General features: G+C 39.6%; 5 protein-coding genes, 2 long non-coding RNA genes and 1 pseudogene across 8 annotated transcripts; 6 read left to right on the forward strand and 2 right to left on the reverse strand.

Annotated features, from left to right (window-relative positions):
* The first annotated feature begins 112 nt into the window (after positions 1 to 112).
* On the forward strand, positions 113 to 1,076 carry LOC146524320 (uncharacterized). The gene is made up of 2 exons (XR_014868671.1): positions 113 to 611; positions 915 to 1,076. It is a non-coding gene; the product is annotated as an uncharacterized LOC146524320 (long non-coding RNA).
* Positions 1,077 to 9,902: 8,826 nt separating this feature from the next.
* On the reverse strand, positions 9,903 to 10,616 carry LOC146524321 (uncharacterized). Its single transcript, XR_014868672.1, has 2 exons — positions 10,258 to 10,616; positions 9,903 to 10,100 (listed from the first exon to the last, which is right to left on the reverse strand). It is a non-coding gene; the product is annotated as an uncharacterized LOC146524321 (long non-coding RNA).
* Positions 10,617 to 30,758: 20,142 nt separating this feature from the next.
* tmsb2 (thymosin beta 2) lies at positions 30,759 to 32,766 on the forward strand. Its single transcript, XM_085130576.1, has 3 exons — positions 30,759 to 30,915; positions 31,941 to 32,045; positions 32,314 to 32,766. The coding sequence occupies exons 2-3, from the start codon at positions 31,946 to 31,948 to the stop codon at positions 32,349 to 32,351; spliced, it is 138 nt and encodes a 45-aa protein (XP_084986702.1). The 5' UTR covers positions 30,759 to 30,915; positions 31,941 to 31,945; the 3' UTR covers positions 32,352 to 32,766.
* A 1,183-nt stretch (positions 32,767 to 33,949) lies between these two features.
* On the forward strand, positions 33,950 to 39,184 carry LOC146524323 (protein Wnt-8a-like). Its single transcript, XM_085130567.1, has 5 exons — positions 33,950 to 36,710; positions 36,829 to 36,967; positions 37,166 to 37,291; positions 37,396 to 37,538; positions 37,680 to 39,184. Exons 1-5 carry the CDS (start codon positions 36,681 to 36,683, stop codon positions 38,235 to 38,237), a joined length of 996 nt encoding a protein of 331 aa, XP_084986693.1. The 5' UTR covers positions 33,950 to 36,680; the 3' UTR covers positions 38,238 to 39,184.
* LOC146524324 (protein Wnt-8-like) lies at positions 39,089 to 42,714 on the forward strand (annotated as a pseudogene). Its single transcript, XR_014869803.1, has 4 exons — positions 39,089 to 39,103; positions 39,814 to 39,964; positions 40,053 to 40,195; positions 40,292 to 42,714. The product of XR_014869803.1 is annotated as a protein Wnt-8-like (transcript).
* Positions 42,715 to 43,049: 335 nt separating this feature from the next.
* On the forward strand, positions 43,050 to 48,699 carry lcp2b (lymphocyte cytosolic protein 2b). Its single transcript, XM_085135454.1, has 11 exons — positions 43,050 to 43,417; positions 43,719 to 43,781; positions 43,875 to 43,921; positions 44,123 to 44,185; positions 44,286 to 44,311; positions 44,402 to 44,445; positions 45,215 to 45,404; positions 45,981 to 46,150; positions 46,777 to 46,941; positions 47,059 to 47,208; positions 47,385 to 48,699. Exons 1-11 carry the CDS (start codon positions 43,340 to 43,342, stop codon positions 47,508 to 47,510), a joined length of 1,122 nt encoding a protein of 373 aa, XP_084991580.1. The 5' UTR covers positions 43,050 to 43,339; the 3' UTR covers positions 47,511 to 48,699.
* An 866-nt stretch (positions 48,700 to 49,565) lies between these two features.
* On the reverse strand, positions 49,566 to 50,616 carry syce3 (synaptonemal complex central element protein 3). The gene is made up of 3 exons (XM_085131766.1): positions 50,478 to 50,616; positions 50,123 to 50,232; positions 49,566 to 49,985 (listed from the first exon to the last, which is right to left on the reverse strand). Exons 2-3 carry the CDS (start codon positions 50,229 to 50,231, stop codon positions 49,801 to 49,803), a joined length of 294 nt encoding a protein of 97 aa, XP_084987892.1. The 5' UTR covers position 50,232; positions 50,478 to 50,616; the 3' UTR covers positions 49,566 to 49,800.
* Positions 50,617 to 51,137: 521 nt separating this feature from the next.
* foxi3b (forkhead box I3b) lies at positions 51,138 to 53,428 on the forward strand. The gene is made up of 2 exons (XM_085131765.1): positions 51,138 to 52,008; positions 52,121 to 53,428. The coding sequence occupies exons 1-2, from the start codon at positions 51,408 to 51,410 to the stop codon at positions 52,696 to 52,698; spliced, it is 1,179 nt and encodes a 392-aa protein (XP_084987891.1). The 5' UTR covers positions 51,138 to 51,407; the 3' UTR covers positions 52,699 to 53,428.
* Positions 53,429 to 70,205: the final 16,777 nt, after the last annotated feature.

The raw sequence follows: 70,205 nt of genomic DNA on the forward strand, positions 1-70,205 counted from the left end.
CCCTGCTGAGAGAAGGTCAGCACCTTGCTGTTCCAGAGAGTGGAGCAACCTCCTCTCGAACCACTCCTGCTCTTGCCAGCGTGCTTGACGGCTACTGTTTGTGACATTGTAACCCTGGTTAACATAACTGCCAATAAATAAAAGCCTGTTAGTAAAAACAGTCATAAGAAATATATCACAGGTGATAAATAAATAGATCATAATGGTTAGAAAATTCATTAAAAACATCAGCAATGATATAATTCATGTTATAGGATTTCATTTGTGTTTAAAAACATGTTAAAAGAGTACAAAACTTGCTAATTCATGGTGTTTTATGTTAATTCAGGTAAAATGGCTAAAATATGTGTTGAGACTCTTATTGTGAAAGGGCACGCTGCAGCGTGACTCCTGTGATAGCCACACCCAATCGGGTTGTCAATTCTTTTTGATGCTAGAGAGGGAGAAATGCAGACAGTCCTTGCGGAGCTGCTGCCTAAACGAGTGAAAAAAGATTAAAAACGAGCCAGAAATCTACATAAAGCCATTTTTGTACTCTGGAGAATATATTTTTTGTTTTTCCGACCTGTCCTTGCCTCGGTGACGTTGTGAACATAACCGAACGGGACTTGGTGAGTTTAGAAATTGTATTTTATTTCATGCAAGAAATGTTTTGTTGTATTATATTGCTCATTTCATGCAAACGGAGAGCCAAGGTAGCAGATTTATGTTGTTTTATGTTAAACACGGTGGATTCGTGCTTAACCGACACACAGGCTGTACTTCAAAGGCCTTTGACGGTGTTTCAGCGCGCCATTTTGGCGTCACCTCATTCACGGCTAAATAAGCTGGAAAAATGGACTTTTACTGTTATTTAAGAGCTACCCTTGTGTTATTTTCGAATGTTTATGCACTTTATTTTGTTGTTATGGTAGGCCATTAAGGTTTGGATCGGGAAATGCCGAGCTAGAATCGGAGTTTGATCCGCTGAGCGAGAAACAAGATGGCGAGCCACCCACGGACCCATTGAACTGTACCGAGCAGGAAAAGGGAAAACGCCCCCTGCTGGACGTTGAGCTCTTTCGCTGAAAAAACTGGTAGGATTAATCCATACACCTCTGCAAAAGAACAGCGGACTTTCAAAGCACTGGATAATCATTTGGAGTAATTCCAGGATTAATAGTTAAAGGACACAGAGACAACTTTCTTTTGTTTATTTGTTTGTTTAAGGGGATTATTCAGCCTTTTGCTGAATTGTTTTTAGTTTTTACATGTTTTTGTAAATTATTTTGGTCAACCTCACATTTTAATGCTCTAATGGTGTTAATGGAAATGTAAATAAGTTTGTTGGGTTAAAACAAAATAAGAACTGGTTGAGATTGAAAGGTGAACCTAGACCAACATTAAATTAAATCTTGGGCCTAAAGAACTGAACTTGATTTAAAATAACACAGTGTTAATGCAAATAGATCAAAGGATAAACTTGAACTTAGAACTTGAAATAAATAAGACAATAACCTAGGTTGAAAATAACATCCTTTTAAAGCCAAATAAAAGGTTTTGAGATAAATAGGATAAACTAACAGAATATACTGAACAAAAAGGGGAAAGAAAATATCTTGTTTTCCTTAAATGTGTGATGTTGGATGTTTTATGTGATGTGTGTTAACTGTCTATTCTCTGTCTTCACAAAATAACAAGCCGGCAATTTAAACGTATTTTCTGGTCTGTGGTCTTTATTACATGCTACACTCATTACTACTCTAGTAGTCGAACCTAACTGGTCCTAGTATACTGTAACGACTCCAGAAGTGTTACAACATCATTTACTAATTGTGGGATGCAGACCAATAACATTTCAGTAGCATGATACATATGTTTTTCTTGGTTTGTCTAAAATAATACCCCTGTCCCTGCGTTAAGACAGGACATCAGTTTACGCTAATTTGTGCGTAGGCTGGCATGGTAAAATAGAGGTAAAATAAGGCCAGAATATGAAACGGCACACGCACTGCATTTTGTAATATACTGCTCTTTGTCCTCGCTCATACTCAACTGTGACCACTGTTCTGGCATCAAAAGGAAAATTACATTTGGGAAATAGGAAATGTCTTCTGGCGAAACATCGTCTGGCCAGCCATTGGCCTCAGCTGAGTTCAGCTCAGGAAGAGATGAGAAAGCCTTATCACCGCAGTTCTTCCCTGTAATGCTTGCGGGTTATGTTCAGGATTAGGATGATAAAGAAAGTGCCATTATCTCCGTTGTGAAAGATTTCAAAGTTGGATTTCTGTTACCAAAACCAATTTTGAGACATCCGAGGACATGAGCTAACTCCACTCCTTTAACTCAAACAAACTCAATCGGCATCAACACCACAGTATAAATTTGTAATATATATATTACCTGTGTGGTCTCTAATTACACTACTGGTTATACTGATGAATTCCAGAGTGACACACTGGCAGAGTTGTTTTAATACCATGGGCTACGTGACGTCAGTGGGTTGAAGGGGTTTGGTGGAGGCGTGTGGAGGAGTAAGAGCAGGTTCATCAAAAAAAGGTGACAGAGAAGTTTTAACCACATTTTTAATAACCTTTATCACATGCTGCTGATCAGTACAGGGCAGGCAGAACAAAAGACTGCTGTACTAAGCAGAGCACGAGTGTCGATTCTCTTGGAATGTCAACATATTAATTCCAAGTATTAATTATCATCCCTTTTTAATGCAGGACTAATAGCAGTTATTCAGACAGTATGACTCAAGTAGGGGCTTCACTAATGTGCTGATGTGCTTTACATCATTGTGCTTTAAGTGCTGCATATTTGTGACAGGTTGTCTTTTGTGTTTGCTATAGGCTCTGCTACTGTTATATATTGTTGCCACATCATACTCTGAACCCTTGTGAGAACTGTTGCTGTGGGATCTTCTCTTATTGATGCTCTGTTTTATCCAGATAGCTGAAAACATAAGGGTGCCTGTACATCTCTGTGAGTCATTTATTTTTTCCCATGTTCTCTCTGTCCACGTTGTGTACTTGTACAGAAGGGTATGTCAGTGCAAGGTTGGAGTCGGGGGTGCCACTCATCCAAAATAGTCTCCCTTCCCTTGAGCATGATTGTAATTTCAAGCCCCCGGGGGAGTCATCGTGTGGTGCATTGACTGAGGGTAGATAACCGGTCGAGGCGTACATACGTTCCTGTTCTATTCTATCTCGCCTCACAGACCACTGCTTCCATTTATGTGTGCGCATCTGTTGGCATGTTGGAAGAGAACAAAAGAGGGGAGAACGTGAAAAAGAGGAGCTTATTGCTGCGAATGTTTTATGCATCGCACATAATGACACGGTGTCATATCTCTCACCCCAGTGGATACCTGCTGTCACATCTTCAGCGAGTGTGCGTGCCGATATCTGCCGTCCCCACAGCAAAGCCAGCTAAGCCAGGTGCCCTTGCTCCCAAAGATAAACCCCTAAAGCTTGAATGACAGGTTGAGCACTTTGAGACCACACACACACTCCCTTTCTCACTCTTCTTCTTTTTTTGTGTGTGTGTGTGTGTGTGGGGGGGGTTATCACTCTTTCACTTTTCATCTGTTGCGACACTCTTCTCTTACTCTGGCCTCAGCTTGGTCACTTGTGATTGTTTTTTATGAAACACAGCACAAGCACATGTGATATTCTGTCAAATTGGGGGGTAGTGTTTGTTTGGTTTTTTCTTATCATATTCATAACTCACAGTTGATATTTTGTCCTACATGTGCAATTTTCTTTTTGATAATCCATATAGAGGTTTCTCAAAGCTCTTTTGCACTGCAATAAAGATGCAAGATTCTCCCTCGCTCTCTCTGTTGGCAAAGAACGTGAAATAGGAGGAAGCAGTTCTCTGAACTGAGAAAACTCACAGTTGATAGACTACAGTGAGAGATAGCTGAGTAATACCACAGAGATAGCCTGGTCTTGTATGTCTTATCAGGGAAGACTTTAAATTTGGTTAAAAGGATTTGAGCTTCAGGATGAATTCAAAAACATGCAGCTGTGTGTACTGCAGTGATAGCATTGATCGTAACTATCCTGTTTACTTGGGTGGGCTATAAAAAAAGGTAAACATTGCTTGATCTGGGCTGTAAGCCTCGAATTGTGTATCTGTATCCCTGTTGTTTATTTCAAATGATACCCACTGTCCATGTGTTCTAATAATGTTTTCCAGTTGTGAATTTCCTTTCACATATTAAGCCATTTTGATGTTTTTCTGTCATTTTCAGGATAAAAGCACAGGTGATTAGGCTCGATTTTTGCTTTATCATTGATAGGTCCAGCCTGGTGGTGGTGGAGATATGAATAAGATGTGTCGGAGGGTATAGCGACAGAATAACAAGGCTACTTTTTGGTCAATGATACCCACGTTTCACTCCAGTGGGAAATGTTTGTTGTAACACCAATTTAGGCCGAAATAGAAAATAAACATTCGGCTCTCAGATTTATGAAACTCAGGCAAACAGCAGTTGGTTGATGAGATCAGGACGGGGCCCGGCAGGAGTCGAGCAAAACTCCAAACAAGAGCTCTTATGTTACAGGAATATGACAAAGCTACTTGGCGCTCACTGCACTCGGTGTGCACAGATCATAATTACAGCAACTTCTGCTCTAATTAAGTAGACATACAAATGAGTTTAACATGGCATAACTCAAATGAACATTATTATAACAGCTGGACAAGAGAACAATGCTCCTCTGACTTCCCTGCCATGGTGAGACTTTGCAAAAATGTGCAACTCCATTTGTGTGAATGTGGGCTCTACGACTGCTGTGTGGTAATTAGGCCCAGTGCCAGGATTAAATAATTGCAAGCGTAGTTAAAAATGGTGAGAAAGCAAGTATTTACATAGTAAAAAGGTAGATTGCCACTCGATGTTACTGCCTGTAACATCGTTCAGCATGATCACTTTGGTGGTGGGTCAGTGAAGGTCTAGGGAGGTATAACCATGGAGGGACACACAGACCACTACAGGCTAGGCAACACTGCCCTGACTGCTATTAGGTATCAGGATGAAATCCTCAGATCTACTGTAAGATCCCGTGCTGGTGCAGTGGGTCCTGGGTTCCTCCTGATGGATGACAATGTCTGACCTCATGCAACAATTGTCTGCAAGCAGTTCACGGAGAATGTCGGAACTGATACCACTGACTGGCTCCCACACTCACCTGACCTTACTCCAATAGAACATCTCTGGGACATTTTGTTTCAGTTCATCCAGGCTACACTTCAGACTGTCCAGGAGCTCAGTGATGCCCTGGTCCAGACCTTGGACACCATTCATCCTGTCATTAAGAGCATCCCCCGACATTACAATCATCTGCTGACGTGGAGGCCATGCAAATTACTGAGTACACATTTTTAGTTGCTGTGATGAAATTTTGGCCAAAAAGACTAGCTTGCTGCATCATTTTTTCACTTTGATTTTCAGGCTGTCTTTGAATTCAGCCCTCTAAGTTGGTCATTTTCATTTTTATCAAAGAGTATGGCATCTTTTCATAACACATTTCCGAGCTCTTATCATAAATCCAGCATGATTTTTTTTCCAATGAGATCTGATGTGGTTTCAAAGTGCTCTTTAATTTTTCTGAGCAGTGTATTTTAGGCATTGACTAGTCTAATTTTTTGAGTATCAAGTTTTTTTTTAATACAATATATTTTTTAGTAAGATAACGTTACAGCCTACAATAACACTTGACAAAGTGACCGCATTTAAGGAGGATTTGTCTTGTTATAGTTAATGAGGTCATCGACAACAGAGATAAAAATCCCTATATATTATCTTTGAAAATGATGAGGTAATATGGAGGTCGACTGTGTATTTCTGCTAAGGTTAGCAACCAGAAATATATGCTTTCATGAATTCAACTGACCTTTGCTGTGGGTTGCTAAAAGTGATAATTGCACTAGGGCAAAAGCCATGTGAAATGTTTTTGCAGGACCATCCTGCTCTCTAACAGAGCTCTTGATCATTTAATTAACAGTGAATAAGCACTATGTTGTAGCATGGTTCTAGAAAGAGTTAGGAAAGTAATAAAAAATAAAGCATGTCCACTTTGTTGATAAAAATCAAAGTACAAATGCATATCCATTCACACCTTGCTCAGATATTGAAAGACTGCAGGCTAGTATGATTTTAATATCAATGCCGAAGTGCTGCAAAAAGAAAGAAAACTGAAAATGTAATATCCCATCCTATCATTATTCTGAGATCCGAGAGAGAAAAAGGCAATATGGGTGACCCAAGGGAAAGGTGTGTCGACCCTTGCTGTGGGTCAAGCATGGATTTGCACTCCATAGCACCGGCTACAGAGAAAACATCACTAATCTGACCCGAGAAGGTCGGGGCAAATATATGCGCACACACTCAGGCACATTCTCAGGCACATTGTCAGGCAAACACACTCTAATAGTCACATGCATGCACATGCACAAGCCCACACAGCTTACTCATAGATTTGGCAGAGGTGCAGAGGCTGATCACAGGATTTGCAAAATGACATATTCAAAGGCGTGAAAGAGAGAGGAAGAGTTGAGGAGGGTTGGCGGTGTGGAGTGGGGGGGGGAGGGGGGGTATCAAAGGATCATTTGGCAACATCTGGGTCCACAATCTGCATCCCCCTCCTTCTAATTAGCTTCCCCTGCATCCTCATTTTTGCTCTCCCTCCTGTCCTTTCCATCTATGCCGTCATCGTCATCCTACCCTCTTCTTCTTCACTTTCTGTGCACCAAGAGGCCTTTATTTTTTCAGTTTAGCTCTAATAGAAGCAAATGCAGGAGCACACTGACACACACACACAACTCTGAAAGAAAAAAAAAAACAACAGGAAGATACAAATATACACACACTGTTTGATGTAAGGTTGGTTTCTAATGCCATCGTCATGGTAACACTCCCTCGCTCCTTTGCACAAACGAACATATTCCAGGAATCTGTGTGAATCCTTATGTAACTGCACAACCCCGCACACGTATAAAGAGACAGACAGAAAGACAGACAGACCGATGGGGGGGGGGGGGGGTTGTGAGTCAGCGCTAGACCACATAGTGAGAGCTTCTGTCATCAACGGTATACCTTACACTGTGACAAGAACAGTATGTACCGCTGTGTTACTTCAGCCTCATTATAAGACACACACCAGTACACACACACATACACGCTTATACACCCACCCACCCACACACACACATCTGAGGCTTCTTCAGTGCTTCACCACAGAGCGAGAGGTAGAAATAGCTGTTGAAATAGTTACGGCGACACCACTGGCTCATGTATCAGCATACTAATTACTACTTTTGTTTCCTGAGGGCCCTGAACATGTATGTGACATTGGGTGTGTGGGAAGAGGAAGTGCTGGACAAATGAGAATGGGGTCAGTAGAGGCATAACTGTAGATATAATGAAGTGACTGGCTATTTGTCATGGCAGAGAAGCATAGCACAGAAGGAAATCATGGAGGAAACACAAAAGAAGACAACGCCATGTGCTGGATTATTTATGCGGTCTTTGGGTTAAAATGCAAAGTGCATGTGTGAAAGCACATAAGTGCATGGCATCCTGTATCTGACTGATGTGGAAAGAAGAGATAATTCAGTGTTCCAGGATGATGCTCTCCTCCTCTGCTACTTGTTTGCTTTAAGTAGGCATGGAGTATTTAATTTGGTGGGGTTTTTTATCACCCTTGCCGCGGCACTAATACATTTGTATATGTGGGTAGGTGACGCTCTGCCCTTGCTGGTGCCTAATATAGCCCGGTGTACGATTTACTGATAAATGAAGACAAGATGGGTGAATGATAAAGACGTGCTGATCTGGTACTAACATTGTATATCGACACGGTATTGACTGAAATACTGACTCATGAAGTAAACATAAGGTCTCAAACATGGTGGGATAAAGAAACCTACAGGGGGGGAAATAAATCAAAGAGCTAATTCTTTGAATAAACATGGTATTGGAATCCAGTAAATAAATGCATAATTGCTGTTTTTTATAACCGTAGAAAAATCATCTTTCTCCAGTTACATAGATTTTATGATATATTGTGTATAATCATTTTGCAGCACACTGAGTATCAAAGAATTGGCTTTTTTTGTGATAGCACTGATATTGTGGCAAATGCATCTTGATTATATTGTGTCATGAATGACTCTAGTTCCCAGCTTTATAATTATATACCGCCAGTATAGGGCTTTGGAGTTGACGTCATGCCGCAATGCATTGTGGGAGCGCGGCACCATTTTCGGGGTCTACGAAGCAAAACAAAAGGCACTGTGTTGGAACGACGATTACAAGATGCTTAAAAGCAGCTCAAAAGAGAATGGACTGTATAGAGACCGATTTCGTTCAGAGGCGAAGCAGCAGTACTTGCAGAAAATAGCGTGCATTGGAAATGTGGACCCGTATGAAATACGGCCGTGGAGTAGAAACCCTGAAGACCAACCGCTACTGACATATTTTCGTACCTTATCTGTGGAGTTAGCGCATACAAATCGTCATTCAAACAAAGGTAAGTCAGCTCGAGTACTGCGTGTGAAATGCGTTTGATTTCCCTGCAAACATTCAGATTAGTCCAGCATAAATTCATTCATGAGGGGAAAGTACAGTGAGAACATGTGGAGGCTGTTAGGTGGATAACATAGTGAGTTCAGTGCATTGATGAGACATTGTCCTGAAGGATTTAGATATTCTCTATGGTTAAAGAAATTGCAATGATTTATTCATATTTATTATAAATAATTCTAATTATACATCTTGCTTCCATATTTGTATCCTGTGTCACTAAAAATAAATTTTATTTTAACTTTATACATTGATTAATGACCTGCAGAATCTCCTTATCATATTAAGTGATTCATAATTGTCACTTTATGCTTTCTCCATCTCTAAAGTGATGACATCCTTGCATTACATACTTTAGGTTCATTTTCTGCAGGCAGGTTTCTGACAGAGAACAGGCAGATTTACACTATAACATGCAGCGTTCTATAGATGGACACATAAAGAAATGAAAAACTACATGTGCTAACTTTCTAAATACCTTGTTACATTTATGATAAAGTAGATTAAACACATTTATGTCGGCCTTGGCTCATAGTTCTTGTCTTTAAATTAACTTTGTCTGTGTGTGTTTCAGGTCCTGCACTCTCAAAGACTGAATGAACCAGCATTGCAGCCATGGGTCAAAGTGAGCATCACAGGGAAGGTTGAAGCCGCCCACTGCACCTGTAAGGCCGGAGTCGTGGAGACCTGCAGCCATGTCACTGCTCTTCTGTTTAATGTAGAAGCAACAGTGCGGATCCGTGGCACAAGGACTGTTACAGATGAACCTGCATACTGGGTTTTGCTGGGTAATGTGACCAAGATACAGCCAGAGGTTGGCCATAAGATAGACTTCTCCTCTTCAGCTGCCCAAAAAAAGGCTCTTGATCAAAACATAAACAGACCATCTATATTGAAAGGTAAAAGGAGCCGTCCTCAAAAAAGAAAAATCCACCTGCTACTGTGGAGGAGTTGTCACTGCTATAATGCCATAATGTTTTATCTAGGGGTCTAGATTTATGCCTGTAGTGCACTGCCGTGTAAATAATTTGCATTTACTGAATATGTACTGACTGAGTCCCACTGTTCAAAAATTGAATAAAGAAATTTACTAATTTTTTCCTCTTTTTTTTATTATTATTATTAAAACCACTTTATAGAACATCACATCAGTTACAGTGTAGAATCCAGTCATTTATAGTTTACAAGTGACAAAATGTTTACATAAAATCATGACAGTGTTTACATGATATCACCCACTACTAACATTACTTTATTTACTGTATCTTTTGAAAAAAATACTGCTATTTATACAGCAAAAGACTTAGGAATGTTTAACAGAAGCAGGTTTCATTTTTCCCTGGTTTTATTATCACACTGTTCACCAAAACGGCAGCAAACCTTCACCATCTTATCCAGAAGGGTCACCTCTTCACCCTCACATGGAAGAAGTAATCTGATTGGCATGGTGGTTTGTTTGAAGCAGGTCCCTTGTGTAGCGCTGGAACCCAGTCACGATGTTTCATCCATTTCATAGACTGGTTTGCTGCAATAATGCCAAATAATTAGCAACTCTATAAATAGAAGGTAGTTCTGCAAAATCACTCAGTAGGATGTTTGTTCTAATTTGCTATGAGCTCAGAGCGCATCGAAAATAAAACTAATAGGCTATAAAGAGTGATATGAACATATTTAGAACTTACCGGAATGAAAATGTCTGGAGCACCAACAGATATTTGGAAATGGAAGAGAACTGGATATCAGCTCGTCTCACAGCTGCTATCCAGGCTAGACGCCTTCGTTTGGTAACTTCGATACACGAGCTGCCTCATGTTGTTTCCAGGTTGGGAAAGAATGAAAAGATAAACCATTTTCAAGCTTATTCTCTTGCCGGTCGTGCGATCGAACATTGCAGCCGACCACACAGCAAATACGAACCGTGGCTGTTGTGTGTGCCTTCGCTCCCTTTTCACTTGCGCTAGACCCCCAAAATGGCGGATCGGGCCAAAATCCTTTCCACGCCCACCCCCGTGACATCACGCTCCAAAGCCCTATTAGATCGGTAGACAGCATTATCCAACACTCAAAGCTGTGATTTATACCTCATAGCAAGAAAAGTATAAAGATTATGGTTGGTTCAGTTATATCTTTTATTTATTTATGCACTTTTAAAATCAGACAGATTGGTGATTTGTCAAGGGTGTACATCGCCTTTCGCCCTGGTAGGTGGGAAAGGCTCCAGCCCCCCCCCCCCCCCCCCCCCAACAACCCGGATAAGGAGAAGTGGAAAAGAATGGATGGATGGAGGGGTGAATTTTTAAAGAACACTGATATTAGGCTGGCTTGCTGTAAAACATAACACCTCTACTTCACACCAACAGAACTGGGATGCAACTCCTATACAGTACATATTACAAAAGTTCCACAAGGGGGAGCTGTCCATTCACTAACAGACCAGTTTTCCACGAGTCGCAGCCATAGACTGTATATAAAAGGTGGACATATGCCTGGTACCTTTTTAGCTCAGTCAAAGTCAAATGTCAGACCTAGGAGTGATTTCATTCCTGAGCCGAATGTTTTTCATTTAAGTAAGGACTTTAGACCCCACATTCTGCATTTGACTGATAAACTAAAAGGAAACTGTCAAAGGAGCTTGCAAAGAAACGCGTCTGGACTTCTTTAAGTTACTTGAAGACGTTTCACCTCTCATCCGAGAAGCTTCTTCAGTTCTAAGGTCAAATGGTGGAGAGTCCCAGATATAAACCTAGTGGGAGTATCCCCCCACAGAGGGACAAAAGGACCCCCTGATGATCCTCTAATTGCCTGAGCCAAGGTGTGAAACTGGGTGTGGGACTCTCCACCATTTGACCTTAGAACTGAAGAAGCTTCTCGGATGAGAGGTGAAACGTCTTCAAGTAACTTAAAGAAGTCCAGACGCGTTTCTTTGCAAGCTCCTTTGACTACGATGACCTGGATGACTGAGAACCTTCACAGACAAAAGGAAACTGCAATCTCACACAGCAGCAGCTTGCCAATCGGAAGCTAGCAAAACCTAAACTAAAGAGAAACCTGCTTTAATTTCCTTTTTAAGTCTACAAAATGAACATGATGTTGTATTCATTATTACATCAAATTAGTGAATGACGGAATACCAGAGGCCTCTATGCAGTCAGACTTCTTGTTCAACCAGAGAATAGTCTCCCTCTGCTAGCCATTAGATCCTGCAGATCTGAAGCTTCTCTATCTTCCCTTTAAATGTTCCAGATTCCTGAGAATTGCAAAAGAAAGTGGAAATGTGAGGAAGACTTTAAAAACATGAATTTTGCAAAATAACTATTAAAAATAGTAAATATAAGTTAGTCTTAACATCTCAAACTTTTTATTTTGTATTATGTTTATGTGCTTATCTGTGGTCTGTGTAGTGTGCTTGTACTGAATATGTGCATGTGAAGGTGGGTGACTCCCTTACTACTGCTGCAGACCGAATCTACCTACAGGCACAAATAAAGTAATCTGAAATCTCAAAGCTCACAAATAGCTCTTCCAAACCATCTATGACCATTTAAGATTTGCACATTTATGCTTTCAAAATCTCGTTTCCATCACCTCTTTCTCCAACTTTTCTTCATCTCCCTCCTCTACTTCCCTCTCCCTCATCATCTTCTTCTCCTCATGTGGCACCTTGTCTCCCCCACTGAACTCAGAGCTGTAACACAATAAAATCTGCATAAACGTGCGTTTTCATTTGTAATATTTTTCCAGTTAGTTGTTGTCAACGATGAAACGTGCAGCCCTTCCCTGTCTGCAGCCAGCTGACAATGACAACAGCTGGTTAAAGGCTAGCTAACATTCCTAATTTGCTAACTGCCTGCCTGACAACGTTAGCGCCACTTTAAAGAAAGTTTGCAGTAACACTGGCTGACGATGACTAAATCAAAGGACTTACAAGCAGAAAGGTAATAATGATATCTGTGCACTAATTGGTGTTAGGCTAGGCATGCCTCCTGAGAAATTTGACTGTACGTCTTGGTTTTAATCACTAACCAAATACTAAATGGCGACCACAGAAGTTCCTTGTGTTTTTCTTTCCTCAAAAGGAGGGAGCATGTAATTGGTTCAGCTTGTTTGTCTGCATTCACAGCATTCACAGTTTTTAAGGTATAGTTTTCAAATGTTGTTTGATGGTAGATACCAATAATAGCTAGAGCTGATTTCATTTTAATGAAAATTGGATTAAGGTCAAGGTTACACAAAATTTGAAAATCAGTAAAAACTTTATATTATGCACAAGTTTTTATGCATTATCCTAAAATTTCACAACCTTAGAGAACATGAGTACCTAGGCTGACTAAGCATTTGAACTTGACTTTCATTGTTTGTGGCAAAGGTCAAATTTGACCTTGAAAAAAAATGTAAAGAAACCATATTGATTAATATATCAAATTAAAAGGGTATAGAGAGAGCTGCATAGAGACAGCTGCACAAAACACTTTTTGTTGTAACAAAACAACATAAATACAAGTTTTATTATAGGCTTGCCCTTCGAGTGCAGTTAAATGATATGTTTTAAATCAGCGGTCCCCAACCTTTTTTGCGCCACGGACCGGTTTATGCCCGACAATATTTTCATGGACCGGCCTTTAATGTGTCGCGGATAAATACAACAAAATAAAACTAGTACTGGTACCGAAAAAAAGAAAATTTATTCATAACACACGTGAAAAGACCAAGGAAAACAGAGTAAACAATAAAAACGATAACAAAATAACGCTGAAAACCGATAAAAACCCTGAAAACTATACATTTCACACCTGAGCCTCAACTCTCGCGGCCCAGTACCAAACGACTCACGGACTGGTACCGGTCCGAGGCCCGGGGGTTGGGGACCGCTGTTTTAAATGATAGTAGAGAATTAATCCAATATAGTGAGTACAATATGAAGCAAACTGAAAATAAAAAAGATGTATTATATAATGCACTGCATTTTTTTTCACTGCAAACATAGATCACATATCTCTGTTAGAAGCAACATCCACAAGCTACTTCACAAAAGAGACGTGCTGAAACAGTTAAGGCCTTTCCACTGCACCTATCACAGACTGAAAGAAAGAATGGGAAACATTCAGCCACTGTTTCTCCTGGTGCAGTACAGACATGGAAAAAATCCTCTGCTGAACTATAAATCAAAGCCCGGAGAGCTCCTTTTAAATTCACTTAGAGTATGAATTTATTTGCCCGTGTGTGACAGAGATTTTTCATGTTTTATGCTACTCTTGTAGGATCCTGTAAATATAGTTTGTAGCAGCGAGACACAAATTATCATTCATGTCCTTTCAAAACTATACATTATGCCTGTAACTTTGATTGAAAAAAACCTGGATAAAATATAATAAAATCTTGCAGTAACATTATCACAAAAACATCTGAAATCATCCCTCATCTCAGGTCACAAATTTAAATTCGAGAACACAGATGATAAATAGGGTTTTATAAAAACTTGGAGTTGAACTAACAGCCAATTCTCATTCACGGAAACAGGGAAATAAATGATTTCATCAAGAAATGTTGTTGGTCTTCTGAGCATCCACCTGTTATATGTTTCCAGTATGTTTCCCTCTCACCTCATTAACTGACAAGCGGTTCAATTTGTGCAACTTTGTTTCAAGCTGCTTTAAGGAGGCGAGGTGAGGAGGTACGGTGGCTCGTTCACAATTGGCTCCTCGAGATTATCATGTTTTAGAAAGCTTCCCGGAGAAGCCATGAGCCCAATCATCTCTTCTACTCCAAGACAGAGTATGTCTGTTTGCGGCAAAGCCTGCAGTGCATGAAATCTGACTGTCAGGGTCTGCTGACGCACCTGCCTGCAGACACGCACTAACGCATTCACACACATGGACAAACACATGCTGAAGCTCGGTAATTGGGTGCACGAAGCCAAATGACAAGACAGACAAAATCTCCCTTCCTGCCTTTGTGCGGTGCGCGTGTGTGCGAGTGGTTTTCTGTGTTTCAGTTCAAATGCCCTGGCACACTTTCACCAACCTAAAACCAGGCAATTTCCTGTGAAGCCATCCGACTGTGACAGCTGCAGGTGCCTAATGGGCAAGGCTTAGGAAACAGGGCATTACCACAATCCGGCAAACTCAATTGTATTAATCCTCGGGATTAGCAGCTTTAATTCTCGACACGTTTCCAGTTTTCCAGTCTTATTTCCTTGCTGAAAATGGGAGCGGCACGTGAAGAGAATGCTCGACTTCTTCAAGTGCTGCACAAGAGTTTCCTCCTATTTTTTTGTTCTTAAGTAAGAGCTTGTTTAAACTTGGGAATCAAGCCAGAATAACACACTTTGTTGTCATGTTATGAGAAATTAGGATTTTCCTCCCTCCACCTTTTTTTAAACTGCAGACAAAGTATGACCACAAGTGGAGGACTAATGAGAAAATCCTTCACAGTGTGTTTTTAAGATGCGCCTTCAAACCTCTGGTTTACCTGTCAGTTTCACGATGAGTGTGCTTCTTGCTAATTAACCCTGCGATCAATCTCTTGCTGGTACCATAGAGCCACTATCTTAACCCCACTCTTCTCACGGGGCCCTTAGACCATTGAAAGCTGTCACTTTTAATCTCCCTCCCTGCCACCATCCTCCCGTCTCACACACGCACAGCTTTCAAATAAGGGATTTAGATTACAGTGAACAGTGCTAGCTTCATGATGATGAAGTGTGTGCACTCTGAGGTTGAGCCTTATTGGAATTCAGATGATGTTTGTTGACTCCCTTCTTATAAACAGGTGGCTGTGTGAAGATAACATACAGCATATTGTGCAGACGATGATGCTCCTCCACACGCGCGCGCACACACACACACACACACATTCACACCACCGGATGTGTGCACGTGTGTGTGCGTGCTCTTTTTTTTCCAAGCAGTCACAGGTACATTTATTAATCTCTCTATTTCAGAAGTGCGCAAAAGCCTTTCAGGTGCGTGAGCAGGGATTCCTGAACAGATGTCACCTCGTATCCACCCAACATGGAGCTGCATTCGCAAAACAAAACCAGCTTTGTTGCCTTTGCTGCAGAAAAGTGCAAAATAAAAAGGCAGCATCTCTTCTGTTTTTTCATACCCTACTTCCTGTATTCTCGAAGAAATACCTCCAGTTTATTTTCACGGCTCACTTTCACCTATTAAAATCATACGAGTTATTCAGATTTTCCTGAAAGATATATGCTTTTTCTTTCTTTAAAAAAAAATCACTTCTCCTCTATTTAGGAGAGGTGGTTAGTAGGGTTTTCTGGATTTCTGAAGCACACACATGCTCACAGACACACAGGCACACACAGATCGTTTATTGAGCTCCTGATTGTCAAGGTAATAAGACTCGACTGTCACCTCAGTGATCTACAGTACCCCTCATCATGAACTGTGAACAAGGACAAAAGAGAAGAAGAGAGGATACATGTGTGTATATGTCTTTTTACCACGAAAACAGCATATCTGTGCACGTGTGTGTGTCCCCATGATTTGTTGCTAAACTGTTCATCCTAAATAATAAAAGATGAGGGAGTTTTTTCTCGCTTCTGACAATCTCTTACTTGTCTTTACCAATGCTATGTCTGCATGCAGACCTTGCCACTTCACATCCGGCGGCAACCCAACCTCGATATTGATCTCTCGTCTCAGAAACACAGGCTGACGGTGATGACAGAGCCATGACAATTCATCACAGCTAAGTCAAACAGATTCCTGTCTACGTGGGACAGTTTAGGGCACTTTTGCATTCTTTTCTAAGCTTTTTGTTCCTAATATTATTTGTTTATGAGTGTTACACTGCAGTCTATGTATAAAGTTATAGATAAAAAAGGAACATTTGCTTTGGTTTGGATGTTATTGTTGGGTCTTCAGTTACTCCTCCTTTTTTGTGCCTCCAAAAAAGGCGCCATAAGTGAGATCAACTGATGTTGCAGTTTCTTGGTCACCGGAAGATTTGTGTGCAACATGTTATAAATAGCTAGATGCTCCTTTAATAAATAATCCTCTCTTTGAAAAGCCATAGTGACTTAGCCAGCCCATATAGCGTTTATTTGAAAATTACGGTAAGCCACTAAAAGCCTTCTTACTGTATAAGGTCACAAAAGACAGCATCATCATTAGCTGTTGACAGAGGAAGGTACAATGGTTTAGCAGAGGAACCCAAAATACATCTTGTTTGATTTTAGAGAAACCAAAATCAAAATGCTCTGAGTGCTGTTAGAGAAGGAGCTTGCTTAAAAAGTGAGTAAAGATATTCTTCTGAAATGTACCTCGATTACACCCCAAACAGAAACATTTAGTCTATATTGTGTCATTTTAGCCTGACTGTTGAACTTAGGAAACTCGCAAAGGGACAATTTGAGAGTTCTTCTCAAGTTCTATCCCAAAGAAACCCTACTTTAGCATTTTTGAATGTCACAAAAATTCTCACAGATATACTTCAAATAATAATTCGGTATGAGTGAAAGACTTTTTTTATTTTTTCTCACAAAAGCATTTGGGTATATTTTTAAATTTCTCAATCTGAATTCAGCCAAGCATGGAAAAAAAAAAATTAAAAGTCCTGGTTTCAAAGAGACCATCAAGTTGAAATGGTATAAAAATGGCAAATAACATTTTGCATGGTTATGAGTTTAGAAATTGTTATTATTATTACTTTGGGTATATACATTTTTATAATTCTTACTTTGTTTAACAACAGGTCGCAAATGATAATAATAAAACAGAAACTATAACTTTTATAAAGTAACATAAACCTGCCCTTTCTTGCTCCTTGGTAATAAATCTTATGGTAAATGAACTGATTCTTATAGCGCTTTTCTACTCTTTCTACTTTCTTTCTAACATTCAAACACATTTGTACTCTGATGGATGCACTGGAGAGCAACTTGGGCCCAAGAATATTTGGCATGCAGACCACCAACTTTCCGGTTAGTAGATGACCTGCTCTACCTCCTTAGTCACAACCACCCCTGACTTATATATGTTGGAAAGCCTGTTTGTTTTCTTTAAATGGTGCCACATTTGTAAGGAAAATGCATTTGTGGGTTTAGCAACAGAGTTGTGTATGTGGGTTGTTCCCATTAAAAACTTGCCAGGTCTTCCCTGCTAGTGTCAAACAGCTTATTCTGCTAACAAACTGGTGCCTCAATAGCATGTGGAAGAACCATACACAACCAATACAACCTGGCACTTCCTCCTCATGCTGGTCACCAGCTTGGTCACACAATGCTGTGGGATGGCATCTAGTTCTTCAACCAGCATTTGTGTTGATCCTACAAGTGTGCAGTAGTGTTGAGGTCAGGAATGCAGGGAGACTGCTGAATCCTCTCTACTCCCAAATTCTGGAGGTAGTCCCTAATAGACCCCACTTAGTTGGGGTGATCCTTGTCATACTTTCATTGACTACATTTGGCCCACATACTCAACTTTGCTGCTCAATCCACAAATGTATTTTCCATATAAATATGGTGCCATTTAAGGGGAAACAAACAGGCTTTCCAACGCTATAAGATTAATTGCCAGGAATTGTTGCTGCAACAAAGAAATAATTAATCAAACATTAATACCTAACTTTTGGTTTATCGTGTTTATTATTTCTAAGGATTAAGGCGTTACAAAAATAATTCCCAAAATCTATATAGATAGTTGATAATGCTGGCACCTTAGGCAGTTTATATGGTAAATTTCTACAAGATTGTTTAACATGTCTACAAGGAAAAAGGGAGCAGATACACACATACATTACAATCATTATAGTGAACTCAAATGGTATAGATATATTATTTCACACCATTTGCCTCTAATCTCACCAAAAGAGATACAATATGAGGGCAAATTAGTACTTTAAGAGGGTTTAGGAAAGTGGACAAGACTGCTTCTGTGGAGATTTTTCATATTCTCAGCCAAGGAAAATAAATAAATAAATAAATAAACACCTTCCCTCATCCTACACACTATTTTAACCTTATATTGAATGTTAGGCTGCTTCATCTTTTTATCAGTCACAGTTTATCACTTCTTCATGGTGAATAACATGGTCCTTGTTGATATACTGTATTTTTTATGTGTTTTGCTTTTATCATTTGCCACATTTATTAAGTTATAGTGTTCTCAGTATTGTTGAATTTGTATTTCTACTGTATGTTCATCTCCCCTTCTGTTCCTCTATCATTTGTGTTTATTATTATTATTATTTATTATTTGTTAACAGATTTTTGGATATGCAACATCTACATCTATGTGACTGCTGCATGAGACAAGAATCCAATAGAGGCCTATATCTATCTAAGAGCATTTGTAAGCAAATGATTCCAGCAATTAAAATTAGTTTAACTATATATCATAAAAATATATACATTATAAAAACATCTGAGACCTCTTTAACACAATGCAGATTTTCAAGCTCCTTTAGAAGAAGAGTCATAGAAAATTATTCAACTATGTGCTTATCTGGAAAACTGAACAAATCAAAGATGGATTGGAAGCACAATTGTGCAGTCACAAAAATAAAATGTTATGGCCGGGAAGTGTGAACACAAACTGGCAGAAAATCTTGTTCACTGTAGGAGATCAAAAGCAGAGACAGATCTCTCACAAGCACACCAAGCAGCCACTCTTTGGTCATTTACTGACATTGGTTGACCGATAACAGGAAGTAGAGACTGTATAACAGGACAGACTGCAGACCTAAAAATTGTCAGATGCCATGTAAAAAATAACAGATTTGAAATGATTAAGGCAGCACAGTCGCACGGTGGTTAGCACTGTTGCCTCACAGCAAAAAGGTCCTAAGTTCGATTCTACCATCAGGCCCAGGTCTTTCTGTGTGGAGTTTGCATGTTCTCTGTGGGTTCTTCCTCCCACAGTCATGCAGTTAGTGGGGATAGGTTAATTGGAAACACTAAATTGCCCATAGGTAGGAATGCAGTGCAATTGGTTTTCTCTTGTCTATTTGTTCACCCTGCGATAGACTGGCAACCTGTCCAGGGTGTACCCCGCCTCTTGCCCTAAGACAGCTGGGATAGGCTCCAGCTCCCCCCGAAAAGGATAAGCAGAAGTGAAAGGATGGATGGAAATTATTAAGTAAAATAATAGTTCCTGTCTACTTTATTGTGTTATTTTCTTTTCTTTGTTTTTTGTGGTTTTTTTCTTGCTTGGAAAGATTTATTCAGTGACGCATTAAATATGACCTCTTTACACTTTCCACACCTGAATTTTAAGCATTTAGAGAGTGAGGTGTCCGGGACACAGTGTCACCATAGACGATAGCACAACCTTTCAAGAGATCAGTGAATGTGCACCCCGAGGTCAGGTACATGCTGCAGATGCTTACAGTCATTTTCAAACCTTTTGTTCTTTGCTGATATAACTCAAAACTAAAAACACTCTGATACGGGGATTTAAAAAGAGCACCACTGCACCATCATTTAGCAGCTAATTGTTATTTTAATTGTCAGAGATGAACAGCGCTCAGTTTTGTTTTCCTGCAGGGCCAGGGATTGCGTTCAATACCCTTCTCACGTTTAGTTCTCACAAATGAGCAAATTTGTTGGTTGTGCCAGTCATTTAATTTACAGGCGGGTGGATAGAAAGGATTGATCATTTGCTTAATCTATTCAAGCCCTTCAGTTGTGTGAATGCTTAACGCATCGCATTTATCCCTGGAAGAAAGTTGAGGAGGAGATGAGGGGGAGAGATGTTGAAAGAGAGAAGATGCAAAGAGGATATTTACTTTGATGTGCTTGCAAACAAGGCCTTAGCTCACCCTAAAAGAAGATATTTCAGGAAGAGCGATGTAATGGATGCACATAAACCCTACAACAGTAACAAAACTATGAACACACACACACACAGACGCTATTACAGGCAACAAATTCAGATAGTCATTCCTTAGTGTTACCTGATAAGGTGCATTACAAACATGTTTTTTAGAGCAGTGCTCGAATCTTCCATCTATCTCATTCCCCCCACTCTCTCTCTCCTTCATCCCTCATCTCTCACTCTATCTCCACTGTTTTTTCCCTCTCTTTTCATCTCTGTCACTGTCCTCCAGCTGGCTAGGTGAGATAACTCCTCCACACCGAGATACTCTCAGCTCATTGGCCCGGCAATGGAACACAGGACACCAATCAAACACTGCATCATTAGTCGTGTAGATCATGAGCTGAGCCAGAGCACTTATCAGGTCTTACTGATCCTGCTCTGTCCTAACCCATCCCACAAATCCAACAAGTCTTCAGGAAAAAAAAAAGCATGCAGAGTTTCAGCTTGTCTGCTTACCAGCTCCGTTTTGTTTAACACCTAATTCCTCTTTGAATACGGAGTAATCAGACTTGTTTGACAGACAAATCAGTGCTCTCACAATGGCTGACAAAGTAAAAAGATTATTTTAAGAGGCCTTTGCATATTTGCATTAGAGTCCCTTCATTCTGTTGGTTTAAGGCTGATAAAAAAGCTCTGGGCAGGATTTAATTTGTTTGAATGTGGTTAGTAATTACACTTCAGCCAGAGTTCTTCTTGTTGAATAACAATGTCGCCTTGCTTTTGTTCAGGGAGGAGCAAAATAAATTGCCCAATCTATTTCCAGCACTTAAAATCATCTTCCATCAGGCCAGATGATGAAAAATAACTTAAGCTGTGTGCAAGTGTCGATATGTGTGCATACAAATGTCTGTGTCGATGCCTGTAACGTTTAATGTGTGTTCAGAGGCATTTCTCTGTCCACCAGACTGCAAGGAGAGAAAAATTGCAAGGGAAACGAGTGTGTGTGTGAGTGTGAGAGCAAGAGTGGAATAGCGTGACACAAATTCACATTCATACCACAGTACAAACCCTGTTGATGTATTCTTGAGAAATGTGTATATCAATTGGTTAGCGAGTGGTTTTTGGACATTGCTAGCTGTCACTAGCTGAAACTGCAAATCGGCTGCTACACCAGAATCGTCTTTATGACTGATGCTGTCAACACACTGCAGTCATTGTGCCAACTTGACTGCAAGCACTCACGAACTATAAGCAGAATGCTAGCAAAATCTGAAAAAGGGCAAAACAAAAAACTGTGGTTGCAAAGCAGTAGTTGTGCCTCAGTGCTGCAGTGAACATGTTTTAAAAGGCTTAACATTTACTCCATTTTCAGTTTGTGTTACACTTTTCACAGTTTCGCCACTGCTTGAAGAGTATTGGCAAGTGTTTGCAGATATGTCAGTGTGTTTTTTATGAACTACAGGAAAATTTAGCAGCCCAGGAACTTTACCAGCAGCACACATCGTTGTGTGCCTCAACTTTCAGTCTTTTACCCAAGCTAATCTGCCATTTTTGTTTCGGCCATTATCACTAGACACCCTCATCCAAGGAGGCCCTGCCAGGGTTGATCAGGCCCTGGAGTGTGTCACTGGTTTGTGTTAAATTGTTATTTCAATTCTTCTTTCTTCTATTTAGTTTCCTACAGTTTATTTTCTCCTATCTATTTGCTGCAACTGAGAAATAATACTTACCTCTTTAGCATTTACGGAGCCTAACTTCTTCAAAGGGATAGAAAAGGTGATATAGAGAAGTAAGACAAAACGTACAAGATAGGCGAGAGCAGAGAGGAGAGCCGGAAGGGGGGCGCCCGATCTGGCTTCCCACACCTCTCCGCCAGATCGGGCTGTATGCTCTACCTCCCCACTGCCTCCCAGAAAAGGGAAGTGGGAAAGAACACTGAAAAAGCCATTACATGAATATTTTTGCCAGTCACTTGGGGAATACACATTTTTCTCTTGCACCAGGTGGTTGCTGACCAAATTCTATGCATGTTTTATTGAGGCCTTATCCACTTTATTCTACATTGCCATATGCCTAAAGTGGCAGTCCAGTTAATGTCACATGGTTAGCAGTTCTCTCCAGGTCTGAAAGTCTTTTTTCAGCCACATTCATTACCCTCCTCTTTAAAAAGAATGCATGTTTGCAGTTTGGCTTCATTTTCTCAGAAGCCTGAAGTTACATCTGTCATTTATATTGTCTGTGGTTCAGACTTATGCAACCACCATGTTTTCATGCCTGGCTAAATATAAACCTAACCAACAGTGCTAAAGCTAATTTTTTTGACACAAGCTTAACATGTTGTATAGGGTTTTGTGTGCGCTGTTCTCTCTCTGTACTAAGCTAACAGGTGAGGAAAAAGGTTTGTACAATTAAACAGCGGATGCTGTTAAAAAATGTTCAAATACTGATAATGCTAATGCTAAGGTGCTAATTACATTATGGTTTTTCTTTGTCCTCTTCCAACAATGGCTGCGTTACATTAAGTCATCTAAAAGTGACTGAGTAATAAGAAGGGTTGGACGATACCTTCATTATCATCAAAGATTTGTGCCATTAAAGTTCTTTTATGTACAGTGTTCAAACATTAAATTAATCAAGGCTAAAGTTATGAAGACAAAAGTTGACAGCACAAATTATTAAATGTCACCTATCTTTTGTATCCATTAGCCACTGACGAGCTTCATATTTACCTTTACTTTCTCTTCTACCCACAAGCAAAGACAGATGAGCATAGTCTGCAAACATTCACAAACTATGACCAAAATGAGAAATGATGCCTCCAAACTGACTCTGTACAGCAAATATTAATGAATGCATAGTATATACACATGGAATAAAATGTAGTGTGAACTTAATTACCCACCTCTGCTCTCCCCAACCAATTAATACTAGTTTTTACCAATTCCCAACCTGTTAACCTTATTTAGTTAGTATTCTTATATTAACTGTCTGACAACAGGAATTTAAGAAGCCGCTGTAAACGAACAGCCTGACAGCAATTTAGTCACAGAACTGTAGTTCATACCACAGACAGCATGGTTATTTGCCATTACTGTAAATGTTGCTGTACTTGAAGCTTCTCTGCAGAATTGACAATAATTACTAGAGGTTCCATTTTTAACTAATTTCCTGTCATCTTATAGTGTCATACTGAAACCATTGAGCTAACTGGCTTCAGACTCTTGCTTTTAAGAAACAAGTATGGAGTAAGTGAGAGAGGGAATATATATATATATATATACATACATACATACATACATACATAGTCAGTGACAGTACAATTTAAGCTGTTACCAGCTGTTGGTTAGCGCTGAGGGATGACTGCACCCTGGTGGTCCCTCATAGGCTGTTAACTTAGCTTTAATTTTAAGCCTACAAATTTTAAATAGTCCTGTGCTGCCATCCTGTGTTTAGTACAAAGAAAATGATTGTTTTAATGTGTCAGAACAGGCCTTTCTGGATGTAAAAAAAAAAAAGAGAGAGAGAGAGAGTAAAGAGAAAAGAAAATAGAAAGAAGTAGTTCTTACATATCATTTATCTATTCATCTATAGAATTATGTATGGTTCTGCCATTTTTTGCCTATGAGATCTCAGTATGTGCTCTTCTCTACTGGTATCATTGATTTAAACACTGTAGCACAAACACAGATTTGAACCCACAAAAGGTGTACTGGTCTATTACCACTCATCAATGGGAAGTAGGATGTCAGATTTTTCTGACAAGTCAGTTGGCTTCTAAGGCTGACCTTTGTCAGAGCGTGTCTCATCTCCCACCCTCAGATATAACATTTCAAGCAAAAAGGTTAATTTTGAGGGCCTAGAAAAATTAGAGAAGGTCAGAAATCGTCTTCCCACTTCACAACATTACAAGGAAACAAACAGCTTATTAGAAAGATATGCTTGAAATGCTGAATCAGTGTGTGACTTGAAGAGCATTGAAATATAATGAGCTCCAGAAGGCATTCACGTAGGATAGTGTGGATTATTTAGAGACTGTATGTAGGTTTCAGCAAGGTTTGAGTTGAGTCTCAATATAACCAGGTCGCAAGATATGATTAATTTTGTTGTAATTTCTTTTTTCAATTCTGTGTGCACAATGGGTCGGGCTACATGAAGAACCTCGAGACTTCAGCCAGTAGGTGGTGCTGTAGTTTCCTCAGAGACCACTTTAGAGACTGTGATCTTAATATAACGTTGATGTAATCCAGTTAAGCCCAAAGTCATCCAGTAATGTGATGTCACACATTAACACAGTGCTTACCAGAGGTCATTTTGCTTAAATCACCGCATCATTTCAAGGGTTGGGCTCAGACTGAAAGGGCTAAGTGCTGATGTGCTTATCATACTATATGTTGGTGCAGGGAATTTATAGCACAATGTAGCAAAAGTGAGCATGATTGGCAACATGTTATCAGTAAATGAAGTACCACTCATGCCATACTGTGCAAAAGTTTTGAGCCATCTTTCTTTATAAAAATAGAATTTTGCACAAACAAGGAAATTCCCAAAGACAGAAAATCTGTGGCACCAGATGTTATGAAGTGAGGAATACAAAAGTATAACTTTTAGTTTAAATAATCATCAATATGTGCAGAGGAGGTCAGGAGAGATGTACACACGCATCTATAAAACACAGTGGAGGCTCTGTCATGGCTTGGGACTGCGATTCAGCCAGTGATGTTTGGGATCTTTTGAAAATTTATGGAATTATGATGCAGAAAAACTGTCAGATTTTGATCCACCATGCAGTACCATCTTGAAAGTGTGAAATGCTTTATTTTTGCAGCATGATAATGCTGCAAAAATAAATAAATGACCACTGCAGTAAAAATATATCAAAAGCAAACCATTGAACACGTTCACTCATGGATTGTCCCCCAAGACCCCTGACTACTACAGGCAGCTAAGTTTGCCTGGGAACGTTCAGGCTTTATTGAAGACTAAAGATAAGATAAGATGACCTGTATTAGTGGGAAATTTGTTTTGTTACAGCAAAAGTGCAAAGTTATGTAGCAGAAATTAGAAAACACTGGAATGCAATAAAATACAATAGAATAAAATAAAATACTATATACAATAAAATGAAATAGAATAGAATAATATATACAATAGAATAAAATAGAAATACAAATACTATATGCAACTGAGTAGGAAAATACAAAAATACAACTTTGTCAGAAGAAGAATTGCACAAGAATTGCACATATAGCAGTCTTATTGCACATGTGTGGGTTTGTGTGTTTGATCAGCTGCAAAAGTCTTTATTGTGGAGTCTGACAGCAGTGGGGAGGAATGACCTGCGAAACCTCTCCGTTCCACACCGTGGGTGCCGCAGTCTCCCACTGAAGGAGCTGCTCAGTGCTGTCAGTCTCATGCATGGGGTGGGAGATGTTGTCCAACAGGGATGACAGCTTAGCCACCATTCTCCTGTCACTCACCACCTTCACTGGGTCCAGAGGGCATCCCAGAACAGAGCTGGCCCTTCGGATCAGCCTGTTCAGTCTCTTCCTGTCCCCAGCAGAGATGCTGCCGCCCCAGCAGACCACACCATAGAAGATGGCTGAGGCCACCACAGAGTCATAGAAGGTTTTCAGGAGTGGGCCCTCCACTCCAAACGACCTGAGTCTCCGCAGCAGGTACAGCCTGCTCTGCCCTTTCCTGTAGAGGGCTTCTGAGTTATGTGTCCAGTCCAGTTTGTTGTTCAGATGAACACCAAGGTACCTGTAGCTGTCCACAGCCTCAATGTCCATACCTTGGATGTTCAGTGGTTGCAGTGGAGGATGCTTGTGCCTGCGGTGGTAATACCAAATATTGACTTCAACAATATTTGGTATATTGACTTGACTTGTTAAAATTGTACAAACAATCTATTTTCATTTTTTTCATACAATATATAGCAAGAAAGAGGGAGAGATGTGCAAAAAAAAAAAGAAATTGTAGATAGTATTTATTGGGGATAAAAGAATTAAAATTTATGAATGATGTCACTTCATATCCAGTCACTTGATTCCATTCCAGGTCATGTTGACTCATCATCTATGCTGACTGGAGATGAGCTGTTCTTTTTTGAGATGGGTTTTCTCAGCAGCTGCCATTGGCAGACTGTAACCGTACCTCTGGGAAGATTAGAGAGGAATGAGTAGCGGGCTTCATGATGTCAGGAAAGGACCATGAGCTCCTCACATCACAACTTTATTAGTGTATGATGTAATCAAGAGCTGTTTGAACACCAAGTGAGTTAGGTGGCAAATAAAACCACCCACATACAGCTGCTAATGAATAATAAATGATTAATGATTGCCCCATTAATCCTCTTAGTTTAAAGGATAGTAGAATATTGTTTTCAGCCTAGCACTACAAAAATTCAAGAAGAACCAGTTTATTGACATTAATACATGCATGCAGAATACAGATGCATATTTTTTTCATCATAGGTGTTTTTATTTTATTTTTTGTGTCCTATCAATCCAAAATTTTTATAACTTAGTTGGCCACACTTTTCCTAATGATAGACTTCTTTTTTTTCTATGTCTGCTTTCTGGGTTTTTTTTTCAGTGTGTAACTAACAATTTGGTGCTCCAGGGTAGCTTGGTCAAAAGCACTTAATTCCACCTTTGCAATTTTAATAAATGGAACTATTTACAGTATTTAGTTAATATTTAGATAATATATTTGCCATGGGTTCTAAATTGGAGTAATGCACAGTATCCAGGGGTCAGTCATTTTAAGGAACAAACACTTCAACTGTGCCAACCGTGACTTCACCTTCTGGATGGGGAACTTCACATACGGGAAGTTATCAGAACGTTGGAGAGGTTGCTGGATCTACTGTACTCGAGAGTTGGGCCATAACCTGGTCTGCCACACATGAAAACAAGAGTTGATACGATACTGGGATACTGCTACATTAAAAGCCCCAATCAAAGCAGCGATGACCTTCTCTAGAGTCAGGAAAACTCCACCTGTTGACTGTTCAATGCTCAGCTGGAAAATCTACTCAACAATGGTGTTTAACGTTTAACTTCCCAAATCACAGAAAGGGAGTTACCAACTGTTTGCTCCTCCTGTAACATGTCAGCATAGTATGGGGAAAACTGTGTGCCATAACTGCCTGTTGAGTCCAATTAGTTTTAGAGGCTGGTAATCGTTTCTGCAATAAGTCAGATTGGGAAGAAAGGGCTCCCTTTGATTGTTGTCATTATATTTTTGGGCAAAATTTCTAGGCCCAGCCAAGATGTCGGGTGGAAGGCTCAGTGGTGTCATTGCGTCTTTTTTGCAGATGATGTGGTTCTGTTGACTTCATCAAGAGATGGCCTCCAGCTTGCATTGGAACACTTTGCATTTGAGTGTGAAGCAGATGGAATGGGAATTAGCACCTCCAAGTCTGATTGCATGGTTCTCATGTGGAAAAAGGTGGAGTGTCCGTGACGAGTTTCAGTATTTCAGGATCTTATGTATGTTTGAGGGGAGGTTTGACAGATGGATTGGTGTGGCATCTTCGGGAATGTGGATATGAAGCTTGATTTACAGTTTGATCTATGTTCTGACGCTCACCTATGATCACAAGCTCTGGATAGTTGAAAGAATGAGATTATGGATACAAACAGAAACAAGCTTCCTCTGAAGCATGTCTGTGTTGTCTGTTGTAGATAGGATAAGACACTTGGGGATTTGGGAGGGACACAGAGTAGAGCCACTATGAATCCACATCCAAAGTAGCCAGTTGGATGTGGTTCAGGCGTCTGACAAGAATGGCTTCTGGGCATCTCCTAGATGAAGTGTTTTTGGTATGCCTTAGAAGGAGGAGGAGGTAAGGAGGCCCCAGGGTAGACCCAAGGCATTCCAGAGAGATTAGATTTCCTGGCTGGCCAGTTGTGTGTTTATTTCAGTTATTTCATATTGGGGTCAAAATCATGCAGTTTGGGTTTATTATGTAAGTACAACACATAAAATGTTTACTTGAAATTTCTGTGACACCAGAGTCACATGATGGTATATCGACTTTGATGCAATAATGTTGATAAAATATGTAAATTGTATTAAAGAAAAGCAGAGTTTCCTTTTTTATATATCATTAACTAAATTAGTCATATTAATTACATAAGAAATAGTGCTTTGGGAAATAAGATTTCTATTATAATTATTACTATCATTGTTGTTGTTGTTGTTTATGATGGACCGAGTTGAATTAGCAGGAGTCACAGGAATTATTAGAAAAAAGGGTTTTCATTTATTTAACCCAGAAAATGATGTTTACAAAAGTAATAAATGTTGAGCTAATAAAAGAGGTCAAAGGAACAAAATCAAACTCAGACAAAGAACTCCAAACTCAACAAACCAAAGGAAATGACACACAGGGGCAGTAGCTGGGTCAGACCACTATGACACAACAGGGGTAACTAAACAAAACACAATCATAAACCACAAAAACTATGCAGCACAGTCTAGCTTTTTAATAAACTAAACACCAAAGAAGAAAATCAAAACCCACTAAACCAAATATTTAATTAAGTACAAACGATTTTTTAATTAAAGAAAATACACATTCTCCCCCTTCAGCAGGAAGTGGTGGTGCAGTCCAATCATCCCTCTTTCTATTTAACTGCTTTAAACCCTGGCCACCACTTTTTGTCTGGCAACTCCCAGAGATTATGAAAGGTGAGAAACAGGTAAAAGAAACAAATATTAGTCACAAATCAAACAAAGTAATGAAGTGGTATGAATACATGAGTAAACTAAATGTGCGTGCTTACAAATAGAACAAATGTATCCAATCCAATCAATAAACTACTGCAAACTAAGTGTGTTGTTTTAAATGAAGAAATAAAGAATATATAAGAGTTACTTAGACTTTTAGAGTGTGGCCATGGGTTTGGTCATTACATTGTTGTTGGTGCTTCACACAGTAAATTATTATATAAACTTTATATAAAGAATCTTCTCATGTTACATTCTTGTCTCTATATAAAAAAATGAAGAAATTAGAAATAAAGAAATAGTAAATAGAAAATAAGAAGTTTTGTGCTATGCAAGTTCTTTTCAATTCTATATTTGATTCTATATCTTCTTTTATTGATCACTTTTATTGATCACTTGTGAATGTGTGTGTGAATGGGTGGATGACTGAATGTAGTGTAAAGCACTTTGGGGTCCTTAGGGACTATGTAAAGCGCTATACAAATACAGGCCATTTACCATTTATTTCAAGCATTCAATTAAAACAAAGTGATTAGCATGATCCAAAAGAATAGTCACTATGCATCTTCTTAAAAGGCCATATTTCGCCATGGCTACTCTGAGTTTTGTGGACATTTTAATTGCTTTCATTTAATCTGTATTTTTTTCTAGTTTCACATGGATTTATATTAAATATTTGAATATATAGAGAGAATAAATATATAATTTTTTTGTGCTGTGATATAAACAGGCTATTGTCAAGAGTAGCGACCTCTATTTTGACAAATGCAAATATACATTTCTATGGTTTTGTTTTCGGTTGTTTGTTTTTAATTAAGTGCTGCTGATATACTGTCACTATAAGTTATTAAAGGTGTATACATTAGTGTACATTACATTAGTACATTAGTGTATACAATTCCATGGTACAGTTTCACATCTTTCTAAAACAGGAAATACTAGGTGTTACTGTTATAAGTACTGGGTATTTTAATAACTGTATGCGATCTCTTTCCTGTTACCTTACTTCCTGTTTTGGTGGTTTTGGTGGTTTTTGGGGAGAAGTATATCAAAGTTATATGTAACTGCTATCTACTGCCGCTAACTACTATTACACAGACACTGAGAGAACATGCACAAGATGTATGACAGTTTATTTATTCACCACTGCAGATGCTTAGACCATGAACAGCAACGACACAATGTGATACTTTGTGAAATGTGGCATTAGTCCATGGCATGTCTCAGTAAAAATAAACCGCTATTACTTAGTGAACTTTGATATAATGCTATACTTATTATTTACTATAGTGACAAATGAAAAAACAAATAAGTACAGTGATAACATATATCATTTTTGAGTGAAATGCACTATACACATCCATTAAATGCCGTCGTGTTTAGCAATAGAAGCAGCTCGACTCCCCTTTTTAGCATCTCGTTCATTGTGTCTCCGGCTTACTCAGCAAAACATGGTTTAAGGCAATCTATAACAAACTCTTTGTATTAGATGAATAATTAATCATTTTAAGTTTATATGATCTACACAAAATAGCTGTTTCTTGTTAGAGTTTGCTTTCCTTTTAGTCTTTTCCCCTTGAGAACATTAATATTGATGACATGAAGGGAGGCTGACCAAGCTCTCAGTCATTCTCTCACCACCACCACCACCTCTTCTCTCTCTTCCCCTCCCTCTCTCTTATACCCACACCCTGGATGCAGGCAGGCGTGCACACACCGGCAGAATCACTCAGCTTCCGTGCCGCTCTCTTCTCTCCATCTCTCTATCGCTGTCCCTCCCTACTCTCTCTACCGGTGGATTTTAGCCCACTGCTTCGTGGAACGTCGGTAAGAACGATTCATCTCTTAGTATGCTCTTCATTTCTGTGTTTCTCTTTGGTTCTGATTTTTTACCAGGACTCAGACAAAGGATTGGGTGTGGCTGGATGGGCAATGGCAGCAGAAAAAATATGGAAAAAGGGATGTTGAGGACACTGATGGTCATAGTGATAAAGATACAATATTACAAATTGTTTGGATAATTGGATTTAACAATGAATCGGAAAGGGTGAGAATATCACTGCTGCAATTAATATTAACGCTAAGCTTAGTGTATATACATGTCGCGATAAAGAAATGACTCAGTGCGCCATAAAAATTCTGGATGTGCGCCAAGCATATCTATTTCTTTGTCAAAGTGATATTCCTAGGCCCCATTCAAATTCACACTAGTGAGGAGATTGCCGTTGCTTGGTTTGTAAATGACTTGCTGCAGGCTTGTGGGCTTGTCATATTTCCACAGAAGACTCTGACAGAGCAGCAGTTCAGACAGGCATGACGGGGCTAGACTGTGAAAGGCAGATTAGTCAGACCTGAGGCTAGCCTAGGAATAAGACTGCAGTGGAGCCTGTGGAGCATTGCCTATATCCACAAGGCTGCAGGGGTGGATGCAGTAGGGTGAGAGAGAGCGAAAGAGAGAGAGATGATGCAGAGGGAGAGAACAAAGACTTTAGCCTTAGAGAGGTAAAATCAGGGACAAAGGAAAGAAAATACAGCTGGGTGAAAGCAAGCACATGTTGACTACATTTACGTTTTGGAGAAGCCAATGTGAAGCCGTGTGGGAGGCAGCCACCACCCATGTTCATCCATGTGGATGTAGTCTGAGCAGCACATGTAGTAGCCACTCCCTTTATGTACAGTCATTGCAGAGCTTATGCTAAAGGCTAGACAAAGCTTTCACAGATTTAATGGCTCCTATGATGAACTTTCAGATTGCTACAATGATTTTGATCACATTATGCTGCATTATCAATTTAAGGCTCGACAGGAAAGGTCAAATGTGTGTGCTCAGGTATCTTTCTCACTTTTGCCAGCCAAAATGTCTGACAAGCCTGACATGACCGAGATCGCTCGTTTCGACAAGACGAAGCTGAAGAAGACGGAGACAAAAGAGAAAAACCCTCTGCCCACCAAAGAGAGTGAGTGCTCATTGTGCACCGTGTGTTTCTGATCACTGTTGAAGCCACAAAGGCTTCGTCGTCTGCAATCATTTGTTACTGTCAGTAGCTCCTCATCATCACTACCTGTGCAATCGAGAGACCGCATTGTCAGCCGGCGGGAGCTCTGAAGCAAACAGCTGCAATGTCTTCACACAGTTTATACACAGCAAAATCAAAAAGCAACATCCTCTCACACGTTTACTGAACAAGAGCCTACCAATGGTTGTGTTTCTCTCTTCTTTTCTAGCCATTGAGCAAGAGAGGAAAGGCGATGCCACACCTTGACTCAAGCACACGAAGAAAACAAGCTGAGATGCGGCAACAAAAAGCACTTTCTTTTGATTATTACAGTATTTGAATCTCTTTCATTGTCTTCAGAAATGGGTGCTCTTAAGCTCCCCAGGGTGCTGTTAAGGGTATATGGTATCCTCACAAGGGAGCCTCTGTAACCAATATTAAAACTCCAGCCTGGGTGCCTGTCTTGTGCTGTTAGCGTATAGCTAACATGTCTCCAATGGTGCCAAACTGGGAAGTGGTGTAGTGATGTAGCACAGAGAGACAGGCAGGCATCCAGGCTATAAGGCTGGTGGGGAGCTGGTTATGGACATGGGAGTAATTGAAGTTAAATCATGTGGGATGTTTTCTTAATCAACTTTTTACTTTTATTTATGAAATAAAAATGAAGACATGGAACCAGTCAGTCCTGTGTATCTTGATGTCTCGTTTTTACAGATGTGCAAATCAAGACAATCACAAACACAGACACACACTGTATTTATGAGGCAAAGAAATAAAGCAAATGACTCACACATTAAAATATAGAAAAAAATGTAATATAATACTGGTGTATGTTTTACCTACTAATGTATGTTAGAGTGCTAATGTTAATGTGATTACAATAAACCAGCATAAGGTTTGGGATCAGAAAATATAGTGCTAGCGGCTAATCAGCCCAAGGTTTTATGGGGCCTTAAGCACAATTTGATTCTGAAGCCATCCCCCACCTCAGAAGCCCCAGCGTTAACAATATATGGCCCATGCTTGATTTTTTGTGCTTTGTACGCCTAACACAACCCTTATCGTGGCTTATAGTGCGCTGGAAAGCACCATAGGCAGATGTTGTTTTCTATGTTCCGAAATATTTCAGCAAAGCTTCTGAGGAAATATTTTAATCAAGCAGTAAAAGCAGGTCTTAAAAATTAAAACACGGAGCTAACTGAGGTGTAACAATGCTGGATTATAACAGCAAAGACTCCAAAATAAGGCTGGTCTATAGAACAAAAGGCCTGTTTCATAATGGGACAATGGTAGTCAAATATTAAGGACATACATTTTCACCTGTTAGTTACTGAGCAATAACAATTATCTTACACCGAAGAACTAGCTAATAGAATATTTTTCATTATGTTAAAATGATCGTTATTTAGGAACATAATCCAAACACAAAGACCACACATGTTCTCTGGGCTGTTATAACTGACTAGTAAGCTAAAGGTAGGCTGCCAACCATAATGCCTTGGATTTACATACAATATAAACCAAGCTCACCTTACTTAAAGGCTCATTTTTGTTTTTGTTTTATATGATCAAAATTTATATTCCACGGATGAAAATATATACATACATTTACCCGCTAGTTTTGTGTGACATTTAATGAGCTTGAGACTCCCCCTGGTGGTGTGGAGGCCTCAAGCAGCTGTGTTGTCTGTTTATGCCCTTTATGCTGACTCTTGTAATGTTAAACATGAACTAAATTAAATAATAAATTAATCACACACAAACACAAAGCAATATTGAAAATAGAAATATAGTAATTGAGTAATAATTCCAAATTAGAAATTATTACTCAATTTGTTTATCACAGTGGCTAACATGTTAGAAAAAAAAACCTACAAACATTTCTAAGCAATGTTAAACACAGGTCTGATAATAAACGTCAGAATTCCCTGCTATGGTGAGATCTGCAGCTTCCATTTCAACTTTGTTGAATTGCAGTTATGCTCTGGGACTGCTGTATGGGACATGCGTCACTTAGAAAACCCTGCTATGAAGGTTTGTTGCCCTTGCACTTGATGATGCACGCAGGAGTGTGACGCATTAATAAAGCGGAACAGCCATACTCCTGTGTCCAAAGATCATCCCTAACCTGACCACCATCCACAAGTTAGGACTTCCAAACCATGATTCTATAAAAGACACCAGCCTTTTCACATATTTATAGACTCTTAAACGCCTGACGTCTGAAAAAGTCAGTCAACAAAGCTTTAACAGTTTTGTTAATGTATCCACAGTCGTAGTATATGTATTGTTTTAACTGACAGCATTTTGTCCTGTTGAAATAATTGTTTCATTTTAAATATTAAAGTTAAATGGAGCAGTTGACAGAAATAGCGCTATGGGGGTGGGGGTATGGACCGTTACAATAGCACATAATGATTTGTATTGTTAGATTTGATTGCATCACCTGCGTTGGAAGGAAAAAAACGTATAACTGAGTATGCTGTGAAAAATAATTTCATTCCCAATATTCCTGTAAAGGCACTGGTTACAGCTATGTTTTGACTTCTAAATTGATGTTCAGAATTATTCAGTAAACATTACGGTGACACCAAAAATGACCAGTAAACCCACCCTAAACTCAATATCAGTGATTTATAACCCCAAATCTCCGCCTTTTTGGGTGTTGCTCCTGCCACCCTGCCTCCGCCTGTCAAACTTGTCACCTCCCGAGTCTTGATAGACCCACTTCTCGTACTTCACACTGCAAGCCATTCACCAACGCTCACTGGTCTCGTGTGTCCGAAATTTATTTTAGCTCAGTTTTACTAATGCATATTCACTTCACCATTCACTTCACCATTCACCTCACCACAGTCAATTACTTAAAAAGGTACGTGTGTGTACAACGTACGTTCTCACTCCCAAAGTGTGTAAGGTGGTGGGTAAAAAAAATAAATAAATGAAATTTTCTATGTGCTCTCTGCAATATTTGTTTAAAATGTCACCTAATAAGCCCGGTGTTTTGTCCTGATCTGTAGTCCTGACAGTTCCGATACTTATGTCGTCATGTAGACACGCCCAGATTGAATTGTTTCTATCAGTAAAACCATTAATATCGTCAAAGGTTCCCTATTGGCTTAAGCTGTTCTCTACTATTCTCAACCTTTTGAGAGTAAGTCAGACCGGGGGAGGGGAGCTGTAGGTTTCAGTCACGACCTTAGCTGATATCTAATTAGTGGGGATTATCGACACCTACACCTCTCCGCTTTTTGTGCAGGCTGAGTGAATTGTTGTTTTAAGTGATTTTGAGTGGCTTAAAGGGGATCTGACAAGTCCGCTGACCAAGTCGCAAGTAAAAGTATGAAAAGACAGAAACTGGTGGTGATGATTCCTTGATGAGGGACATGATTATGTGGGCTAAAGCGAGAAAGCGAATCAGCGGGATTAAACGTGATCAGCCTGAAAGGATCATCCAATGCTTAAGCCTACATACAACTTACAGTTTTTTAATATTTGGTCAAAAGTCAAACTAAACATATTATGAAATAAAATGACCTTGCAATGCTACATTGTAATTGTCATAGCCCTTACGTGTCTTATGTGTCTTTACTCGTGTAAATCCCAGACTGTTTTCGCACCAAGTTGTTTCCCAGGGAAACATCTATTATCCTATTATCACAACGGTGCCAATTTCGCCGATGTGTGAGGCGGTATTTACATGACTATATACTGTCACTCCTGAAAAGCTGTAAGGCTTTGTAGTACCCAGTGTCCCCATGGGATACTGGTGCCATCTCCCAAATGTTTCAACTACACAACAAGCCTCGCGATTCAGCATCCAGAACAGAGTTCCAGTGATTTTATTTATATTATCTTTTAGCTAAGCTATCTTCAATTTGTGTGCACATGTATGAAGATGAACAATAATCATCACAATGAACCCATACAGAGATTAGTTTTTGTGTGAATAATGATCTTCTATTAGTCTAAAATAATACTTTTATTCTTAAATGTCTCCAAATCCGGGGAATTATTAGAAGATGGTTTTAATTATTCTATACGTAGTGCTCATATGGATTCACAGATACTGACACATATACATATACTTTAAATCCATGCATATACTTTGTATTTATAATTAGCATCAGAGCCTGGGAACAACAGGTGAATTCGTCTGCGTTGCTTCTTTGAAGTGCACTTATGCACCGACAGTTCCTATTTGTCCATGGGAAGCCCCAGCCAATGTCGTTGACGCATTTCACAGTAAAATGTTACCTGCTGGACAAATCTGTCTGTCAAAGGGGGCACGACCATATAAATATCATGAGCGCCGAGTAGAGCGACAAACTTCAGTCGCCTCCTTCTTTTCTTGGCGCTCACATCTGGAATACGTCACACTAGCCTCTGCTTGGAATACACACGCTATGCAACCACTGAATTTCTCTGCAGTCTTGGTTCTGTTCCTGTGTTGTCTTTTTCAGCTGTCGTCTGCTTGGTATGTCCTTTTTTTCTCTCGTGAAAAAAGTTTTAAATGCTATAGTTTCTATGGGTTTGCAATTGGTAAAATAACTTACAGGTTTAACATGGCTATCTTTTTTTCCCCTCTACAGGACCATGAATAATTTCTTGATGACTGGACCTAAGGTAATACCATTTAAGATTTTAAGAATGAATGCTGCGTAAAAGCTGTTCCTTCCAGCCAAATTCTATATAATTAGCACTAACATTAATATTCATAACTTCCTTTCCTTTCTCATCCAAGGCCTATCTGACCTATGCCAGCAGCGTGCGAGTGGGCGCACAGAGTGCGATACAAGAGTGTAAACGGCAATTCGCTTTGGAGAAGTGGAACTGTCCAGAGAACACGCTTTCGTTGTCCCCACACAACGGCATGCGGAGTGGTAAGACTCGTTTTGGATCAAATCTATGGCAACTAAAATTAGTGTGGTCGTGCGCTTTTTTTGACAGCAATCGTGATGCGCCTGCGCGTAAAGTGCTCTTCACGCACAAAACTAGAACTCATCAGTTACGCATTAATCGTGCCAAACTGGATATCCAAGTAAAATAATCCGGATTTCTTTGTTTGTTATTTATTTTAGCCACAAGGGAAACTTCTTTCGTCCATGCCATCAGCGCTGCCGGAGTGATGTACACGCTCACCAAGAACTGTACGGCTGGGGACTTTGACAACTGCGGCTGCGATGACTCCAAAATTCGACAGCCGGGTAAACATGTAAACATGAGCATTCTAACCGCGGTTACAGTAAGCGATTTCTAAATTGGCTTGTATTCCTGCAGCGAAATAACGTCATGTGCTATTTTGTCTCAGGCGGTGTAGGGTGGATTTGGGGAGGATGCAGTGACAATGTGGCTTTTGGGGAGAAGATCTCCAAACAGTTTGTGGACGCGCTGGAAGATGGGCATGACTCGCGCGCAGCGGTCAACTTGCATAACAACAAGGCAGGCAGACTGGTAAGATTTGATTTTAATATTATTGACGTTTTTTTTTTATGTCAATAGTGTTCTGACACAGCGTAATAAATGAAAAACGAGATCGTTGTTTTTGTTTGGCTTTCTGTTTATTTTTTGGTAAAACGTTTGTGCTCTCGACAGGCAATCAAAGCAACCATGAGGAAAGCCTGCAAATGTCACGGAGTATCTGGAAGCTGCACCATCCAAACCTGCTGGATGCAGATGGCCGATTTCAGAGAAGTGGGCAACTACTTGAAGATCAAGTACAAACATGCAAAGGAACTGGAAATGGACAAGAAAGCGGCGAGAGCAGGGAACAGCGCGGACAACCGAGACGCAGTCACGCATACTTTTTTGATCGTCGCTACAACGGAACTCATTTACTTGGAGAGTTCTCCAAATTACTGCGTCAAGAACCAGACCCTCGGACTCCACGGTACAGAGGGACGGGAGTGCTTTAAGGAGGACAAGAACATGTCCGAGTGGGAGAAAAATAGCTGCCGCAGATTGTGCAATGAATGCGGCCTAAAAGTGGTGAAGAAGCGCACAGAGGTTTTCACCAGCTGCAACTGCAAATTTCACTGGTGTTGCACAGTCAAGTGTGAAAAATGCAAGCGAGTTGTAGCCAAATACTTTTGTGCGCTCAAAACTGGGAGGAAAAAGAACAAAAAAGGCAGGAACAGTGCGCATCAACAATGACTGGGATCTCTTGCAAAATTTGAACTCTTCACATTATTCGATAAATATGATTTTCATCATATTAACCAGTTTTATATTTACGAATTACATGAGAAATTATTCTGCAGCACATGAATGTTATTTAAGTGTTTAGCTAAAGTTCTTTAAAGCACCTTTCCCCCCTTTAGTTTTGAATGGAGTGTGTATAGGTCAAATTTTGTCTTGTGGACCAAAATCTCCAAGCATTGGAGCAACAGTAGCAGTGTTGGGAACTTGGGAGTTCCGGGGATGTTTGTTCGCTGTTTATCACGTGTGACTACTGAAATTGGTTTAATATTTAAAAGTCTACCTAATAATTATTTAAAATAATAAATATTTTTATACAATACACGTAACTGCCTCCCAGTTTGTCGGTGGTAAAATTCTGAGTCTTTTACTCTTATATGCGGATGCCTTGGTGTCATACAGTCTTTGGGAAGTAAATAAATTACTTCCTAATGCCAACCTTTGAAGTGTGAATAGGCGTCTCCTGAACCAGTCACCCAATCAGCTTTCTCGGGTCTCTAAGACAAAGAACAATACTTATTTGGTCCTCAGTCAAGTAAAGGACAAAGCTGCAGCACACGGGGTCAAAATACCTACATCTCTATAAGCAGGATAACGATAACGGGATAGGTGAAGATGGCGCAATCAATTTTTTGGCTGCTGTTTGTTTCGTGTAGAATCAATCCTGGATACGCTTGGTAAGACATGTATACACTAGTTGCATGCATGCTTTAAAATAAGTGAACAGAAGACAGAATTATATGACTTTTATTATTATTATTATTATCATTATTATTATTGTTCTCAGGGTCGCAAGCAATTTTCTGATGACGGGGTCAAAGGTATATATACATATATATCTATTTGATTGCTTTTATTGTGGCAAGATTTTTTTTCCACATTTCAAATGTAATAAAAACAAAATAAAGGCCAGGCTGTCACTGCCTCTTCTGCAGGACTATCTCACCTACGCAAAGAGCGTGCAGGTGGGCACACAGATTGGCGTCGAGGAGTGCAAACGCCAGTTTGCCTGGGATAGATGGAACTGCCCCGACAGCGCAACCCAGCTTAAAGGACTGAAACGAGGTAGTTATTGTTTTTCTATTGAGCCTCAAGTTTTATTCGGCATTTCCAACCAAATGATTGGTTTTCACAGATTTCCCGGCAAAAAGTAATTTCCAGTGTTTCTATGCTTTTTATGTGTTAATTAAAGCAATTAAATCAATTAAAATATCTTTATAGAACTATTATTAGACTTGTTGCAATCTCTGCTACGCCCCTGGCCACACCTGTCTTTAAAATACTCTTTTACCCGTGCTTGAATATGCACACGCACACCCCTGGATGTGGATCTGTATCTATTTTTCATGTTTTTGATGCTGATTTAGTTGGTGACCTTTGGACATGTTGACCTTTATACCACTTTATTTTTCTTTGTACCTTTGTAGTGTGGCTTTGATTATCACGGAGTTATAATAAAAACAATGCAACATTCTACACGTTATTTGTCAATGCTGGTTATGTATTCTCCTATAAGAGGCTGTGGCAGTAGACCTTGTATGTTTCCTCTCATTCAGCCACCAGAGAAACGGCTTTCGTTCATGCTATCAGTTCAGCAGGGGTCATGTACACTCTGACCAGGAACTGCAGTCTTGGTGAACTCGAAAACTGTGGCTGCGATGGTTCAAAGAACGGAAAGCTTGGTGAGTCAACGTACGAGTTGCAGCGCCATTTGTCAACATGCAAGTTCTTAATTAATGATCTTTAAGTATTCAAAACTGTGTCGTGCAGGCGGTCGCGGATGGTTGTGGGGTGGCTGCAGTGCTAACGTAGAATTTGGAGAGAGGATTTCCAAAGACTACGTGGATGCGGAAGAGACGGGTCAGGACTCTAGGGCTGCTGTCAACCTCCACAACAACGCGGCTGGCCGATTGGTGAGTTATTTTCAAACGACACGCACTTCTTTACTAACCCTTCATCACTCAGCGCTAAGGCATCAGCAGCCGTTAACAGAACCTTGTTTCCAACAGGCCGTGAAAGACACAATGACGCGTATCTGCAGATGCCACGGAATGTCTGAGAGCTGCAGTGTCAAAACCTGCTGGACACAGCTGTCCGATTTCAGAGCCGTGGGTAATTACTTGAGGATCAAGTACAGTCACGCTGAAAAGCTGGACATCGACCAAAAGCGCATGAACGCCGGTAACAGCGCGGATATCCAAGGTGCCATCATGGATGCGCTCGGCAGCATCGCTCAGTCAGAGCTCATCTACCTACAGGACTCTCCAGACTACTGCAGGAAGAACGCCAGTTTGGGGGCGCACGGCACGGAGGGCAGGGAGTGTCTGCTGCACGGACAGGGCTTGACGCAAAGGGGAAAGAAGGAGCTGCCGCAGGCTGTGTCACGAATGCGGCCTGAGAGTGGAAGAAAAGCGCACGGAGGTGATGACTAGCTGTAACTGCAAATTCCACTGGTGCTGTAAGGTGCACTGCGAGGACTGCGCCCACGTTACAGTCAAACACGTGTGCGGCAGGAAGGACGGTGGGGATGGAAAACGGAGAGATCGTGGACCCAAATGAAAACGACTGCGTTTATGGATTTGTCTGTTTGCACTTTCCCCCCTTTTTCGTGTATAATATCCTAGTGTCTATTTATTAAGAATGCTGTAATTAAAATAAAAATGTAAAAAAAAAAAAGAACTTCTAAACTTTTTTATCTACAATTTCAGTTTTTCTCTAGAAGAGGGCCACCAGAGTTTCTGACACCGCGCACGCGCATAATAAGAATCAACAGCATTTTAAAAAGGATTACAGGGATAACATCATGCAGTTTACCCCACACCGAGGTGTCGATCCAGCGTTTATCCGCCACCACTTTGATGTCAATGTGGATTGATTTTTATTCAAAGAGCAAAGAGCCTTTGAAAGACAAATTAGGGAAGCGCTTCCACCATTCAAGTTACAGTGTTTGGTTGGTAATCGGTGACACCATTGCCCACGCTAGTCTTTGTCACATTCCAAATGGAATGCAAATGTGCCTCAACACATTAAAGCTAAAGCCTGGTGTTTATTCGCTGTTACACGAATCTTGTATATGCAATCAGACACTTATATAAAAGCATGACTCACTTTTTTTTCCTGAAAAGCAAGATAATTTCTAATCTTATCATTTGCAAGTAATTAGGTATTAGTATTAGATCTATTTCTGCTGGCATGTCAGTTTTTAAAGGAGCCATCTTCCTTCTCTCCTGTACCCCCTGTATCTCCAAAACCTTGCCTCTCAGCTGGATGTGTCATAAATCTGCCACTGATTCCACTAAATGACTGATGGCATGGATATTACCTTCTTCAGGGGGTCCATGGCTGGAGGGGAAGGCGGAGGGGGAGGGAATGTTAACAGTTATGGGTCTGGTGACAGGTCTGTTTTACTATCTTTACAGACCAGTTACTGTTGCACCAATAAAAACACAGAGATAAGTGAGAAATTCTGACATGAATTATCAGACTATCTGGTGTCTCTACATCATAAAGCCCCAAGACCTGGGGCAAAACAGCGAATGCATTCCACTTTTTCAGTTTTCACCCATGTTTGCAATGTGAAATTAGGCATGTCATATTAAATCTAAACACAAACACTGTGGCAAACAGTTACACAACTCTACAAATAAACAGACTACTGTTAGCTTATGTACTGTTTGGGGACAAAATTGGGTTCTAACACAACCAAGGATCAAAGAAGCATAACATCAAGTTAAATTCCTGGCTGCAGAAGCAAAAAAATAACACTCACCGACCTGAAACGCTCCCTCCCACACTTCCCATTTGTCTGTTTTTCCCTCTAGGGATGTCCCGTATTTCCCATGCTGTCCTGCTGTGCGTTAATGAAGGTTTTGCCCCACTGGAGGCCCTCACGCTTTATCTCTGCTCTCCAGTGAATACATTACTGGTGCCATATTGTTCCCATATGATGCTCAGCTGTGCTTGGATTCACTCTACAAGTGAGATGCCCCTAAGCAGACCCTGCATTTGACATTTTTTTCACCCACTAAACTGCATTTATTTATCTTGCAGGAGTTTTTATGATTTTAGCATTTCAAACATTTTAGACTCAGTAAAGGAATCTTTTTTTTTTAATGAAAAACTTACATTGACCCATCACTTTTTATTATTTATACCACATTTGGTGGCAGTTACATGTCACAGGGGTATGTTTCCAATTCAGGATAAAAGAAGAAAACAGAGGTAGGGGGTTCTGCCACAAGGACCCCCCAGGGGAACTTGTGTATTCTCCCAGAGTGGCTCAGGGGGGTCAGAGCGTGATTGATCACCCCTTCTCATTGCTGCCCTCCTCTATCACCAGGGTGTGAGATACCAAGAGGTCTCACAAAAGCTGCAGGTGGGAAAAAAGACCGAACACAACCAACAATAAGACTAAAAGGTAGAATGGTAATAAAAGCGTATATATATATATATATATATATATATATATATATATATGTGTATATATATATATATATATACACATACATACATATACATACATATATATACATACATATATATATATATATATATATATATATATATACATATATACATTATATATACATATATACATTATATATATATATATATATACACATTATATATATATATACATTATATATATATATATATCTTTCTATATAAACTCACAATGTGAGACGCAACCTCTACAATCCAAGCATCAGTATTTATCCCGAATTTGCATTTCAGTTTGCAAGTCTGCTGTCCATTAAAAATTGACAAACAAGTTTGAGCAGACTTAACCATGTGTTAGAAATGAAATCAACAGCCTCTGTGTTTACAGATCGACCATTTGCAGTGCATGCATGCTCTATTCATAGCTTTCTGACCAGAGAAGCCTTTTACTCTCTTACACAATAGGTGAGAGAGTAAAAAAAAACACATGCATGCTTAAAGTGTGCTTAAGCAGGGGTAATTTTAGACCGATCATTTCACAGTGATGAGTAAGATGATGGCTGGCAAGTAAAGTCACTGTGTTATCAAGTGTAAGTTATCATTCACGACAGACAAGAATGAATTTTTCTAACGTCCCCTCAAAAGCAGAGGTGATGGGATGGAATCCCCAAACTCTAGCGGACTACATGCGGAAGGTGAGTATTAAAACTAGGGTTTCAAAGGTGAAAGTAGAGATGTTTATACCTTCCAAGTACTGTAGTCTCTTGATTAACATTATTTATGAACATCTGATAAGCACGACTGCATAATTAGCAAAAACAAAAGCTCAGTTTTTAACCAAGAAAAATATATATTTCCTGCTTTTTCATTCACGCCTTGTTTTAGTTGGTAACACCTTATCTAAAAAGTAGCATTTCACGCTAATTTAAGGAAACACCAAACATACAAGAAAACTTGCATGGTTTAGATGTGCTTAAAGCTTCACTCTCCTCTCAGCTTAAACTGCAAGGCTGTGACAGAGTAGTGACAAAGAGCAGCATAGATGGAGCACAGTTTATGGTAAGTGTGTATGTGTGTGTAACATTTAATTTTTTATTATTCTGAAATCACAATAAATCTGACTTTCATGATCTCCAAATCCATGTCATGTAGAATATGACAGAGTGTGATCTGCAAGTGTTCCCCTGCCTCTTTGTCCCGTGAGTCTAACTGAAAGTGTATTTCTTATACTGACAAATTACCCAACAATTAATATCTCTGAAAACATGAAAAGGTTTACTATATTGATTGGTTGCATGTTTTTTTGTATTAAGTATTTTGGACCCTAAATTAATAAATAATATAGTGATACTTACCATCTTTGATAATATTTTACTTGTCTCTGTGCTGCACCTTTATAGAGTAATTACTAAGATACAAACTGAAATCAACAAAGAAGAGCGCAAGAAGGCTACTAGTCACAAGTAAGAGCGTAAACTACATACACTATTTATATCTTCAGCTGACTCTAAAACAGTTGCTCACCGAACATCAAAAAAAACCTGTCTGTTTTTTTTTGTCCAGATCAAAACCACTGAAGTATCCGAAACAAGATAAAGGTCAGTTCAACCGTGTCTGTAACATTGTGCTACCATCTTTCGTAAGGCTTCACTGTCCTCTTTTTACAATTTATTCCACTGCAGTATTTGTACAAGAAGAAGACGTTTGGGAATCTGATGAGTTCGTAAGTAAATACACTAGCCACTTCATTAGGCACACCTTGCTTGCTCGTGGACCCCCTTTTGCTTTCAGAATCACTTAATATTTGTGGCACAGATTCATCAAAGTACTGGAAACATTCCTCAGAGATTTTAGTCCATGTTTACACGATGGCATTTTGCGGTTGTTGTTGTTGGTTCTGATTCTAATCGTTGAGTTTGAGAGGATCTGAGCTTTGTGACGTGGTGCAGCAGCCAAACTCGACTAGATGTTTTTCAAATCTTCTACTGCCTGACTGTGTGAACTGTTGCCTCAGTTTCCTGTTCTTAGTTGACAGGAGTCGTCTTCTTCTCCTGCAGCCCATCTGCTTCAATGTGTTGTGTGTTCAGGGATGCTCTTTTGCATAACTTGGTTGTATCGAATTACTGCTGTGTTAGTTACCATTCTGAACTCGGACATTCCACTTACTGCATATTTTCTCTTTTTCTGACCATTTTCTGTAAATCCTTTATCTATGTGAGGGAAAAACCCAGGGGTTCATCAGTTTCTGAAATATTCAGACGATAACAATCATGCCACATTCAGCAGGTGGCTTTCAAGATGTTTGCATGCCTAAATGCACTGCTGTAAACGTGATTACCAAGTTGATATTTGTTTTAACAAGCAATTGTACGTATGAACCTAACAGCTTAATTACGCACCTAATACGTCATGTGAAATTTTTTAAAAAGTTGCTTTTGTCATGAGTTGCACTCATGCACTCTGCTTGTATCACATGTCCGGGCTGCGGTAAGGACAATGAGAGCGATGATCCAATCTATGAGGGTCCAGAACACGAAGCAGAGAATTACAACTGCAGTGTAGTTGAGCAACAACCAGGACAGGACAAGACAAGTGAAGCAAAGTACAAGCAGCCTGCTGCTGGAGACCTAGCGAAGCCTCCAAGACCCCCCCGAGAGCCAAAACCTCCAGACTGTCAAACAGGTAAAGGAGAGCAATTCAGAATAATACTGTATAAAGAAATGCAGTTATATATGAAAGCATCTCAGTGCCTATATGAATTGGGGACACTTTCACAGAGATACTAGACTATATTAGACCTGTCTGTATGGGTAGAGCAGCCTTATTTTTGCTCAGAGATTAGTCTGAGACAAGACTGACAAAAACAAAGACTAATTTCAAGCCAAACAAAATAGACACTTTACCCCCAGGCTGACTCAAGACTGTGGTACCAATCAGTGACATTTGCTTTGACTAGTGTGACTCACTGGTAAAAAGAGGAATGGCTTCAAATTTGTGGTTTGCTAACATTATTATGCAGTTTTTTTTGAGGCTGTAGCACTGAAAATGTAGCTCTGCTACAGGTTTCTGTGATGAGAATTTTATGCAGCATTGTATGCCTACCTACCTACACTGTACAATTTCTTCTAAGGTTTGACTATTTGATTTATTTATTATATTTTTGGAAGTAGCTAATTCTCCTGCTCCTCCTTTACCTAGTATGCTTTGAAACCAGAACTGGCATTAATGTGTCCTGAATGTATGATAACATGTGCACAGAGCCTCTTCCTGATCCACCACTCTCTCAAAAAACCTTCAAACCTCCACTGCCATCAACCCCAAGGAGGGATCACATACTCCAAAGACCGTTAAAACCAGCAGGTAACAAAAATGTGTTGAATCAACAAGCTGAATTTACCAGTTATGATGAGTGTTGTACACCCACTTCATTGAAAGATTTCCTTTTTTTTAATTTATAAGTGCCTGCAAGTGTGCACATAGACCGGAGCAAGAAGCCTGGATCATCCCAGAAAGACATTCCAAAAATAAGTATGCAACCTACAACATGCTGGAATAGTTATAGCAGGTGTCCTACAAAAGTGTTACGCTGTTGTCTCAATGTTTATCATTTCTATTTCACACCATCAACAATGTCCACAAGAGGGCAGTGCTGTAAAAGATACTATCAGCAAACCTCATCATCCAAAGGTGCCTGTGCCTACTGATGTGTCCAATAGGTAGAACAGCTTGAACAATTTATGAGCATAAAAAGCCGTTCACTTTCATTCAATGTAACTACTTAATAATTGTGTGTGTTGAATCTCTCCTCTTTCAGGCCAAGTAAATTAATTCCAGAACCTTCAGTAGTGACACAATCTACAGAAGAATACAATTCGACACCAAGACTAAAAAAGGTATTTAAAAAAAAAGAAAGTGTTTTTTAAGTTATTTATACAAATGTGAGAAAACCCAATGGTCCAATTAAGGTTTTATTTATAGATCATGAGCACTTTCAGAAAGGAAACAGCAGATCACAATGCTGTACAAAGAGAAAGAACAACAGAGATGCTTATAGCTTATAAATTGCCTTTTATTAACTAGTCTAACTCGAACTGTCTGTGATAGCGCTACACCTACACTGACTGTTCTATCATGGTGCGCTCAGGGCTTGGATTCGAGTTGGTATGGAGGAAAGTTGACAAGACACCAAGCTGAGGCTGCTCTTCGGGAGGTCAACAAGGTCAGATGCTGCACCTTCTCATTCTAAAGCAGACAGATAAACACACACATCTGAAATGTTACTGGATGCGTAATGTGAATGTATGGGTTTGTGTATTTACATGTATGTATCTTTAAGGATGGTGCCTTTGTGGTGAGGGACAGCTCTAAAGGCTCAGTCGAGCACCCCTTCACCCTGATGCTTCTGTATCAAGACAAGGTTTACAACATTAAGATCCGTCACCAAGGCAACGGCTACACTCTCGGCAGTGGCCTCAAAAACACCAAGGTACACTGGAAGCAATGACAGCGTAATGTTACAAAAAAAAAATCCAACATGCTCGCTTAAAGTAAACTGATAAGTTCACATCTTGCGGCACATCTCGGGGAACGTGTGATGCTAAGTTATGCTGCACTGCATCATTAGGTCCCCATCATTTTCTGTGTGTAATGTTTGTGCTTCAGAGTTTCCCTGGGGTGAAGGAGCTGATTAACCATCACACACACACCCCGCTGCAGCTCATTGATGCCACAGACCAGAGTCATGAAGAGCATCCCCAGAGTTGTCTGCTGCACCCTATGGGACATTGACCAGCACTGACAACAGTCTCAATGTGCGTGTTCGCACCTTTCTCTGTGCTCATATATGCTAATCTGTGTGCATGCATGCATGCGTGGCCTATTCAAAATCTTTTAAAGAACATGTAAAGCAAATGTCACAATTTTCACTCTCAAAGGTCATTGTTATGCAATTCATCTTTGTGCTGCTCTCACTTGTATTTTTAGTAAACACAAAGAGAGATTTTTTTTTCTTACATGGGTCATGGTTTGTTCACAAAGGAGCATAGCATTACCTCCTTTATTCACACCTCTGAGGACTGCTGCTTCACTGCCTCTTGGATTTTTAGAGACGCCAACTTGTCAGGGTGGCCAACACAAACGATCAGATCACATTGTCTCTGATGGGTTCGCACTGCCGGCAGAAAGCAAATATCTTGTTTCACAGCTGTGTCAGATCTATCAAATATTATTACACTTTAAAACCACACAGTCTGAATTTAAAAATGAAACACAAAACATGTACTGGCATATTAGGTTGCTTTCTCGTTTGTCTTGCTATTTCAAACAGCGCTACTATTTCAGTGTGACTGACAGCAACATATGTTTTTGTGTCCCAGATTTACATAGCAATGTAATGCAAGCCAAATTAGTTGAATTTGAGAGATGTGCTGATGGACACATTTGTCCTTTATTTATTTAGTACATCAGGACTTAGCAGGGCAGCTCAAATAAGTCAAAAGATATAGACCAAAAACTGAGTGAGATATGTATTTGATCCCATACAATCCAGCCAGAACTAAGGTTGTCCCATGTGACACTTAATCAGTCAAACAATTATAGATACTCCTGAGCTCAACTCATTATGTATATTAAGCACACCTGTCTACGGAATTAATTTCTTCCACCAAAATGGGTGAGACCAAAGAACTGTCAGAGGACATCAGGGACAATACTGTAGATTTGTACAAGGCTGGATTGGGCTACAAGACCATCAACAATAAGCTTGTTGAAAAGATAACAACTATTGGTGTGACTATTTTACAATTAAAGAAATATATCATGAAAATTAATCGAGGCTTTGCATTTATTTAGAAGTGAACCAATGTTTTCCACATAAGCGTCCAAAAATATTATACCTAAAACACTTTTACATTAACTCGAGTACACCTTGTATGACTTGTTGTTGGGGATAACTTAATTCACTGCAAAAATGTACTATATCAAGACATAATTTTAGATTAAACATACATATATATATATATATATACATATATATATATATATATACATACATATTTGGGTCCAGGCTTTTAGATATTTAAGTGAGCAGATAAGAAAGTCACACTGATCTGACAGTTGTTGCACAAAGCTGTCCCCCATGGCAAAAAAAAAAAAAAAAGGTAGCTGCATGCCTCACATCAAAGAGCCTGATGGACAACCACGTGTAAAACCCTTCAGTTACTCCTATCTACCAATCAGCAGAGCACAGTTTGACAGACATCATGTAGTATCACGCAGATCTGCACCACTGACACCGGCAAGCAAGGCTGAGCCAGCCCATAATGCCCTTGTAGTTATCACATTTCACATTTGGGAGAGGAGTTTCATCATCTGCTTTGCATATTTGCAAATTGATCAGCAACCACGTTAGTGGCAAAAATTATTGTTTTCTGACATTTTTGAAGTACTAAGTAAGGGAGTCAAACATACGTGCCAGACGACCCAAGGCGCTTGAAAGGGAATCTAGCTCTCTCATCATGTTCACCAGGTCAATGCAGGTGTTAGAGGTAGCTTCTTCTTCAACCTTCTTTGTGTTCTCCATCTGAAAATGTAGTTCATACACACAAAAAACAGTCAGTCACCTATCAGCATACACAAGGTAAATCAAATGTGACAGACAATCATGAATGGCAATGTTGTATTTCAGCTAAAAGTCATCCATAACAGTAAAATTAAAACATATTTTACTGTTTACATTTAGGGTAAGGCTCCAAAAAACAAAGAAAAAAATGACAGAACACATTCTTATTTCAATTTTTATTAATTTATTTAATTAATTTACTTAAAAAATCTTTGTAAAAAAAATTACACAGACCAGGGCAGTTTAATAGTGAGAAAACAAACATTACAGTCCATTCAAAAGAATAATTAACCATCAAAATACTGTTTTAGTGCAAGTAGTAAGAACTAAACAAGGCTTAAATGCCCACCTCCAGCTACCAAAAACAAACAGATCCGCTGGGATTTCAATGTTAACATTTAAAAGTTAAAACTGGTTAATTCTAGTGCTGTACTTGTGAACTTAAAACTCTTATAAGCATCACATCTGAGAAAGTGTTGTGACAGCAGTCTCAGCAGATTTGTCAATCTGTGACTCCTGGTCAGGGTCTCCGCAAACAGCAGCTCTACATTTGAGATAAGCTTCCTTCAGCTTTTGCATAGAGGCTCCCAGCTCCGGACTAGTCCGCAACGCCACCATATCATAGGCCATCCAGGTCAGGTGCGCTGCGGGCAGACAGATAAGAAGAGAGTGACATTGCATGTTTCAGACATTTATTTTAGTTACCTAAGCTTCACGCCCAAGCTATCTGAGCTCATATTTACCTCTCTAAATATGCCACAATACAGTTAACGTCCCATACCTGACATACTTTCAACGTCTTCAATCATCCTCTCCAATTCCTTGTTCATCTCCAACATGTCGTCGTCGCTGATGCGTGGAAGCTCGGAGCGAGTGGACGAATCGGCCATCCTGATTGCACACGTATTATTTATTTTATCACGTCTCACTTTACAAACACCTCCGCATGAAAATAGCTAACGTTAGCTAACGCTAGGAACGAGCCTGTTACTGTTAGCAAAGTGATGTTAGGGCAGAAAAAAATTAGCAAAGTAGACTTCTAAAACTAAGATGTTGTAACATTTGTCGAGGCAGGCTAGTAAACTTCAGTTTTCTCGCCGGGGTCTGAAGGTAATGTTCAAAACTTATAAACTTACCTTAGGAAAGTTTGTCGGTTGCTTTGGAAAATAAGGGTCTCGCGCTAATGTAAGAAAGCAAAAATAAGCATGCGCATTGTCATGTAACAAACGCTCACTTTGAACTGTGATGAGGTTTTAATATCCTACACAGTAATGCACTATTTTAACACATGAATTGAATAAACCTATTGTAACAAAATCTGCTATCATGCGAATAGAGTGTAGGTGACTGTGTTCTTTATATTATCATAAATGGTCATTTGGATTCAGCAATGGAAGCCTATATTATTTCAAGGAGGTAATCTAGTCCCCCTAGAGTTATATAAACTGAATCTGCTTACAGTCCATTTTCCTCATTACTGCTGGAGGCAAGTATTAAGTGACTACGTTTCCTGTTTGTTGTCTAACAATATATATTGATGTAATATATTGTTTTGTTCATGAACAATATACTGTTTCCTTAAGGCTATTTCTTAAGGATTTTTGAATGAGATTGTTTACTCAAGTAGTCTACCTTTATATGTGTAACATGAATTGTTTGTAAAGATTAAAAAGAAATCATAAACCAGGGTGTTAACAAAAGTGTCTGTCTACTGTTAGGTTAAACTTAATAGTATCCTTGTAATATCCAAAAAACATGACAAATGGTGGACAAACACCATGAGTGGAAAATTATTTTTCCACTCAAGTAGTCAACTAGCTGACAACAGGAAAAAAAAAAGAGCTCACCTGAAAAAACAGCCAATCAAAATAGAGGGGGGCGTTTCCAGAGGAAAAGATAAAAGTGTGCCAGGTGACATCTTGACATACAAGCAAGGACAAAGACAAGAGTAAAGAGCAAGAGCAGGACTTTTGGAGTGGAGAGAAAGAGTCTGAGAAGTCTTGAGAAGAAAACCCATCAAAGGCAAAGAATTAAGAAGAGACAGAGAAGTGAGAAGAAACTTGACAATGTCTTCATTTGAGGCCCAGAGTCAGTCTCCTCCTCGATGTGGCCCGCAGTTTCCGAGCCTCGGCCAGGAGCCCCCTGAACTCAGCATGTACGGCGACTGTTATTACCCTCCTCCGTCACTGCCAAGTCCTCAGCGCACTACTCCTACCACCTATGAGATAAGTGACTACACCAGCTCCTCCTCAAACCCTTACCTATGGTTTAACAGCTCTGGGATCAACACATCGCCATACCTGGCTACCACAGGCCCGCCAGGTAATCCCGGCCCTCCGTTTGTACCTCAGCACTATGGCATGCAGAGGCCTTACCTGGGTCCACCTGGTGCTGGCGGTCCAGGAGGGGAACTGAGCTGGTTCTCCCTCCCTTCACAAGAAGACTTGATGAAGCTGGTTCGCCCCCCTTACTCCTACTCTGCTCTCATCGCCATGGCTATCCATGGAGCACCAGACAAGAGACTGACGCTGAGTCAAATTTATCAGTACGTCGCTGATAATTTCCCTTTCTACAACAAGAGCAAAGCGGGCTGGCAGAACTCTATCAGACACAACCTGTCCCTTAATGACTGCTTCAAAAAAGTGCCAAGAGATGAGGATGACCCAGGTATGTAATTTTTGCTTTTTGCATAGTTATGGTTGTGCTTTGAATTACTTTAATGGAATATATTTACGTCTCTTCCATTCTAAAAGTCTTATTTTCTTCCTTGATAATTTAGGTAAGGGCAACTACTGGACACTTGACCCAAACTGTGAAAAGATGTTCGACAATGGAAACTTCCGCCGCAAAAGAAAGAGAAAGTCTGATTCTCTGTCCAGTGGAGATGGCAGTTCAGGGCCTCCAGAATCAGGTGACAGCGAGAGGGCCAGCCCTAAACACTCCAGCAACCCCAGCCTAAACATTTCGCCCGCAACTGACAGGATTCCCTCACCTTCACTGTCAGGTCCCGGGCCGTGCCTGAGCAGCTTCTTATCTGAAATGTCTGGAGTCTCCAATGGGGGAACAAATGAGGTGGGAGGTAGTGGGTTGAGCAGGCCACTGCAGATGAACGTTCCTTTAGATGGGCCACATAGACCCACGCAGCCAGGAAGCTTTAGTACCTACTCGGCCAACTCCAGTGGTTCAGAGTGGGTACCACAAGTTCCAGCTCCACCCGCACTCTCCTCTTCACCCAGCCACTCCTCGCTAGGTTACACTAGCCCCATTCTCAATCAGTACAATGGCTCCAACAGTCATTTTTATCCTACACTGAGTTCTACAGGTGTCATCTATCATCGTGAGGGCACACAGGTTTAATAAGACGTTAATGGGGGAGAAGGTGTTTGAAGAGACTCTTGATGGGAAATCCGTCTGGTTATTTTTTTTTCTAAGAGAGGGTCCGTTGTAGAAAATACACAAACACTAAGTGTGTTTGCGCTGACTGAGACAGTTGAGATCACCAAAGCGTGCGAAAGCTGCGTAAAAAGTCTTTAATTCCCACAGGAACAGCTTAGTCAGCTGCAGCAGACTACAGTTGTCACTCCCTGAAACCGCAGCCAGACTCACTATCAGATCTTCAGTCAGCTTTTATTCTAACTAAAGCTTGTTTCTATCTGATCTGAGTCATTATTAGCAGATCCTAGATCTGAAGTGCTGACATCAGGCTATTCCACTGCTATCTATGATTCTCCGATGGTATCGCCATTACAATGCTCAGCATATTTAGAGTAGGTAAATTATTCTGTTGTCTACAAAGCATGTGTAGTTATTGCTGTAAAGTAAAAAACAAGTAAAAATGAGAATGTATGCCATGTTTTTTTTTATAGTGCTAAAACAAAAGCATCTCATTGACCTACAGTCTTAACGGTAATTGCAGTTTGTAAATATGTTTATGTGTTGTGTAATTTTATACATGTGAGCTGTTGGTTTGTCGGTACAACTTGTATTGTGTAAAATGGATTTGCAATGTATGGTGTGTACTATATTTGTTGCATTTTGATATGAATAAAAAGTTTGAGTTACAGCTGCATTTTCCTTATTATTTGTTTTTTAAATTTTTTTTATTTTAAGATAAATAAATTACACTTTCCCGGCCAATAAACTACCCATAGGCAATCACAAACACTTACCAAAAAAAGACAGCAAAATAAAACGATAAGCACTTTGTGACAAAAAAAATAGTCCTGTCTGAAAAGCGATGACCAGTACTGTGGAACCTGCATGTCGGTGTAACCTGATCTTTGTGTGATGGATAGTTAACTGATTCTCCTAAACGGTGAAAATCCACATTCCCATGCTGTCCCTCTTCCCTACTCTAAACACTAAAATCATTCTCTATCACACCATCTGTGCACACATACTGCTGACTGGATGCAAGAAGCTTCATTAGGGGAAAGGGGACTAACTGTAAAACAGCAGTAAAGATGCTGATGCATGAATTACCAACTAAATGAAAACAGCAGCTCAATCCAGTTTGCATCATGTTCATTTGTTATTACCCGATGAATTTTAATACTGTAAAAACTGTATACCAAAGGAGAACAATCCTAACAATAAACGAGAACGAATTAAATCAAAGTGCCAAGAATAAATAAGTTTTTTATTTGTACATCAATAAATAAAATAAAAATGTGTAAATATTTAAGTGTTGTATACATTTTGGAGAAAAAATATAACATCTAATAAAGAAATAGTACTTATTACAAAACTTGTGTAAACTGAATTTGCAACTTTAATGTAACTTTGTAAAGTCAGATCTATCCAAGAAATTGGATTTATACATCTTGACAAAGTAGTTCTTACCAGCACAGCCATATAACAAGATAACTTACATTTTGTATTTAAGCACTTGGAATTTATTAAAGTATACATGTATACTGGATTTGTGAAAATTTGAAAAATCCATCTAACAATAATAATAAAAAAAAACATTAAAAGCAATGCCTATCGTCTTGGTTGTTTTAATTGTTTCTTTTGTTGATTTAAAAAGATCTAAACTCTTTGATCAATGTCACCCTCGGGCCTTTATTTACCCTGAAATAAAGGCAGCATGACACTCATTTATACTAAACACAAAAACAAGAAGAACAAGAAGAAGAAGATGGAAAAGACATGGAAAAGACACACTTTCAAAAACAGATCAGGTGGAATTTAACATCTTGGCACAAATGAAAAAGTGTACGAGGTCAACCTGTCAAAATTTGCATAACTGATTTTAAAGAGGTTGCGTTCAGATGGGCCATAAAGTCTTGTTTTATTACTTGTGTCAGACTTGCTAGGATATCTGATTTAACTGTTTGAAAAATAGCCACCCTTATGCCAAACCTAAACTCTTCAACTCATTCAGGGAATTAGTCTTCTCGGAGGCAATATGATTTCCAAGTATATGAAGATTCAGAAAAAGACAAAGAGACGGAAGTCAGAGATAAAGGTAAGAGGAGGAACGTATAGTCAGTATTGCTGCATATGCGTTCCAACATGTCGCACTTCTATCTCTAAATCCTTTGGCACATTGAAAGGTTCATGCAGCCAATTAGTTTATTCCCCACCCCCACCCCCAACTCCATATTGTGTGCAGACTTTGTACTGGCAGAAAAAAGTCTTTTTTGCCTAGTCGATTAAGCCTGAGTACTTTTGCCAACAGAAACATTATAGGACTTTTGTTTCGGAGACTCCAAAGGAAACTGTCATTTTAGGCAGACAGTACAAAATCGATGCAAATTCTTAACTGTTTATCACATCAAGCCTGGAAATCGTGTAATCTGGAATTCCAGGTGGAGCCTTTCAAATAATAAACGGTAAAACCTGAGGGATTTCACTTACAGACTTCTCTGAAACCAAAGTCAATTTTCTTTTATTGAAACTCATAACACAATATGTTTCAGTATCTTGGAACTTCCCCTGCCTGTTACTCTGTTTATTGATTTAGACTGAACATTGTCTTTATGTGGACAGATCATGCATTCATCTTACGTGATATAACATCCAATTATGCTTTATTTCTCTCCTGGCATTTCTTCTCACCTGTCTTTATCTGTTGCTGAGTCCAAAACTGCACATCTACTAAAATAAAAAACTTTTAAGAGGTGCTTGAATCTCTATCTTTACCTTATAAAAATGATAGTGAAAGTGAAAAATTAAGCCAATAAGCACTTGTATTGACAACTAATCTGCATCTATTGTGAGGCACAGTAGCTTTTCTGTGTCTCAGGGATACCCAGTAGAGCATCCATTAATCATACAGAGCTGTGAACCTTCTTTGCCTTAGGCAGTGGAAATATTGCTCAATAGAGTGATGCGATTAAAATCTATATATCCTCATCTCCACCTGCCGCCTGGCTCGTGGCTGTCTTCCACACACCTGCCAAACTAACGGAACGCATGGCCCGTGTGTAGTGTTTATATTATAAACTGAGACAGAGAACGATTATACCAGAGCTGATGTGCATGAGAGATCTTTCCTGTCTGAACTCTCCTTATTATAAATGTGTGAGGGGTGGGGAAAAAAATCACACCTCACTGTATAGAGAATAAGGTCTGGCAGGAATGAGTTCATGTTTATTCCTCCAAAGTGAGCAGATGCACCACTTCACCTTGAATAACTGCTACCTGAACAGAAAGCTAACTGCTGTGGTACCAAAGCAACCCAAAACACACACAAGGACACACCACACGCGCCTTCTGTATTTACTAAAACAGTCATGTCCTGTCAAAGCTGTTTAGTAAACGGTAGAACATCAAGCCTGGAGAAATGTCATCATACCCATGGCCACAGCACTGTATTACCAGCTTGCTGTTATGTGTAAACACCTCCACACACTCCACAGGTGATGAAAGGAGGGAAATCGGTTTACGCTAATTTTGAAAGTCACTCAGCACTCTTTTAGTTTTCAATGCTTTTCAAAGGTCAGTTCAAAAAGCTGGCTTTGTATGAGGTCTTACATCCCAGGATCCAAGTCCATGAAGTACTCTTATATTTAAAATTCTTCACATTTTTAAATTAACCGTTGACAAATGAAATGCCACTGATCCTCATGACACAAAGAACAGGAGACTTTAAGGTGTCTAAATAGTCTCAGCAGATTGATCCAAGAGCCATAGTCCATAGGAAAATTCTTTCAGTTGTCCCTAAGAAAAGTGTAAATCTTCAGCAGCTCCTTCCCTGTACTGCATCCCTGTGTCGCAGAGTCCAGAGAATAAAGCAGTGACTGATCTGCACTTGTTAAACATGGTTTATATACACGATTTGGGGAAAAGTGAAGTTTGAAGACAAACACAGAAAGGAGTGAGACGGTGTGTATATATGAATCATTCCTATTTCCCCCTAAAATATTTTCCATGTCAACATGCAGTAAACATGGCGATATGAACAGGGCTTTGCTGAGAGGGAGGGAGATGAAGAAATACGAGTGGGATAAAGTGTATACATACATCTCAAATCAGCTAAGCTAAATAAGTAATCTAAGAAACTGGAACAGCATCTTATGTAACTTGTGTAACCTTTTTTCCCATATTCCCATTTTTTTGACCAATAGTATTTGTGAGCATTTTACTTTTGATCTGATGGGACTAGTTAATGGTAGATATAAAATTAACAAGTATCTAAAAGTAAAATCCACACTGGTGTCTTGTTAAGCTATGGCAGTATTAGTATTTTGGTCAGTAAGTCTAACCCTTTTAATCAAAAATTAAATATCAGAACTATTGGAAGCATTATCAATAATTGTGAATCCATGTTTCCTGAGGACAGGATCTATCGACTTTCATTGTAATTGTTTTTTGACAATTATAAGCTGGATTGCTGTAAAAGTTTTAGCAGATACTCATTATGTTGTGTATACTCACCAAACTGTTAATTATTTGCATCATGCTAGTACGGGATTAGACCTCTTTTTGCCTACTTTAATTCTTTGTGACATAGATTTAACAAGGTGCTGAAATCATTCCTCACATATTATGGTCATATTTACATGGTAGCATCACATAGTTTCCTCAGATTTGTCAGCTTAATGTCCGCTCTACCACAAAGGTGCTCTGCGAGATTAAAATCTGACTGTTGAGACCTTTGAGCCCATTGATGAAATGAGATAATATGAGGTTTGTGACATGGTGCATCATCCTGCTGGAAGCAGCCACCTGACGCCAGGTACACCGTGGTCATAAAAGGATAGATGTGGTGGCAGTAAGACTCGGCTAAGCTGTAGTGTTTAAACCGTCCTCAATTAGTACTAAGGGACCCAAAGCATGCCAAAAAAATACACACACCTTTAGACCACCACCATTAATACAACGCAAGATGAATCAATGCTTTCATTTTTATGCCAAATTTTGAATCTGCTACTCAAATATCTCAGCAGAAATCAGGAGTCATAAGACCAGACAACATTTTTCCAGTCGTCTGTCGGCTGTTAGCTGACAGGATTGGCCTCTGGTACGGTCTTCAGAGATGGTCTTCTGCATACTTTCTTTGTAATCACTCTTTTTTTAGTTACTGCTACCTTCCTTTCAACTCATAGAAGTTTAATGATTCTCATCAAACATCTAGTATCAACTAATTTAATAACTGATATTATGTACATAATAAAGTGATCAGGGAGTCAACATTGTAATGACAACAGTGGATTCTAATTCTTGTATTATTATTAGTAGATCAGTGTGGATCCTTTAATATCACATCAGAAGAGAGATGAAGGTGAGCTGAAGAGTTTGTGGACAAGACACTGAACTGTGATGTCTGCAGACAATATTGTGATCTGTAGTGAAATTAGGGAGCGGGTGGAAGAGAGCCTGGAGAGGTTTCGGTATGCACTTGAGAAAAGAGGAATGAAAGTCAGGAGAAACAGGTGTGTGAATGAGAGAGAGACAAGTATAACAGTTTCACCTGAGCTTCTTCTCCTTCTGATATACTCCCATCTAACTTTATAAGGTCACATAATGTCACTTATTTTTCTGTGGTTCGACTGTAAATAGCATCCGGTCTAATCCTAAAGCCTTCAGCATGAAGCAACCCTGTTACTAACAGCAGCTGAAGGTTACCTATAGCAGATTACATGTCAGTTCTACTGTTTGCATAACAGGAAATGTTCTGTTGGCGTTGCATGCCTAGAAACATCTGACTGATGCGTCCCTCATAGCCCATGTGTTATGACACACTCCTCTGAATTCAGTGACAAAAACAAGGTTCTTCACCACGCCAATCTGGTTAGATAGGGGTTTTCCTGATAATATTTAAGTCCAAGCAAATATTTTTTACATTTTAAAACTAAGCAACAAGTCAAAATCTTGAGTTTGAGGTTTATGTCAGAAACAAAGATCAAGTCTCTCTCTTTTTAAAAAAAACTCTGGCCCCAGTTTTCCCAAGTTGTCAAAACAAAAGCTTTTTTTTAATCATTAACTGACTGTACATGCAGGCTGACAGTTTGTTATAAGCTCATTTGAGATCTAACAGGGTGATATTTTTCATCCCTCTTGAAGTGAAACTGTTAGGTTCTCAAGATGTGTCACTTCACTACTGTTCCATATATTATCGATGTTTTAGCTGACAAGGAGTAAACTTCCTTTACATTACAGCAAGCTTTAAAATCATGGCAATGAGTTTTAAGCATGCTAAGTATAACATTTTTTTCAATTACTGAATACCAAAATAAGAGTGTGGCTTTCTCAGTGACAAGAACAAGGATCTTCACCGCACCCCTTTGGTTAGATATTTTAATTAATTACTACTACTGATACTAACCCCAAATTGCTCTCCGATGCATCCATCGGAGTATGAATGTGTGTGAATGTTAGCTATAAAAGCACTTAGAAAAATGTGCTTGTGCGAATGGGTGTGAATGGGTGAATGCACAAGTTGTGTAAAGCGCTTTGAGTGCTCAGATGAGTAGAAAAGCGCTATATAAGAACCAGTCCATTTACCATTTACCATTTATTAATTATGAATCAAAAATGAATGTCAGTTTTTTCAAAACCCTTTTATGACAAAGCCTGTAGACATTCACTGTTACAAACTATCTGTTTTCCATTTTCACTCAGGTATGTATGTATGTTTAATTATGTACTGTTGGTTCATATCATAGTTATAGGTGAGTTTTAATGACTCTGTAGCGACCTGACTAGGTGTAGTAAGACTTACCCAAATACCAAGAGACCATCTAGTGGTCATTGTAGGAACTTTTGAAGCTTACTGTTCAGTGTGTGTTTCCAAGTGCTGTGATGAACTTGTTTTGTTTTCTTTAATATTTATTTCTTAATGTAGAGCTGCCACATTTTAATACTGTGTTGTCTGCAGCAAAGATAGAGAAGCCACTTTTTTTCACAGCAACTCTGCTTTTTTGGTACTTTGTACATTTTGTGGAGGTCGATGAAGGAATGTGATTGGCTACAGTTTCATTCTTTAGCATGAAAATGATCCCAAACACTTCAAATTCAGTAAGAAGAAATATAAAAACAAACAATGGAACACTATCCGTCATAGATTGGCCTCCCAAGAGCTCAAATGTAAACTTTACAGAGAACAGAACAAAAAGCAGCCGACATCCAAACAAGAGCTTTGAATGTCATTCAAGAAGTCTGGAGAACGGTTTTTACTCCTTTCAATAAATCCCTGCACCTATCTCATTTTCCTAATAAGATATAAAGAAGTGAAGGGTGAATCAAGACTTTAGCTCAGTACTGTATAGCTATAATTTATCATATGTGAAGAAGAGTCACCCATATCCCATTTTTATTGTGTTATTGATTATGTTTGTGCTTGTACTGTCCGATGTAGCAGTAGCCTGTGGCTGGATGGCTATTCTCAATAAGGATCACAAAAACTTTTATGATTTCCACAGTAATAAGGAACACTAGAACATTAAAATAACAGCAGACAATTGGTGGGCTGTTCTGGGCTCTAGTGGTTTTGAGGTTAAAGATAAAAAAAAAAAATTAGGTAAGAGAATGGGAGAGAGCAGAGAGCTTGGAGGATTAACAAGCGTGGGTAGAGGATGTGTCTGATAAGGTGCCACTGGGAAAGAGGAAAGTGGTGAGACAGCTGAAAAGCAAAAAAGGATAGAAATTATGTATAATAATAATATATAGACAAACACCACTGAAGTGTGACCACACAGGTAAACACCGGGGAGCACAAGTAGCTCCCAGAGCTGGAACAAATACATTTCATATCTGCACAACAGTTGTTAAAACAGAATATATTTTCCAGTCTAGTCCACCAAGGACTCCGGAGAACAGCACACTGTTACCCAGTGCCTTGTTTAAACAACAAGTACACTTACATCCAACAGAGTAATCAGCAAGCATAAACATACAACACAAATCCATGTCCATCCACGTATATGGTGCATATGATGCATACATCTTCCATCACACTGGTGTGGAAGTTCACAAAAGAACTGACAAAACAAACAAACAAATATTAATATTTTAGGTGTCTTGAAGCATTTTCTCTCAAATTTGTACCACCACAGTCTGATTAACCTTATCAAATCATTAAGACTAAACTACTTTATGGCTCTTATCTAAATGCAGAAAGAGTTTCATTTCTTGAATTCCAAGAAAACCGGGTACATAACATGCAGCCAATGAGACAACAAGGCTTTCCACTTTTCCAGATTCCTGGAAATCTTATATTTCAGTTAGAGTGATGCATCACTCATATGACGTGGCAGGACCAGCGAGGAAGAATTTACTTGTTTTTTTAACCTTCACTCTTCAAAGAAAGAACGCCATGTCAGCGTCTTTGTGTTTTTATAATGTCCATTACCAAGAAAATCTGAGAAACTCCTGCTTGCGTAATTATTCTCGCTGCAGTGAAACTTTCATGTTTGCCCAGGCAGGATGCACGGCCATAGCCTTCTGAACCTTTGTGTTCCCATTGGGCTTTTTTTTTCCTGGTAAATAAGCTGGTGCATACTAATTGGTGTGCCCTTATCCCCGTGGCAAAAGGAGGAACAGTATGTGCGCGCGCATGTGTGTGTGTGCATCCATGAGTGAATATATGTGTGTGTGGGTGGATGAGTCTACCGGACCATGCAGATGAGTCTGATCCTACAGCTGCAGGATATCCTTCCTTACACATCAGTGCAGCCAGCTTTGATCTTTTTAGACACCAGCCACTCCAACAAACAAGGTGGCTACCTTACTAATAATAAGGTGGATACCACATTCTTCAGCAGTTTACACTAAACTGATTTCCGCAAGAGCCTGCTAAACACCTAAAATGTTTAATCAAACAGTGTAAACCTCTATTTAATGTTAACAAATTGTCCAAACGTGGTATAGATGCTTTGCCCGTTTCTTTTTGTCTGTTTAACTGTATTTTTGAAAGTTGCAGCGTGCAGAGAGATTTCTGGGCTGAATCAGAAGTCAATGGAAATTTACATTTTGGCACTATAGTATCAGTGGGAAGGGGAAAAGAGGAATAATTTTGCAGTTCGTCTTTCACCAACATTGTGAATTGCCAACATTTGTCAATAAGCAATTCTGAGTTCCCTCCAACTCACTTTCATGGCTTATATTGTGCTCAGAGCAAATACGACAGATGTTGTGAAAGTCATTTTCTGCTACGTTCACTGGCCGCTTTTTACAGGAGTCCAATTGTTAATAAATCTATGTTGGTGTTTGCGCTCTTGTTTTTAGTCCTTAATCAAATGCTTCTCGAGACAGGTAGAGCTGTGTTGCATGGGTCACTATGGGACCTCAAAATACGTTGTCACAGAATGAGCCTTGTTGAACCTTTTTGATGACATTAAATCTATTATTGAAGAGGAATGGGTGACTCACAGAGAAGTAGGGGGTAGTTATTTATTTAATTTAAGACACAACAACAACAACAATAACAATTAAATTATTTTAGATACACCACAGAACACAAGAAAAGTATTTTGACACCTTCATTCTTTCTTTTTATACCATCGCCCCATCAGCGCAAGTGAATTCCCTGTCCACCCTCATCTCCCCCCTGCAGAACCGAATGAGATGTCACCCAGGTCCAGACGATAACCATTGCTGACACCTCGACTCATCTGAATTTCAAGCAGAAAGGCAAAAGGGACAGGACATGCTCCAGGGAGAAGGGGTGTTCCTGGAAGAAGACACTATCACTGTCAGTACGCTGATTTTATAAAGGTAGGTGGCGAGAGAAAAAACACATCAGAGCAGTTTAAACAGATCAATATTAAAGCCAGCAGTGAACTGGCATGCTGTGTCTAAGGTAAGAAACACAACCACCTGCTACAATAAGCTGACATAACCGCCATCTCCAGCAGTTTGAAGTATCGAACACCTTCGGCCGGTCCTTTGACCCAGCTGAGAGATGCCACGAATCAGCATTAAATCCTATGAGATCTGCCAGAATGGTTAATGGATTCATACATCACACGTGATTCACTTTTGAGCACTTTGAGCAGAATAACGGGACACAAAACATTTAACTCGATTGGCCAAATAATGTCTGATATCCAAGAGGAGGTAAAAGACACAGAGAGCGATTGAGTTAGAGAAGTGGAGATGGTTGGAGCGCACTTTACGGCCTCAACACATAATCATTACTCTACCTGGGGGGTCTCAGGAGATTTGTAAAAAAAACTGGATGTTGCAATGTTCTGTCTTAATGCAAACATGGATACGTTGCCTCTTTTTGTTGGGGTTAATAAACACAAAAGTGAAGCTTCATGTGCCAACAGGAAGGTTAAAATGTGGTTTGGATCAAGAACAGAGCTGAAGAGCAGCTGGAATTTAGTTTGTTTGTTCAATTGCTGTTGAGCTATGAAAATTTCTGAATGGTTCATATGAAGCTACCGTTAACAGACAGTAGAGCAGGTTGATATGGGTTAACAGCAAGCCTGGCCATGTTCAGAGATTTTTTTTTTTTGTTTAAAAAAAGCAAACCACAGAATTTGTCATATATCATACTTTGTTTCAAAAACCAGTGTGCAGCAACAACAGATTCTTACCCAGCAAGCACAAAAGCCAAGTTCGTTTCAATTTGTTTTAAAAAAAAAAGAAAACGGAAGAAAAAAGAAAAGGTACTCCCCCAGCCCTTATAATAACATGGCTAAAACGTGTGTGCATAGTTTTGCCTGGAGCTAAATTCTCCATTTAAGAATCTCTCCTACCTTTCCACGTCCTGGAGTTCATCCTAGCAATATTTTAGTTTCTACATTTTTCCACAATTATCCATCTGATTCCTACATATGACTGGAGTTTAACATTGAGAACAGAAGGGACTAAATGACTGAGTCAGTGAAAGCTTGCAAACTCAAATTTTGAGTGTTTCACATTTCCAGACAGTTGGTTAGTGTGATGACTTAGGGAACTATTGAAGTATAAAATTGAAGTTCTGGTAGAAAGGGAACACTTTTTGGTTGTTCCCATTAATATAGAGATAATGTTTATTTTTTCTGTTTTTAAAACTTTTAAAGCTCTAATAAGAACCCCAGCTCACCCATGGAGTAGAGCAAGCTGGAGCTCTGGCACGAGAGTGTGGCTCCTGGTTACAATAAATCCATTACAGTGTAATAAACGACGATGCTGTAATATTATTATTGTATCACAGAGAATATCAATGCTAATTTGATAAGGATATGGCTGGGAGCAGATAGGTATTGTGGGATTGTGATATTGTTTTATGCCATGTTGGACCCCTAATTAAAGATTGTGAATTATTATGTAGTTTCAGTTTGCATTATGCTCCTGAACTAGAAGAAGGTGATAATTATTGCATTTGGTAAACTGATTTGCATTACATTAGACTGTTGATTTATTGTGAATGAATGATATTGTTTTGTGATGCATTATACTGCTGAGTTATAAGAAATACTGTTCACAGAAAGTCATCGTCTCATTTGTCTGATTAGAAGAGAACAGAGCATTCTGCCCCATTTCATCAGGAGCAGATAAACAGGGAGCCAAGGTCGTAGCTTAGGCGCTGTGTGAGAAAGAATGTGAATGTTTAGGCTCTGATGATTAGGAGGGGGCCACTAGAGGCTATAAGAGTTTGATCAAGGCTCCACCATTTTGAGATCTGATGCTGTCTGTTGTATGGTGTCCATCTCCCACGCGTGTGTTCATTAAATCATCGTTTGACTTGACCCGGCCGGACCAGTGTGGTTATTTTGGTTTTCCTCCTGTATCCATTCCCAATATTTGAATCCGTAACAGTTTTGGGGGCTCGTCCTGTGGTATTGGGATGGAAGTTTTGGAGGTTTGGACGGTCCGAGGTGGTTGAACGGGCAGGCACGAGCCAGTGGTCTGACGTGAGTGGGCAAGCCGGCACATTTAAAGGTGAGGCACAACCTGTTGAATGTAAATCCAAACTGTGCCAAATTGGACTGTATAAATTAAAAGTCTGCTCACTGAAATTACTGGTGAAGGCCTGTTTTGATTTTGATGAAAAAATCTCATGAGTGTTGAAACTTGAAATAAGCTTAAAAGTAATAATACTGGGTTAGAGGCCCAAGGTAAAGGAAAATAATACTGAGTTAAAGTCTCAGGTAGTTTGATAGGGAATTGGTCATTTTGTGAGTTAGAGTCTCCATTGGTTTAAAGGATTGCATCTGTGTTGGCCATGTTGAGAGTTAGAGGCTCCATTGTCCATAACATTGCATCTGCGTCAGTCATACTCTTGTTTTAGAGGGTTGACGGCGGTTTAAAAGTATTATAAATTTTGTTAGAACGGTGGTTAGAGTCCACTAAGAGGCGCAGTGCTCAGAGGTAACGCTTGCCAAGGCCAGGGACGCCTAGGCCTTGTCCTCTTTGAGGGATAGTCAGTTGGTCACTGTGGAGCTTGGGGCACTCCAGAATAACTAGGAGTTAGAGGCTCCTTACCGTGTTGAACGGTATCTGCGCTTTTTTGGGCACTGTAAATTGAGTTAGGGATTTTAGAGATGAGGCCAGATACAGTTAGAGTCTGATACTGGTTAATTGATTACAAAAAAGTTGGACTTTCTTCGGTTGGACCCGTTATCTTAAATTTGTCAAAATTGTGTAGGCGCTAAAACTTTCAGGCCTGAGAGTGATTGTAAATATAAGACGTCTGTGTAAAATAAGATAGAGAGTTGAGTGTGAAACGAGGCTGTGTGTGACGATAGCGCGCTGCAGCGCTGCGAGCTATTTTTAGATAGTGTGTGAACATGCAAATGAGGTGGCTGCTGTGAAGCCCACAGAGGACTTCCTGTTTAGCGTGTTATTGAGTTATATAAATATGATTTGCAAACAATGATACATGCCTGTAATTAAAACGCTGATTTTGCTGATTACAATATTACAAATAAAGTTTTAAATCACTACGGTGAATGTTTAATGTTTGGCTGGGTTTTGATATGGGAGAGACGGCTTCGCAGCTGCTGGGGGTAAGTGACCGGAAACTTGCATGCCCATAAAAGGCAACTGCCTGACTGTGTGAACTATGCACCAAGAGAGAGAGTAAAATCTAGGTAGATGAATTAAATGGATGTTGTAAGAAAAATAGTAAATGAATGTTTTAGTCTCTTAATACAGGTGGATTTCTCTCAACCAGGAGACCTGAGTACAGCAGCAAAAGGATAGATTAATAAAATTGGGACGACACACATGCCAAGCTCTGGCTCAAAATTTTACAGGTTGACCTCTCACTTTGTCCCCACCCGAAAAAGAAGCTTAAAGGACATCTTCTCCTCCAGTTATCGGTTACCATCACTGGAAATTTTCAGGCAAGTTTTTCACTGAATTGTTTTTGGCACCATGTGTCCCTGAATCTCACAAGCAAGCTCTAATTCCTGGCTGAAGACATGGAATGCTGTTATTTAAGGTGGGAAATCAAAATTTGGGAAACAAAATTAAAAACACATACAATTGGAGAAATGCCTTGCTTGAGAAGAAAAAAAAAAAAAAAAAAAAAAAAAAAAAAAAAAGTTAAAATAACCCACCCACAAACGCACATACACGCAATGAAGAAACAGCTTACACTCATGAACACGTGAAAATTTTCAAGCAAGGTTAAAGCAGCGAAACTTAACATACACCTGATGTTAAATGATAAAGTCTATCCACTACTAACAAATAAACTCTCTGTGTTGCAGGACAACAACTTAACTTCAAAAAGAAAGACACTGGTAAATCATAAACCAGTGATGAAACAACAAATTTAGTGGTTGAAAGAGTCAAATTGTGACATGTTTTCCTCTGATTGATTAATACAAGTGATTATTGAATGAAATAAAAATTCCTTTTTTGAATTATTAAACATGATCTTAAGAATTTTAACGTGTACCTGTGTTGTCCTGTCAACTTGGTGGGTTAGGAGTTGATTATATAGTGAGAAAAAACAAAAAAAAGGGGGGGAGAAGGCTGACACAGGGCCTGGCCCCTCTCTGAATAACATAGCCAAAACAACATTATTTTCAAACAACATTATTTTCCTGTTCGTCTGTTTTTGTTTTGTTTTTGTTTTTTCTCTTTATGCTTAATTACAGGCTGCTTTGTCGGCCCGGAAAGCCGAGGCTGACCTGGACTCCTGCTCTCCCCTCTACCATCTTTGCTCTCCCTTCTACCATCTTTGATGTGACCCTGACCAAATGCTACAGCAGCTGGACCCACAACAACAACCTGAGAATGTCAACAGTGCTGCAGGAATAAGATCTCATGCAGCGGAGACGGAGAACGTTAAATCCAAGGCCCGTTTCACTACACGGGGGAGATTTCCAGACAGCTTCAGCTGACAGAGCTGTGACGAGACGCCTATTAAGCCCGGATGAAAAGTGAGGCCGAGCAAAAGAATGCTGACCTTAACAACTCTGCATTAAAACTGTGCAGGACAGTGATGGACCAACACGGAGGATCGGGCAGCAAAAAGGGCGTGCCAGAGACACGAGGAGTAAATGAGGTCAGAAGGCACCTCAGATTGGACAAAAGCAGCAGAAGAACATAAGCTGAAGGCACAGGTGTCGGGGCTCGGTCAGGAGCTGACCTCTGAGAAGAGCCGAACAGCAGAGCTGCAGAAGGTCGTGGAGCAAAGCAAGGAAAACATCAATAAACTTCAATCTGACGTGTACGGAAAAGACTCTGAGGTTTCTGCCCTCAGTGAGAGCTCAAGACATCAGAGCAGAAACTGAGCATGGCTCAGGAGGAGCTGGCTGCTAATCGAACCCATCAGTCAGGCTTAGAGTCCCAGATACAGGACTTAAAATCAGGCCGGAGCTTGCTGGAGCAGGAGGTTGCCAAACCTGACGAGAAGCTCCAACACAAGGAGCAAACCCTGAAGGAGATGCAGAAGCAAAAAGGGTCAAGTTAAGGAGAAGCTGGACAAAGAGAAGATGCAGGACACTGGAGAAAAGGACTGCCTCAATTGGGGCCAGAACTAGTATGGAGAGAACTTTGGGCAGCAGCACCAATGGACCCAAACGGACTGAAAAGGGGGAGGGCAGGACCCCAGAGCACGCTTCAGGCCGTGGTTTACCCAGAACACCAGAACAGGAAAGTGATGAACACAAACACACACACAAACACACACATTTACATACACTGACTCAGAAGCAAGAGAAACACACATATGAACACATATGCACTCGTTGATTGACTGAGAAATGACGCACACAAATCAAAATGCTGATTCAATTCATTGAGAAGTGATCCACACACACACTCACATACACACATACACCTACACATGTTTGTGCAATGAAGAGTGATACACACATGCTGCTGCAATGAAGAATGCTTTACTAACAAATGCTATGCTGATACGCAAAATGCTGCACACAAATGTCCAAATACAGAATTTGTTACAGCAACAAGAAGCTATTGATTGTTAATTGGTTAAATGCATTTCATGTCACCCAGAGGGCATTTGTGTAGATTTAGGGGACAGGGTCTAAGGCAGTTTGGTTATGAAAACAATGTCTGAGAGTGATGTCTGTTTATGGCTCAAGGCCTCGACTGAATTGTTTACTGTGCTTTGCACAGCCTGATAAGGAGCAGTGGTACAGAGTGAAAATGATGAATTAACGGTGTGAGCCTTATTTCGGAGCGCCACATTTTTGTGATTGAGATTTAATTGAAGGAGGAACACACTAAAAATAAATAAATAAAAATAAAAATAATAACAATAATAAAATATAAAATAAAAAGAAGAAAAGGGGGCCAGCCCTCGGATTTATGTAAGCATCCTACATGTATTTAACACAATTGCCTCAGGCTTTAAAGATTTGTACAAAATTCAACAGGAAATCATAGCTTCCCTGTATTTCCTACATTGTTGGCATGCTGGTGAGTGCTGTTGCTCCACAGTAAGAAGGTCCTGGGTGCAAGTCCACAGTCTGGTTAGTTTGCAGTGGTTTCTCTCTGGGTATTCTGGTTTCCTGCCACAGTGAAAAGTCATGAAGCTATTAGAGTTAGGTTAATTGATGATTCTAAATTATCCGTGAATGTAAGTGTAAATGATTGTTTGTTTCTAGGTGATAGACTGGTGACCTGTTCGGGGTGCACCCTGCCTCGTAACCTATCACTTTAGAGTTATTTCCCAGCCCTCGTGCAATTAGGATAAAGATAGGAGGATGGTAGTTGTTGTAGACCCATTCAATTTTTATGGTAATCAGAATTTAGACTTTGTTGAACCGTAGGCAATATGAAGACAACATGTAGTATTTAAGGGACCAAGTAGAATTTGGATAAAAGTTATTGAATAGTGTTGAAATAAAATGATAGAATTGTGAAGGATTAAAATATTCCAGGAGCTCAACTTACTCCATATGAACATGTCTTAATCGTGTAATATGAACTCAAAATGCACAGGTTTACTGAATATGAAAAGGTTGTGTTGATTTAACTCAGTTGTTTAAGTTTTTACCAAAGCAAAACATTTGTGTGCAACTAGTGTCCACTATTGAATCAAATAAGTCCAACACGTTTTTGTCAGTGCAAAAGAAGTTACGGTACCTGTATGCTTACACAATATTGTCCCGGGACGGAGAAAAAACTTTCTGGTGAAGTTTTGGTTGATTTTGGGTTTTGCTTAACACTAGGTTGATTTTATCAGTGAGGTTTGGATTGTTTTCTCTCTCTAAGAGAGAGAAAGATGGTTTTATGCTTGGACATGTTTCCAATGGGCCCCAGTATTTGTTATAATATGAGTATTATATTGGTCACGGTTGTTTTTGCTTTTGTTACAGTGCACTGAAATAAGAACATCTGAGAGGAGTGATCCACCGGTGGTGATATTTTGGTATTTTGTGAGTTCCTGATTTAACAAATCAGCTCTTTAATCCAGGCCTGAGAGATTGAACTTTAAAGCGCTATAAAACATGATTACTAGAAACAGTCGCAAAGTATTTTTCTCCATAATTATAATGGGCTCTGGAGAGATTCACTTATATGGGACATAGATCACATGAGAAGTCCTGAACCTAAAAGGATTGCAGCGAGACAATCCAGTCCAAAAAACAAGGAACTGTTTTCCTTTAAAATGATGACGTCATCTTGCTGGTGATGGAGCCTCGAATAGGTTCCGCGTGAGACTCCATTATCAGCAATATCTGGTATGAATGTGTGTGAATGTATGCATGTGACTGGACTGTGATGGACTGACGACTAAAAGTTTTAACTGACTTGATACTGAGACAAAAACGGTACCGACTTTAGGATTAGTACATGTCTACAAACAATTCACCCAGCTTGTAAAAGAAGGGTGGATGTTTTGTCTCGCTTTGTTTTGTTTTTGCAGGAGTAGGAGGACAGAGACTAGGGGGGGGAGGCTGTAGCTTCACATGAGTGTGAACTGCAGACTTAGCCCTTTGGTTGCTAATTTTGAGCTACTGATGTTTCCATTAAGAAAATTGGGTTTTATTAGCTGT

This window comes from Neolamprologus multifasciatus, chromosome 2 (genome assembly GCF_963576455.1).
Source record: "Neolamprologus multifasciatus chromosome 2, fNeoMul1.2, whole genome shotgun sequence".
In the NCBI taxonomy this organism is placed as follows: domain Eukaryota; kingdom Metazoa; phylum Chordata; class Actinopteri; order Cichliformes; family Cichlidae; genus Neolamprologus; species Neolamprologus multifasciatus.

Bases quoted from the DNA above. Each gene is read 5' to 3' on its own strand.
- tmsb2 (XM_085130576.1), top strand. From the start codon at position 31,946: ATGTCTGACAAGCCTGACATGACCGAGATCGCTCGTTTCGACAAGACG. The intron at 32,046-32,313 runs GTGAGTGCTCAT...CTTCTTTTCTAG, and splicing joins CCCTCTGCCCACCAAAGAGA to CCATTGAGCAAGAGAGGAAA.
- foxi3b (XM_085131765.1), top strand. From the start codon at position 51,408: ATGTCTTCATTTGAGGCCCAGAGTCAGTCTCCTCCTCGATGTGGCCCG. The intron at 52,009-52,120 runs GTATGTAATTTT...TTGATAATTTAG, and splicing joins AAGAGATGAGGATGACCCAG to GTAAGGGCAACTACTGGACA.
- lcp2b (XM_085135454.1), top strand. From the start codon at position 43,340: ATGAATTTTTCTAACGTCCCCTCAAAAGCAGAGGTGATGGGATGGAAT. The intron at 45,405-45,980 runs GTAAAGGAGAGC...ACATGTGCACAG, and splicing joins ACCTCCAGACTGTCAAACAG to AGCCTCTTCCTGATCCACCA. The intron at 46,151-46,776 runs TTGAAAGATTTC...AGATGCTTATAG, and splicing joins AGTGTTGTACACCCACTTCA to CTTATAAATTGCCTTTTATT.
- syce3 (XM_085131766.1), bottom strand. From the start codon at position 50,231: ATGGCCGATTCGTCCACTCGCTCCGAGCTTCCACGCATCAGCGACGAC. The intron at 49,986-50,122 runs GTATGGGACGTT...GTCTGCCCGCAG, and splicing joins AGACGTTGAAAGTATGTCAG to CGCACCTGACCTGGATGGCC.
- LOC146524323 (XM_085130567.1), top strand. From the start codon at position 36,681: ATGAATAATTTCTTGATGACTGGACCTAAG. The intron at 36,711-36,828 runs GTAATACCATTT...TTCTCATCCAAG, and splicing joins TCTTGATGACTGGACCTAAG to GCCTATCTGACCTATGCCAG. The intron at 36,968-37,165 runs GTAAGACTCGTT...TATTTATTTTAG, and splicing joins ACACAACGGCATGCGGAGTG to CCACAAGGGAAACTTCTTTC.